The sequence below is a fragment of the Ruditapes philippinarum genome, unplaced genomic scaffold (assembly GCF_026571515.1).
Source record: "Ruditapes philippinarum isolate M1 unplaced genomic scaffold, ASM2657151v2 ctg6216_1_1_1_1, whole genome shotgun sequence".
Lineage (NCBI taxonomy): Eukaryota > Metazoa > Mollusca > Bivalvia > Venerida > Veneridae > Ruditapes > Ruditapes philippinarum.
In genome coordinates this window covers 4,242-76,330 of record NW_026861758.1, presented here as the reverse complement: position 1 = coordinate 76,330, position 72,089 = coordinate 4,242, and the positions used below count along the sequence as shown (strand labels likewise).

Sequence of the window (72,089 nt, the reverse complement as noted above, 5' to 3'; positions counted from 1 at the left end):
CAGGTATAATATAAAATATATATTAAGATATAGTTCCCCCTTAGCATTAACAAGCGGTTTGCTCAGTTATGTCAAATAATATAACAAATATACATGTATATCCAAATGTTTTTGTTCATGCATTTTGTGAGAAAGACATCCTCAAAGAGAAAGTTTGATCTCACACCTGGTCCGTGGTTGAGAACCAAATCCATCCCTTTTATCAAAAACCGTTTCTATGGCCATACAAGGTTTTTGCCATAGACCGCGAAATACAACTTTTGTTTGCTTACTAGGATATGTTTTCATGTGTAAATGGTATAAACTTTAAATGTTTAACACTTACTTTTTGTTTCAGTTCCATTCTGTTACTTTCCTACCAAGTGCGACATTTAGCGTCAAGGGGTTGCGACATTTAGCGGCAATCGATTTTGTGCGACATATAGCGGCAACGTTGCGACATTTAGCGGTAGGCGATTGCGACATATAGCGTTGATTGCGACATATAGCGTCAGCGGTGCGACATTTAGCGTTAGTTGCGACATATAGCGGCGTTGCGACATATAGCGTTGCTCAATGCAAACCCGAAACGTCCATTCTTTAACTTGTTTTCTCAACTCCTCTGTCAATATATACTTAAAAAAATGGTGGAATGTGTACATTGTGCGTGACTCTTTTTCATTGGTTGCAATAGTCACTTTTTTGTTAGTGCTAGTAGCACTGGCAGGTGCATAATATAGTAAGAAAATGCTCCTTTTGTTATTGCTAGTAGCAGCCTAATAAGTCTAATGCTGAAATGTAGCATTTGGAAATAGCACGTCGTTTCATGCTCATATAACAACATGTAAAGGGGATTCAATCTCCCAAACCCAAAGTTTCAACTTCTCATAAAAAGATACCGCTCATTTTACAATCCTTCTGAAACTTTAAACCTGAGTAGTTTGGATCCTGTAATCTAAACTGAAACGCTACATTTGTCTAAGATAATGTACACCGTCATGGTCAAAAACTTTTCGCATTTTCGCGGTCGATTTTTTTGTCAAAACTAACTCAATGACATGACAAAATGTACCATACCAGTGCAGTTGACAACTTAGTGCAGTTGACAACTTATAGGTCAAGGCAATTCAAACATTTGCATGTTCAAGTGTACAAATTTGGAAAATAAATGATATGTTTTATATTTAAAAAAAAATGGTATTCACATTCTGAGAACCAGTGAACGCTTGCATAAACATTGTGCGCGAAAATCAAAGGAAATTATATAACAAACGCTTGTTTTCAGATGGACGGAGAAAAAAGACATTTAGAATGCAGAGAATAAAAGAAGACAGTAATATATGCAATATTTTTTTTTGATTTCAATTTCACATAACATACATGTACAGCCAACAAAACAGTACTGTAAGTATGTATATAAAATTATCAAACATACAAATAAATAATGACTCAAAACATAACAAACCATCATCAACAATAATATATGTAATAATTGTTTTCGTCTTAAAAATTGAGATCATTACGAACAAAAATCATTATAATTATGAACAAGGATTACATACTGGCAAAAAATGTTGCATTTCATTTACGATATGGAAATGAAAATTGTTAAGTAGCTTTCTAGTCTACATAAGACGAAAATTGTCATATGAAACGAAATTTTTGATGATCTACATGAAAAAAATTATGAAATTCTGTTCTAGTTTACACGAAACGATGAAACGAAAATTTGTGAATTTGTTGACTAGATAATTAATACACATCTGTTCTGCCACCATCGTAAATTCAGCAAATTTACCTTTCTTAATTTTTTTTGCACGTACATCTATACTCATTTTATCAAATTAAAATGTACAAGTCTCCTTATTGGCACGAAAACTAAATGAGCCGCGTCACGACAAAACCAACATAGTGCGTTTGCGACCAGCATGGATCCAGACCAGCCTGCGCATCCGCGCAGTCTGATCAGGACCCATGCTGTTCGCTTACAAAGTCTATAACAAGTAGAGAAACTGATAGCGAACAGCATGGATCCTGATCAGACTGCGCGGATGCGCAGGCTGGTCTGGATCCATGCTGGTCGCAAACGCACTATGTCGGTTTTGTCATGACGCGGCTCAAATTAAGTTTTTATAAGGAAACACATGTTACCTTTCATTACGGTAAGAAGTTAAATATGTCAAAATACTCCTTGCATGTGATGTGCATTACAAAAAATTTAACCAAGGGAAAATGAACCCATTTTATAGATGTATTTTTTACTCTTTTTATAATAGTAAAAATCATGAGCCAAACGTCTTTGACCTTATAAAGAAAACAAAATGTAAATAAGGTTTTCAAAAAGTCTTTCTCGGTCATGAAATATTTAAATTCTTACATCATATGCATTTCTAAGTCGAAAAAAAAGAAAGAAAAGAATATTAAGAATTCGAAGTGCATATACATGCAGATTTTACAACTTATTTGATATCCTATACAAATCGCCTGTCATTATTTACAATAACCTTCATTTTAATATCATATCATATATAGCGTACCGAAACCTATCGAAATTTTCACAATGATATGATAGTATTCAAGGTTGATTACAACATTTAAAGGTCCTTATTCTCTGTAGTGTATATATTAAGTTCCTTTTTCTGTACAGTTTCAATATCAGTTTTTAACTTTTTTGTTAGAAAATCATCTCTGTGCATTGGTTGCGAGAGTTAATTGATTAGACTGCGAGTTGGAAAGATTCGTTTGGCTTCGGTTGTCCAGTGTTGCCTTTTTTCTTCGGAGTTTTCGATTGTGTTTTCTTACATGTACTACTGGCACAGTTAAAAGATTTTCTGTCTTACCGTTTGATTTCATATTATTATAAGATGTACAAGTTTGGTCCGATAATTCACTGGCAGTGTCCGAATATTCTAGCTCCTCGGATGCAGAGCTGTACGCGCTGTCATAATTGTCATTCTTCAACCACGGTATCGAACCTGTCGCTACACGTGGGTGAACTTTTGATCCCGTACTGTATATTTCTGAATCACTATTATCACATTCTACCGTGATTCTAGTAAGACATGAAATACTGTGTCTGTTACTGTTTTTAGATGCGAGAACTTCCGTTTCAGATTCACGTGACTGGCAAAATGTAGCTGCCCGGATAAAGTGAGATTTTGTCCGTGAAACTGGTGTGGATTCTTTAGATCTTTCCTCAATAGGTGTAAAGATATTAACTTGGTGGAAACCTTTTAATTTTCTGTAGTGATCGTTCATAATAACTCTAGGAGTTAATCTTGCTGGAAGGCTATGGTTAGATTTAATAGAATGGGTCGGGGACTTGACCCTTATGTCATTCCGTGAAGCGTTTCTAGTTTGTAACTCGCGGAAAATTTCGTTATTTTTAGAGCTAGCGATATCCTTCATCTTTTCACTATATGCCATCATAGACTTTTCTAACAGTTTCCTTTGAGCGTCCAAATGACCCAGACTTTTTCTTTCCATGTTTTCCAAGCGAGCTCTACTTTCGTCAAGTCTTTTCTCTGCACAGCGGATATTAGCTCTGGTGCTGGCACTTGTTTCAGCCGGTATGTGAAGCACTTCTTCATTCTGCACTGTTGGATATGACGTGTGTTTTGTCCAACTTGATCGTCGCCTAGGCGAACTTCCCCCAACTCTGTAAATGAAAGAAGAAATTTATATACTGTCATTAACATACATACTTTTAATAAAACATTACACAGTTTTAAAACAAATTTATAAAGTAATAAGACATCTTAATAGCACACTAATAAAAATTCGTTCATTTTCATTTTTTTAAAAACTAGCAAATTAATATTTTCTATTAAATATGTTTTTACGTATTTTTTTTTTTACAAAAATACATAGAAAATAATATCCATTTATTACCTCTTTGTCATATTTTTCGTTGTTATATCAAATATATAATCAAATATAATATAATTTTACTTCAATGTTTATTATACTCTATTCCGATTGTTGATTTAAAAGCCGTACCAAATCCGTTACCTTTATATACTCGTCGTACAGTATCACACCAAGGCTATGACGTAAAGGAGATTAAAAAATTCCGATTAAATCTTAATTTGTTTTTCATTGAAGTAAATTTGTTTTTTCACTCCTAGGTGAAAAGTTAAATATTTGAACTTTTTCACGTGTCTTTCATGGGTGGCATATAGGTCCTGGTTTATGACTATATTGAAGATTCACGCGGTGGTATGATTCCTTTTGAATTATTTGTAAAAATATTGGTATGTGGCTAATTGTTCAAATACTATAATTAGCTACATAGTCATGTAAAGGGACGATACAAAAGAAGACAGGGATGGTGTTCCATAGTTACTACTATTAACAGCAATCGTAGTTGATATTTAAAGAAGACCCACCTTTTAAATTATATCAATCGCATTGTATACATTGTATTTCTTTCTTACTGAAAACCCTAGTTTCTAACTTTATTATTATAATCATTTTTAGTCATTTCGATTTATTATGAAATTCCAAAATGGCTGTGTCACCCACACACAGTCGAAACAAAGTAATATTCGTGTAAAATTTGATAACGTAAAATTATCTCTCAACCACTTTGTGTTTAGCTCCTTTTGAGTAATAGAATCATTTTCGCATCAGAATGTACCAAGGATATTAACACAAAATACTGAAATAATAAAGCTGTGCCAGAACAAATACAACCAAATACATTAATATGATTGTTATGAAAACAACCAAATAATACTTTTTTTTCAAATCCGACATTTTCCGCCGGATTTACATGCTTGTATAAGAAAAATTCTACGACAAATAAATATCAATCAATTATGCTTTAAACGGAATTATCATTTAGTATGTTACTAATGCCCGACATGTTAAAATGTGATACATGTATTTCCAAAATGTCCTCCAATCGACAAAGCAAAATTATCTTTCACCACTCATTTGCATCCCCGGGCCCCATCTCGGGATTTAGGTAATAAAAGTACTGTATTACCCCTGGGTATCGCTGGAAGGTCAAAAAATGTCCATCTTTATATATTTGAAGCAATTTCAACATTTATTCAAAATTCTATTGACTCAAACTTCTTGACCTCGCTGTATTGTTGTTTCATTTAAATTTTCATAATCATTTAGTCTTTAATCTAGATTAACTGTCAATTATATATGCTCTTTGTTATTTATTATAATATTTAATACTTTGAAGTTGATCCCGCTGTTTAAAAAGTTAAACCAATCACTCTGGCATTTACAAACACACGATCTTGCCGTATCCATAATAAAGCAAATATCAGCTGTTCAAATGATATTTTAATCTTTCCGGTCATGTTCCAAAATCATGAATTAGTAACATTGTATTTCTGTATGATAATATTTAATTATAGGCGTCCTCCAAATAAAATTACTGACGTCATACTACATAAACTGAAGGTTAAAATATCGATCCGACAAAGAATTTGATTTAATAATTGAGATAATTGAGTTTGGATGTCATTTATCGGGCATGTTTCATTTTTTTGTTCATGTTATATTTAGTTAACGAGGATTGTCATTAATCATGCAGTCATTGTATTGCAACGACAATTAGTAACGTTTCCACCAATTACGGTAAATATTTGAAATAAATACAAAAACAGAGACATTCTGTTCTTAATAACTTCATTGGGAACAAATATACTTGGAATGAAGTAGCAGATTTAACAGTAACACTTCTTTATCAACGTTTTCTTTGTTCTTACTAACCCATTATACTCAGTACACTTCAATGAGCATTTGAAAACTGTATTGATATATAGCAGTACAGTTTTTTCATTGATTCATATAGGAAAAAAACTCAACTGCTATATATATTTTCACAGAGGCTCCAATAGGGCAGGGTTAACGAACATTCCCAGTAGAAAAAAACGGAATCAATAAAATAAAATAATGAATAAATACAATGAAAAATATAAACAAAGATTATTAATGAAATGAAATTTACTCTCATTTAATCAAAAGGTACACCCGCTGAATGAATTATTTCTACTGAAAAAAAGCCCTTGATTCTTTAAATGTCCTTTGTATATGATTGTTTTTACGGCAGCGAAAACAACTTGAAAAAACTGCCTTATCATAAATAGCTGTAATTTAGCTGACGATTTATTTATTTATTTATGTTACAAAAAAGAAAACATCATGCCATTGCGATAAAACAGTTAAAGTTATGAAACTCGTTAGTTACGAGGCTGGGGCGACATCTCGAGATGTTTCTGCAAAATTGGCTTGGTCTAGAACGGCCTTAGCAGAAACATCCCTTAATGTCGCCCCAGCCAGTGCTATATCCTCGTAACTAACTCGTTCCATATACTATAACTATTACATAACAATATTATCATTAAAAAATTAACAAATAAATCTTTGTTCTAAAATAATTTTAAAAATTAAACAATTAGATATCGTTTATAAAAAAATAATTTTATTGTATGTATAATAAAAAAAATGCGCGCACACCCACACACACATTGAGACTGTATTGTGTATTTCAAAAGATAGGTGTATATTTCACTTTCAATGGAGTGTGCATGATAGCAAATCACTTTCTTGTCATGGCAAAACGAGCTATGTTTTGGTTATTAGACTTGCTTCCGCACGCAATGGCATTACTTTTCGTATCATTTCCAATCACACGCACGTGTCTCTATTGTTTTTAGGCAATGGGACTTCGAACACTGAAATAAAGTTTCTTTCACATAATGAAAAAAAATCTTTCTTTTGCATTGGTAATGGTTTTGTATGTAGAATTAGTTGATCGAGTAAATAAATAAAGTGAAGTGTAAGATATAATTATATATAAATATGAGTGTAGCAATCATATTGAACAATTTATGTTTCGCTTCTTTGTAAAAAAAAAAAGAGCTCATAAATTCTTCTGTGTTCTAGGATTGCAATTTGTATCGGTTCGTTTAATAGCATTTATAATAGCTAAATCAATTCATTCTATATATTTTGCAAGCCTATGGAAATGTACCTTTCCAATACTCTATTAATTAAAGTCATGTTTATGAAACAAAACTGAGAAAAAATAAACTTAAATGTATGGTGGCTGATTTTGTACGCTTTTGTGCGTCGCGTTGGCATTTGGCGTGCTGCGCTAGAGACACTTAATTTTAGCGACATGCACTAGCTCGGAAGTAGCGATAGAGCGATTTACCGTATACCTCCGAAAGAGGTAGTTCTATCATTTACCAGGCGTGTCTATGTTTACAGTGTTTTAAACGTTACAATGCTGTGAAGATATATTCCATGTACGGCAAATAGACCAATATCGTCCTTGAACTAGGACTATGTTACAATGTTCGGAAAATGTATGTAGACGGATATGTTCTTGATTCATGGATATGTTATGCATGCCATCTATGGTATATATAGACCAATACCGAATTTTATCCAGGACTATGTTACAGTGTTCTGAAGATGCCTGACATCTACGGCACATATAGACCGGTACCGCAGTAGGTACGAACGTGCCTCGCACGGGTAGATTCTGTCATCGCCAGTAAGCTTATCGTTAACTGATTTGGTTTATGTCACATATTCTAGCATTAATTTGGAAGGTGGTCAGTTCTTATAATAATAGACACGAATTTATTTTTGAATGAAAAATATAACGTGCTAGCATCTAACCAACACATCATAAGTTTTGAATTGACCTATGAAGCACGTGCATATTGTCATTCAAATATCATGTACTAGTAGCCCTGTCCTTTATCCAGTCTTTGTACCAGTTAAAGGCCGGCCAGTAAATAAAACATAACATCTCACCATTTCTTTTTAAATGCCTTCAATGCCACAAACGAAGAACATGCATCGAAGGTCGTACTTTCACGATGTACAGAATGTGGTTTAAACAATGTCTCAGTGGCCTTCACATGTTAATCAGGATTACTGATCAAGAAATAATAATCTAATATGCCCCTTATTTTCACCTGATCAGGTTATTGACCGTTGTTGTATTTATATAAAGGCGATTTGAACAGCAACTGCTAAATCCGGGATTAGTTTTTTCTTATTAGATATGTATTTAGGCCATAAACCTATGTCAACTTGACTCCGGTAGCATTAAATACATTACAAGGTGCCGTGTTTTCTGAGAGAAATATCCACTTCAAAGTTTAAAACAAACTTGTGTTCGTAAAAACGAAAAGCTGATAGGACTGAAGATATTTTGCATCCTTCAGCTTAAAATACAGTATATAATACCACATACATGTGTCCAAACAGTAAATCGTTTGATCATATACCCGTGCTGCTTTTGCCAGTCTGTAAAAACGGTATTGCACGGTCGTGCATATAATTTGACGTGACGCAATTGACGTTATCCCTAACGTAAAATGCGCTGAATAGAGAGAGGTTCGAATTATACATGTGTAATAATTTTATTCAACTCATTCAATTTAAGCAGTAATACACTTACACTCATTCATTATGATTATTTTTTTCCCAGGATGGGGGGGGGGGGAACAGTTTGAACAGTTAAAGAAAGGAACTTTGAAACAGGAAAAACATTTAACTTCACACGATAATAAGATAGATAGAGAAAGGCCCTTGTAGTGGGTTGAAAATAAGATTAAAAAAAAACAAGAGGGCCATAATGGCCTTGAAATCGCTCACCTGTAAATAGGCCCTTAGGGCGGGGCTAATTTTAACCCAGGGGCTTTTTATAAAAGAAGATTTTTTTAAAGTTTTTACTATACACATATAAGGAAAATCAGATCCCCGGGGCGAGACAAATTTAACCCTGGGGCTTTTATTTGAACAAATTTGGTAGACACTCACTCAAAGATGTTTCATGCTTAATTTCTAAGTTCAACAAGTAGCTCTATGGGTTATTTAAAAGAAGATTTTTTAGTTTTTACTATAGACATATAAGGAAAATCAGTACCCCCGGGGCGGGGTCAATTTTTTAATCCCAGGGCTTTAATTTGAACAAACTTTGTAAGACACTCACCAGAAAGAATGTTCCATGCTTAAATATCTAAGCTCTAACTCTTTGGTCTTTTTTTAAAGTTTTTTACTATATACATATAAGGAAAATCAATTACCCCCGGGGTGGGGCTAATTTTGACCCCAGGGCCTTTATTTGAACAACCTTGATAGACACTCACTAGAAAATGTTTCATGCCAAATATTTAAGCTCCAGCTCTCTCGGTTTTTAAAAGAAGATTTTTTAAGTTTTTACTTATACATAAAAGGAAAAGCAATGACCCCCTGGGGAGCGGTAAAATTTTGACCCAATGGCTTTTATTTGAATAAACTCACTAGAAGATGTTTCATGCCAAATATCATAGTTCTACCTCTTTGGGTTTTTAAAAAGAAGATATTTTAAGTTTTTTCTTTCGGTTGCCATGGCAAACAGAGTTCTGCATGGAATTAAATTCTTTAAACAATTTTTAAAGGTGACCACCAAAGGACCATTCCTGTGAAGGTTGGATGAAATTGACTTAGCGGTTTATGAGGAGATGTCTTTAATAGTAAAAAAGCTAGTACGGATGACGGCCGAACGCCGGAGGAAAAGTGATCACAAAAGCTCACCATGTTACTTTGTGACAGGTGAGCTAACAACAAGGGACAAGGACAAATGCTACAAGACTTTAGTCTATGTATCAAAAATGACTAGCAGGATCAGGCTATATTTCTAACTTTTTTGAAGCGATCCACTAAATAATTCTGTTTATCAAATACATGTATACAAGCTGTCAGTTTTTATTCGAGAAGTGCAATATTTTACACCTTGGGATTGAGACATGTAATGCCTTAGAAATTAAACATTTTAAAGTCAAACATGTGTTTAATAATATTTTAACAATGGAAATTCAGAGAAATTTAGATGTTAGCTACCCTAAGAAAGTAGCACTGAATGTGCAGTAATATGTCATATAAACTAGCAAATTAATTTTTGAAATCCATACAAAATACTTAAAATCACTGTGCCAACATAGCTATAGGAGCAAAATATGCATGTAGTTTATCTATAAAGCAAAAAAATAACATTTTTGAAACTGTAAGAAGATACCAAAAATAAAGTTTTGAGAAATAAAAACCATAGCATTTTGAAAATTTAATGGACGTTTATTGTAACATGTGTAAGGGTCTACATAATTAACAGTGATTTATATATTCTGAACACCTCGCCACGAAAAGGACCGAAAAGATACGATTATACAGTACATCTGGGAATTTTTTTATGGATATCCCCATTTAGTTACCGTGATCTTGGTATCCATGATTAAATAACATATAACATGTATGTAAATGTTCAATGATTCAGTGAAAGAGTGAGCTGTAGTCTAAGACTTAAGTATTAATTTTCTTTACTTAAAACGTTCTGACTTAGAACATTACCTACATTTTCAATCGCTGGAGTAACTACATAATATTCATGTCTAAATATGATAAATGTTGTGAAATTCTTTATGTTTTAAGAGCAACATTTTTTCACTTCCGCCCACCGACTTCATTGAACAATCATATTTTTACCACGGAGAGTGCCAAAAAGATGCGACTGTGCGACATAACCTAACGAAATAGTTATTCATGGCTATTTCCTCCTCTGTAAAAGGCCACCTAGTAAAGATCATTCGTGTAATAATTTGTCAAGATCAACATTGTGCATGTCTTTAAATAATTTGTGAAGAACGGCGTATGGAATTCCGTAGATGGCGCACTTATAATAGCTTAAGGTAGATTTCAGTAATGAACACCTAACTGTTCTTATTTCAGTATACTTCTTTTACAGCACAGCAGTCAGAGAGGTCATCGAGTTCATGTTGAATTAACAATTTAAACATTTTCTTATATTTCCCTTTTTATTGACATGCAAATCTACCACACAACAAAAGGATTATTAACAATTAATCTTGAAAATAACAATAACATAAGAATTAACAATAAAATGGGATTAAATGCTAAATGGATTTATAAATCTAAATGTATGTTCTACCTATTTCGTTACTCGAGTTTTCCTTGATCTTTTCATTACTAACGTGTTACATTTTTATATGAGTATAATAAAGTTTTGAAAACGGAATTGTAATGCAGGAAGGGGGATATTTTACCAACTGCTTGAAGTAAATTATCCGAGATTATCCAAGATTCCTACTAAATATTCTAAAATTATGAATTAATGCATTTAATGTTAGTAAAGATAAATGTTATAAATCTGTAATGTATAATCTGTGGAAAAAAATCTGAGTCACGTTGGTAATGGAAACAATAAAGTCCGACACAAAAATGGCCCTTAATGATTTTAGAAGCATGTCAAGCTGAAATAGCGAAGTTGTGAATGTCTGTCGTCTCCAAATCGGAAGATATTTATTTAAGTACAGCTTGCAGGAAGTTTTAATGGTTCTATTTAGGTACCCTCTCCTGTCTGAACTCATATATAAATACATATTATGGAAATCCTCAAACCGATAAAACTTGGAAGCCACTGTGTGACCTAAGCATTTTTTGCTGACTTATGTCTAACAGGTGTATATATTCTTCATAAAAGATTTGACTGAATATCAATGTTACTGATAAAGTGGAACAGACAATAAGTTGTTATCGTACAGCGAGCCCAAGCCTTTTCTTATACAAGTGGGGACAATCTGACCATAAATATGTACAAGGTCATGGGAGAAAAAAAGTTATGCTTAAAACAAATGGTACTAATATGTCCACTGAAAACACATTTTAGGCTTTATGGCAAAGAAGAAAGAAATAAACGTATTTTTAAAACTTTTTTAGATCTGTAATTGCAATTACTTTACAGTATACTGGTTAATATATTTCATTGAAACTGGTTAAGTGTCATTACTATATCAAATATATATTGTTTAATTAATATGAACATGTTGAATACTACATGTACATGTATGTGTTGATCAACTTAAAAACACAAGTATAGAGATTTAAGTAGTATCTATATTATTCAGGTCACAGAAAAAAAACAAACAACTCTCAGGATTTTAAGTTCAATTCCACCGGTGAACTTTTTTTATGAAAAGTATGCACTGGAAGTAAACATGTTTACTATAAACTGAGGTCAAGAAAACAATTTTATGAATACACATAGTAAATAAAATTTGTCAGACTGTAAAGATTAGCAGATTAGTTATGTTTACATAATTATAAAAACAACTTGAAAACAACAATAATTTTATTGGTAGTGATTTTGATTTTAATGATCACAAACCTGTTGTTAAACTGCTAATACCAGTGGTATTACAATAAATACACTGTCTTTTTTTTATCATAATTTTAAAGTTAACGGAAAATTGAAAAATTCAGTAATATGCAAAATTTAACAGCTTTAAATTTCAGTGACCTAAGCAATGCAAGGCAATTTTACAAAATATGTGATAAAACAGTAAGAAACGCTGAAGATGGTAAGTCTTCACTTTTCATCGCTGCCCATTCTTTGAGATATTTATTTAAGGCCAACATTTTTTTATTAAATGTTTTACGGGACATTTTTTAAAAAAATTGGGTCGGGGGGGATAAATAAAAATAAAAATAAAATTCAATTTTTTTATCAGTCGACCACAAAATAAAAATAAAATGAAAAAAGAGGTTAAAAATTTTTATTTTCAAACATTTTTTTAAGACTCCAAAAACAGATTTTTTGTTCATAAAATCAATGATTTTATAGTTTTGAAGTATTTTTGACATAATTTTAAACAAAATAATTGAAAAAAAAATGCTTTAAATCACTTTTGCTTTTGTTTTTAGTAGTATTTAATGCTGATCTAGTTTCTATTAGTTTTGTTTTCATATTTAGGGCAAACATGCCACACAACTCCAAATTCATTGTTTAGTCCCTTCATTTAAAGAGTATCCAAACAAGGTCGTGTTGCCACTCTCAAGCTTTACTGACACAAGCTTGCAACCAGGTAGAACCGCCAATCTATTATAAGCTTACTGATAGTTTCCTCATGGGAATCCAAATTAACTTCCTGACAGGATTCTAATCCACAACACCACACAGGGAGAGTGATCCATTCACAGAGGTACAAACATAATAATGTACAATGTCAGTTTCACAAGTAAATTGAATCAACAACTTCAAATTATCTTTAAGAGAGTAAGTTCTGTATGTGCAAAAAAATTTGCAATTTCTGAAAATTATTCGTATTTCAAATAATTAGTAAAATGGAAGCAATTGACAGTAAAAAGAAAATCAAATGGCATACATTGATACAAAATCAGAGTTTTCTGCTGAGAATTTATTATAGGCAATTTTAACAGAAATGTCAAAGAGGACTTATGCTCATAATCTTACATTGAAAAAAGACCAATTTTCTCAATATTGATCTAATAAAAAACTTCTATAAATACACATTACTACCTGTCATGATATAATATTAACTTAATAAATATTATAGATGACCGTGTTCAATTGTAAAGAAACCTTGTATTTCAACAAGACAACAACAAAAATATGTCCACCAAACAACTTTCATTAATTTATTTTCGTATAATAAATTAATCAATTGTTTTCAAAGATTCATAATAAAAAGTTTTCACTATCAATTTGCTTACAATAAATCTACAATGTAAGTAGAACTCATTTGTTACTCGTTTTTCTCAATCTGTCTAAGTAAATTTAACTTATATTTCTTTATAAAACCTATTTTATTGTGTGGAAGTAATCTCATGGTCCGTGGTAAATCGAGTTATATTTCATTTTGACACCAAAGTCGATCAACGGCTTTGATCCCGTGCCCATTTAATTTTTTACAACTGTTCTGACAGTGAAGGTAATTCAAATCAACTTATGCAATGGATGTTAATTACCAGTCGTGCTTTCTAACAGCTTTACAGGCTATCATGTTTGATTAAATGCTCTAATATTTATTACTCAAATTGCCATAGTTGTATTGAAAAAAGCGAACTTCCGTGACCCGGTGTCGCGTGATATTCACACGTGTAAATTTATTACAAGCTTGTAAAGTTATTGCCCTTCCCTTTTGTTACGCCTTTTGTAACATTCTTGTAAACATCAAAGGGCCTAACTTTTGTCAGTTGTTTTAAGCAAGTTCCGAGGTTCTACCGTTAAGTATCGTTAACAACTAAAGTGAAAAATGTGTTCCATACCAAGTAACTTTTATTTTGACAGAAGTGGGTTAGAGAGGTCGGCGGGCAAAATGAAAATAAAAGTTCTTAAATTAACTTTTATTTTTATTTGATTTTCTCCTAAAATACGGTCGGCGGTCCCGTAAAACATTTTATAAAAAAATGTTGGCCTAAATGGAGGATGTACAGGTAAGGGGGAGGTGTTGTTGTTTAATCAGATACATGTATAAAATAAGAGGGCCATGCGCTTAAAAATATCATTTTCCTGATTATAAAAGCTCTTAATGACAAGCAACACGTAATATTGTAAACTATAAAAAATTTATGAAAAGCAGATATAAAATCTAAATCTTAAACTGATATCACAAAGTTCATATTTGTATCTGAAATAAATTCAAATAATGCAGGTGTAAAAACAATACTGGTTGCTATTGCTAGGGCTCTGTGTATATTTTGCACAAATACTTGACTTACCAATCAATCCTATGAAGTTTCATTGAAATTGAATTAATAGTATATGAGGAGTAGTCCTGACAAACTTTACTAACACCCTTTTCATTCAAGGGCCATAACTGGGCCAAAATCATTCAAGCGAAAACACGTGTAACATGCCCAAGAACTTGACCTACCAATCAATACTTTAAAAGTTTCATTGAAATTGTCTTAGTGATATAAGAGAAATAGACCAGACAAACTTTAAAATAAAAAATAGTTAAAGGGCCATAACTCTTAACAAATTCATTGAACCATAAAAAGCTGATGATATGCACTAAAAGACTTGGTACTGATCATTCCTGTAAAGTTTGGATAAAATTGCACAAGTAGTCCGGACAAGCTTTTGTGTATCTGGCAACACACAAGAAAAAACACCCTTTTCATTAAAGGGCCATAACTCAGCCAACAAGAGCTGTCGGTAGGACAGCAACTCTCGACTATTCTTAGTGCTTGATAGTAAAAAAAATGCTTGATACAGTTACCTCCTCCTGTTTACAGGTTGGGGTCATGATGGTGAACAAGTGTGCAAAGTTTCAAAGCCATATGTCAATGGACTTTGAAAATATTTGAACTATTACAAAAACTTTAACGTAAATTCTAAGTCGAAAAAGGGGCATAATTCTGTCAAAATGCTTGATAGAGTTACCTCCTCCTGTTTACAGGTTGGGGTCATGATGTTGAACAAGTGTGCAAAGTTTCAAAGCCATATAATAATGGACTTTGAAAATATTTGAACTATTACAAAAACTTTAACGTAAATTCTAAGTCGAAAAAGGGGCATAATTCTGTCAAAATGCTTGATACAGTTACCTCCTCCTGTATACAGGTTGGGGTCATGATGGTGAACAAGTGTGCAAAGTTTCAAAGCCATATGTCAATGGACTTTGAAAATATTTGAACTATTACAAAAACTTTAACGTAAATTCTAAGTCGAAAAAGGGGCATAATTCTGTCAAAATGCTTGATAGAGTTACCTCCTCCTGTTTACAGGTTGGGGTCATGATGTTGAACAAGTGTGCAAAGTTTCAAAGCCATATGTCAATGGACTTTGAAAATATTTGAACTATTACAAAAACTTTAACGTAAATTCTAAGTCGAAAAAGGGGCATAATTCTGTCAAAATGCTTGATACAGTTACCTCCTCTTGTCTACAGGTTGGGGTCATGATGGTAAACAAGTGTGCAAAGTTTTAAAGCCATATGTCAATGGACTTTGAAAATATTTGAACTATTACAAAAACTTTAACGTAAATTCTAAGTCGAAAAAGGGGCATAATTCTGTCAAAATGCTTGATAGAGTTACCTCCTCCTGTCTACAGGTTGGGGTCATGATGGTGAACAAGTGTGCAAAGTTTCAAAGCCATATGTCTATGGACTTTGAAAATATTTGAACTATTACAAAAACTTTAACATAAGTGGTTACGCCGACGCCGACGCTCGGGTGACTGCAATAGCTCTACTTATTCTTATCGAATAGTCGAGCTAAAAATCATTAAACCGGTAAACCCGTGCACTATGCTAAAGGACATGAGCTACATTTATTTTACATTTATCCTGTAAAGTTTCATTGAAACTGCATTATTAGTATAAGAGAAGTAGTCCGGACAATCTTTAAAAATAAAAATTATGAAAGGGCCAAAACTTGGACAAAAATCATTGAACCAGAACATGCTGATGATATGCACAACAAGACTTGGTACTGACCATTCCTGTAATGTTTGGATGGAATTGTACCAATAGTTTATGAGTAGTCCGGACAAGTTTTGTGACAGATGGAGAGTCAGACACCCGTCCAGCCGAAATGGAATAAGGGGCCATTTCTTTTGTTATTTTCTTTTGTTTAATACAGGGCCAATGCCCCCTTACTCTATGCCCCCTTACTCTATTTTACGGAATGAACTCTATTGTTCTTTTTTGTTCTGTTTACTTTTAGGTGGCCCCCTATCCCTATTCGGTAGTGCGGACTGACAGACAGACGATGGAGAAGTGATCCCTGTATGTTGCCCCTACTCAGGGGACACAACTAAAAAAGTCACTTCCTGCTATTTCCTTGAAAGTCAGTGGACTGTGGCTGCTATGAAATCAAAAAGAAGATTAACTCATTGCTATAGGAAGTTTATGATCGCAATGGAAGTCACTGGTTGCTATGTAAAAAGTCAATGTTTGCTATGGAAGTCTCTGGTTGCCATGGAAATTTACAGTTTGCTATGGAAAGTCAATGGCAGCCTGCTATGAAGTCACTGGATGCTATGTAAGACCATTTATTGTAAATGGTTGTGATGGAAAGCAAATGGTTGCTATGGGAGTAATCAGTTGCTATTGAAAGTCAATGGTTGCTTTAGGTGTCACTAATTGCTATGGGAAGTCAAGGGTTGCTGTAGAAAGTCACTGGCTGCTATTGAAGTCTCTGGTTGCTATGGAAAGTCAGTGGCTGATGAGGAAGTCAATGGTGGCTATGGAAAGTCAAAGGTTGCTATGGAAGTCACTTGCTGCTATGGAAAGGCACTGGTTGCTATGGAAGTCAGAGGTTGCTACAGAAAGTCAGTAGTTGATATGAAAATTTATGGTCACTATGGAAAGTTCATAGTTGCTATGAGAGTCCATGGTTACTATGGAAAGTTACTGGTTGCTATGACAAGTCACTGGTTGACATGAAAATGATTTGACACTAGACAATGTTTCATGCTTGATATCTAACATGTAATTTTCAAGAAGATTTTAAAGTATTTACTACATAAGAAAAAGCCACAACTCCCTGGGACTGGGTCAATTTAGACTCAAGGGCTATAATTTGAAAAAAACTTGGTAGAGGTGTACTATATATGTTTCATGCCAAAAACCTAGACATTAACTTTCATGGTTTTAAGTAGAATTTTTAAAGTTTTTACTATATGCATATGTCCCCCCAGAGTGGGGCCAATCCCAACCCAAGGGCTACAATTTGAACAACATTTTTAGAGAACTAAGGGCAGGGAAGGCCTAGGAGACCACAGGTCACGGCCTAATAGATTAATACAATTTATTCAAGTTGACTATTTTTGATCGTAACAATAATCTTCATCAGGACAAAAATTGATTAAAAAAATTACAGTTAAAGTGCTATAAAAGCAGTAACAAAAGTCAGTTACAAAAATTTTACACCAAAAAATAAATGAAATATTGCCAAGTCTACATGGTTGACTGTTTATTAATTAATGTAGAATGTTCCATAGTTACTGTATACTTGCATGGGCCATTAATTTATTTCACTGTGCATCTAGTATTTGTCCTGGCATAATGTTTGGTTGCTAGAGGGGATGACCCCTGGTGGTGTTTGAATCGAACTACTTCTTGGATAATCCAGTAATGATGATAAAGGTGGACTGCTCGGATACCCAAGTCAATTTTGAACCCTGTCTTTGTCCTGGTGTATTATTAAAAACCAGGGTTATCATTTGAATTATTATTATTATAATCGTTTTTGTAGTTTCATTGAATGATGCTACACACAAAATATCTAAGCTTTAAACATTGCACTTTCAGAGATGAAGATTTTTAAAGATTTTATTTTTAAAATCTATTTTTAGTACTTTACTACCATGATCAAGATGCTCAATGGAGCAGAACCATTTGAACAATTTTAGTAGAGCTTCATGCTATGAACGTCCCAGGAAAATTTCATCCAGTGGTTTCTGAGTTGTTTGTAAGAAAGTTGACGATGGACGCACTGACAGATGCCAGACAAATTGTGACCACAAAAGCTCACCTTAAGCACTTTTGTGCTCAGGTGAGCTAAAAATACAAATGACACAGAGTTAAAACAATAACAAATTTTATTTGTAAGTCAATGTGGCAACTATATAAAGTTCTTGAATGTAAGCAAAATAGATTTAAATGGCAATTTGCTTTAAGTAATATAAACCCCTACCAACTTTAGTTTCTTATGAATTAATCCACAATCTATATGATCTATTGGTTGCTTTAAATGTAATATTTGAACAGTCAAAAACAATAAAAAATTTCCGTTCTGTCAAACAATAATTCAGGGGAGAGCCTTAGATAATGGTGCAAAAACTTTTCCTTTCATATACTGTATAGAAATATATGTAAAAGTATGTACAGGCAATAAAATATTATTAATGCTGCATGCCTCCAGATGAGCCAAAATATTTCAAGAAAATCAATATTGAGAAAAATGTACTAAAATTTTAAGAATGGTAAAAACATTAAAGATCCAAGTTATATTTTACAAGATATGTGCGGTTTAAGACTTATTTTGCAGTATTTTGTCAACATATTTCTACTGCGTTACTAAAGCAGTAAGGGCTGTTTTGGATATGTTGACCACGTTTTGGTTATTTTCTTGGATTGTTAGTGCCGACTTCAATATGTAAATTACTGTTTTTGTTCACCTCACAATATTTCACTTTCAAATATATTTCTAAAATTTTCATGAAAAATAACATGAATCTGGAGGCGTGCTGCTTTAAACTAATTGATTGAACATCATGTAATTATGTTCAATTTAAAACCAAGAAACACTGAGATTAAAAAAATATTCATTTAACAAGCATTTTGTAAGAAATGTGTTTTCAAAAAAACAAAAACTATACATGTAACAGTTCAAAAAATATATATATTAATCAAATTTTGATTAAAATAGATCTTCATAAACAAAACATTGTAACATAACATATTTTATTTAGTATTGCAGGGCTCACACTGGGTTAAAAGAAATAATAGCCAATATTTTTAACTTAACAAAATAATAGCCAAAAGTTCAGCGGACTATTCACGATTCTGCAATTAACAACATGAGCAGTTGATTAAATATACATTACATATAAAAACTTTTTAAGTTTTATAAGAATTCTCAAATACACTGATACATTTGTGCTTTAATAACAATTAAAATTTTGATAGAACAGAATAAAAATGTTAAATTGTAGAATCACTGTTTAAAAAATAATATCCCAACACTCTACGTGATTTTGTCACTATAGACAAAGAAGAGAAAAAAACAGTGTTAAACTGCCAATAAACACTGGTTAGGGACTACTTGTTTATGCGGCTGTTATGTTTTCTCCCTTGATTATATAGTTTACAAAGCCTTTTAAAGCAACAACAAACAAGAAACATGGCAATGCCACGAAACCAGGTTTTCAATTATCACCATTGTAGATAAATTTGTTGTAGTTGAAATACAAATACAAGCAACAACAATGTAACTATGTGCAATGTAAATCATGAATAATGTAGGAGGAATTGCACAGAGATTAGTGCTCACTATATATTCTGTATAAGGAAAAAAAACAAAGGGCCATAATTAGGTCAAATAACATTAAATCACAAAACCCTGACAATATGTGCCAGGGCACTTGATAACAAAGCTTCTGTGAAAGTTTGGTCAAAATCCGTTGAGAAATGTAGGAGGAGTTGCGCACAGAAGAAATTGTCACTATATATTCTGTATAAGGAAAAAAAAACAAAGGGCCATAATTAGGTCAAAATATAATACAATCACAAAACCCTGACAATATGCCCCATGGCACTTGATAAATAAAAAGCTTCTGTGAAAGTTTGGTCAAAATCCATTGAGAAATGGAGGAGGAGTTGTGCACAGAAGAAATTGTTCACTTTATATTCTATATAAGGAAAAAAACAAAGGGCCATAATTAGGTCAAATATTATCCAATCACAAACCCCGACAATATGCGCCAGGGCACTTGATGACAAAACTTCTGTGAAAGTTTGGTCAAAATCCGTTGAGAAATGTAGGAGGAGTTGCGCACAGAAGAAATTGTTCACTATATATTCTATATAAGGAAAAAAAACAAAGGGCCATAATTAGGTCAAATATTATCCAATCTTAAAACCCCCAACAATATGCACCAGGGCACTTGATGACAAAGCTTCTGTGAAAGTTTGGTCAAAATCCGTTGAGAAATGTAGGAGGAGTTGCGAACAGAAGAAATTGTTCACTATATATTCTAGATAAGGAAACAAATAAAGGGCCATAATTAGGTCAAATATTATTCAATCTCAAAACCCCTAACAATATGCACCAGGGCACTTGATGATAAAGCTTCTGTGAAAGTTTGGTCAAAATCCGTTGAGAAATGTAGGGGGAGTTGCGCACAGAAGAAATTGTTTACGCCCGCCCTTCAGCCCGCCCACATACCTCAATCTAATAACCAGTTTTTTCCATCGGAAAACCTGGTTAAAAACATTTTCATATTTATAGATTCAGTTCTTATTATGTTTTCTTACAATACAATACAATACTGAAATAATATCTCACATACACTTACAGATTTGATCCATACCAGTTAATAAATATTTTGACAATAAGCAGCGTAATGATGTCATCCTAAGTATACAACTCATTCATACATGCTGATGTCATTTCAAACATACAAGAATGATTAATTGTTTTGTTTGTTTGGGTTTTACGTCACACCGACACAGTATAGGTCATTTGTTGACGTTCCAGCTTTACTGGTGGAGGAAGACCTCAGGTGCCCTTCCGTGCATTATTTCCGGCACGAACTGGCACCTGAGTAGAACCACCAACGTTCCGTAAGCTAGTAGATAAATTGTGCACTGATGTAAACACACTGCAATCCATTCTTAGTGGCGGAGCATCTTTATTAAAGTGAACACACAAGGACAAATGCGGGAACTTGGTAAAAATCCTTGTTTAAAGATATGCATTTTGACTTTCATATAATTTTGAAAAGTGCCGTATGGCGAGACAATACAGTGTGTCCTGGCTAGTCGTACGTGACTCACATACGGCTAGAACTTTTGGCTAGCCATAAGGGCCCTTACGGCTAGCCATTTCCTATAAAATTATCGCAAATGACAACCATAACGATCAACAGTGTGAGCCCTGGTATATTGTATTCAAAAAGTAGTGTTTGTTTGTTTTTTCAGGTAATTTTGACTAACTGGCATCCATTCTTGCCAACAACAAAATCTTGTAAATCACCTGTAACTTTGGCCAGATCTTCTAGTCTTAGAATTTCTGAAAATAAAGAGGAAAAAAATTATGTAACATAATTTTACTCATAGTATTTGATATAATCAAGGAAATAAAATATGAAATAAATTAATTTTCTTAAAAGTTCTAGAGATCAAACCTCTTGCTGATACATGAATTAATTTGTTAGATTCCATAACTATGTTAATTGACATAAAATAAACTATGTTTAGTTCTTTAATGCATATTTCTTGACTTCAATATAAAATTAAAAGTTGAACCATCACAACGAGGACTAGTATAGACTTAAATAACTTTGTTTGGGCAGCCATCCTTTAGCTGCATGTGGAACACCTGTCAGTTTGGGTATGTCATCTGTTTCTCACACTTCAATAAAAATAGTCAAATTTGCTGTTGTTTTATTTTTCAGGCATAAAAAAAACAAGAGCCGGTTGAACCAGGTAATGCTCCCTGACTAGGTTTGGCCACAGAAAAGTATATCTTTTGTAGTTTTGAGAGTTCCAGACAAAGTTCAAAATGTGATAATTCCAAACTTAGGCAAGGCAGAGTTACTGTTCTTTGCACTGCATTTCTACTCAATGAGATCTAACTACAGACTTGCGCCCTACACGTCGTCTCAATACGGTGATCATTTCTGTGAAAAAGTTGTAAAATCCAACCTCAAATAACAAAGTTATGGGCCGGAACAATTTTGCTGCAAGGACATGCTGTGACATTGACCTTCAAGGTAGCGATCCAAATGTTGCGCGTGACATGTCATCTCAATATGGTGATCATTTCTGTGAAATATTTGTAAAATCCTACTTCAAATAACAAAGTTATGGGCCGGACACAAATTTGGGACGTATGGAATAAGGGGCCATTTCTTTTATTTTCTTTTGTTTAATAGAGGGCCAATGGCTCCTTACTCTATTGTTACGGAATGAACTCTATTGTTCTCTTTTGTTCTGTTTACAGTTAGATGGCCCCCTATCCCTATTCGGTAGTGCGAACAGATACATGTTCTCACAGGACAGTAGTTATGTGGCTACTCTATTGTCCTCTCTATTGTTCTTTTTAGCAACACAAAAGAAAATAGCCACATAAAAGCATTATCAAAGAGAAAGAACAATTACCTATTGTCCCTCTAGCCACATAATTACTAGGGCTGTAACGAACGTCCGCACTCTCGATACATCCTATATTATTAAGCTTATAAACATATCTTTTTAAAATTATCATGGTATTTTCATTGCATATCAGAAACATGTTATATATCCGACAATAAACATCTGCGGTAAAGCTAGCAACAAGATGTTTCGCTTTAACTTCAACACAAGAAATATTACCGATAATGAAATAATCGTTATGTTTATTTGTACCGTTAGTTTATAATGGCAATAAATATCTAATTCTATAAATTGAATTTAAAAAAGTATTAATACGATAACGCTAAACACGATATGACAAGTGTTTTGGCTAACTTGGAAACAAACCCTTGCCTTTATAAATGACGTAAGTCTTAGATACTTTCTAACCCGTTATAATTTTGAAACTGCTCTTGTTTCTTGTCATTGAGATTTCATAACCTGTTCTGTGAAACTTAACCTGATCGTTTTGTTAATCATGTTAACATACATGTACGTTCAAAATAAAACTTTAATCTGAATGTTCATATTGTAAGAATATTTTATAGATTACTACTTTAATGTTCATGATATGAAAGTGTCCCTTGTAAATGTGTTCTGCTATATACATTTGTATTTGAATGGCTGAATGTAAGATATGATAGTTTGACATAAAACATTTTAAATATTCAATCATCCAGGCATTTACTGGAGTATCGCACACCGATTTGCGTATTGCTCCTCTGTATCGTGAATCGTATTGTATCGCCTCTACCCTGACAACACACAGCCCTAATAATTACTCTCCTGTGAGTGCGGACGAACAGACGGACAACCTGGCGACTATATGCTCCCTGGAATTTTTTTGGAGAGCATGAAAATCTGTTAACATTCAGTGAAAAAGCTGTTCATGTATACATGTATCACATATCAAAATAATGCATTTTACTCACTGCTCAGAGTGATATTTAGCAATGCACATTCACTCAAAGCAAACAAATATCCTCTATAATATATCAAACAGTAAATATTACCAGAATCAAGTTTATCAACATGTTGATGAAGACGTTTACTCTTCTCATATCCTTTAATTCCACTGCCACATGCAGGTGCCTTTTTATTTCCAACACTTTTAGAGTCTGAAGATTTTTTCCTTTCATCATCTTCATTATCTCTACTGGTTGAACCAGTTTTATTTATCTCTGCACTTTTAACAGTTTTGTGTCTTAAATCATGTTGAATCCTATCATCATCATGCTGTAGCCTTACATTGTCTGTCACAGTTCCTGTATTCTGATTTGTATGTCTTGAACTTCTTCTCAGTGATCTTTTCTCGAGTTGTTTATTATTTTCAGAATGTGCCATTCCCAGCGACTGCCCTGGAACAGTGTGATTATTGTGTGCCTGTGTCACATCAACACCACTGTTACCATTATCTCTTGTTTGATTTTCACTAGCGCCATCTGGCTTGTTCTGGCACCGAGGCTTGCTTGTACTTGCTTGCTGTGTGTCAACAATGTCTCTTCTTACAGTTTTACTATTGTTTAACACAACATTGGATGATGGTGCTGGATCTTCGTCATCAGACTGAAAAAAAGTGTCAACATTTTTATGTTATATGTTTATTGTTATGTTTATACAGGTTTTAACTGGCAAGCTAGGTTTAAACTGGTTTCCACAAATGTAAAGTACATACTTGGTGACAGTTACTAGTATGTTAAATACACTAAAATTTAATATATAATCTATTATATTATGTTGATATACTTCACTGTAAAGTTCTAATGGTTAAAGTGTCTGCTTCTCAATACAAGTATCATGGGTTCAAGTTTTGCAGGGGCCACAACTATGTTTCTTCATATGACACCAGAACCAGTTAGTTTTAAGAAGAAGTCTGGAGAGCGGTTCAAAAAAGCTACAAACTTATTCACAATCCAGCTTAAATGTCAGAATGAACTGTGTTTAAAATGAAAATGTTAAGAATTTTGTTCATCCCTGGTGTAGCAACATTGAAACAATGAAACAATTGAATATCAATGATCATGTGTGTTGCCTGACGATAGCCTCATTAAAAAGGCTAAACACGCTGTTTTTATTCAAGGTTCATTAGCCAAAAATCATTTAAACGGAAAACTTTTTAAATATGTGCAAGAACTTGAGGTACCTATCAATCCTGCAAAGTTTCACATAGATTGCATTAGTAGTATAAAAGATGTAGTCAAGACAAACTTTGAAAATTAAAAAAGGGCCATAAAATCAGTAAGCTGGAAAAGCCGAAAATATGCAAAACTAGACTTGGCACTTATCATTCCTGTAAAAATTGCTACTCTGAAGCAGGTGCCACAAAAAGTAATTTTCCATATTTTCTATCTTTTATCTTTTAACCCAGAGGTTGCTGGTTCAAGGTAAAATTTCTATATTCATATGTGACATTTTGCTAAATTTAGTCTATTGCTAATTTGTTTCCCATCACTGATTCAGAAATCATGCTGGAGTAATAGTCAGTTACTTGCTGAGAATCTAATAACTACTGTCATCCAGGTGAGGTGATGGGGGGGGGGAAGGTGAGCTGACTGCCAAGATATGACCAAAATGAATATAAAAACCATATATACTTTAATATCAAAATAATTCAACAAAATAAAAAGTTCAGTAGGAAATGTTTTTACTATCATTTGCAATCATAATATAATGAACAATGTATGCTTACAGAATTAGTAGTGCCTCCATCAGACTTGTTTCCATCCAGGTCCCATTGATATTGTAACTGATTTCTGGCTACTGTAAATAAATTATTTAAATTGTAACAAAATTTACTCTTAGTAAATGTCAAACATTTATAAAGTGTGAAAATTAAGAAACTGAAAAGTATAATGATTGTGATGAAAAACAAATTTTACAGATTAATACCATGTACTTCAAGAATGCACTAAAGAATAAATTAAGATAAATAAACAATTATGCTATTGTACATTACCGAAAATAGTTAATAGGGGTGAAAATGGAATTTTTGGCGGATAGTTTATAAAACTGCATATAATTAATATAAAAAGGACCTATTAATTTTTTGCCATTTTGGTAATGTATTTTAAATCAAGCTCCATAATATTTTTTCATTATGTATTCTTAAAAAATTGACGTCTATGTTTCTACTTGTTAAGATAATTCCAAACTTTTGAATTGCGGAAACTTCCAAAGTCGGAACATTTCGGCTAGACCCAGAGGTGTTCGGTTTTCAAAAGTTACATTGTATAAGAATTTAAAGCCACATAGGTTCAAACCCCGACAGGGGCAAGCTCCTGTTTCCTTGAGCAAAAAACTTTACACTGATTGCTCAGTACTGGTTGGTATCTGGAACAGATTCAAGAGTGTGACTGCATATACAGTCAAACCTTTCTGTATAAGAGAGACAGTATTGGGAATTTGTAAAAGTGTCTCTCTTATACAGGTGGCTCTCTTATCCAGGGCTGAACTCTGGCTAGGAAAACTGACTTTTTTTAACTATTTTTTAGATATGACGTAAAACACCATGATTTGCAATGATTTCAGTTTTTATTTTTAGATAAAAACATTTAAACATATAGAATTTAATATGTAATATAAAAATCTAATGTTAAGAAGAACATATACATGTAATTGATAAAAAGTGTTAAAATGTGCATTTTAAAATTAAAGTCAGGTAGTCAGATATACATTGTATAGTAAAAGTAAAACGTCGGACATACAAAGTTAACTATGCTAGGTTATTGATTCAATTTAATTTCTTTCAACTCCTTAAACTTAAGGAAAAGATATCAATTACATTTTATTCATACAAAAGGAAATTAAAACAAGTTGTTCTCAATACAAACAAAGAAATTTGCAGAGTAACGCTTAGATTTGCGACAATAAATAGCTACCACTATACGATTTATGTGACAATGATTATGCAAACAAAGAAAGGTCATGCCCCGCGGCGTGTATTAGATCGATACTGTGTACATATTACACATGTATGTTGACACGTCTTCAAAACAATAAGGGATTATAAGACATTGAAAGGTATAGATTCAACTTAATAAATTGGACAGCTTTAATTTTGTTTGCAGGTAGATTTCGTTAATGTGGTTAATTTAAAAGAAATTTCTACCCACAATTAAAATTTCACTTTACTTTCGTTTACTTTCGAAAATACATGTATATCAAAAACATTTTACTCAAACGAAACACATTTTAAACAAGTTATTTTTCAAACTTACAAACAAATTTACCGACTACTGGTAAAAATTAATGTAAACAGTATGGTACAGAAAAAATATTGGATCCAAAATGGCGACAAACGTTCTTGTACTGGCCGTTTGATCAGGTAATTTTGGCTATTTTGGGATGAAAATGGGTGGCCATTGGCGGCGCTGAGCAGGTGGCTGTCTTATAAGAAACAAATATATAGAAATTTACATTGGGGTTGTGCAGAGATGGCGCACTTAGGCAGGTGGCGCTTTTATAAAGGTGGCCGATTTGGTAGTTTTGACTGTATAAGATTAATCCTTTCTACACAATCAAACTAAAATAAATTCTGTATAAACTACATGTTACAGCTGTTAATAAATGAAATTGTGAAAATATTTGAGTTTTTAAAAAGTACTAACTTGCTTGTACATCTCCAGGAGGAAAGAAGTATTTGCCAAGGATAACTTGATCAGTACCTCCACGTTTTACGCATTCTTTAATGTAGTTTGGATGAAATACTGCCAGATGTTCCTCTACATATGCTTCACTATCAAACACACTGAAAACATATCACAAGTGATGGTATTATACTGGTGTAGTTATACTTCATACTTCAGAGCAATTTCATTAAAATCATATGAGCCGCGTCACGACAAAACCAACATAGTGCGTTTGCGACCAGCATGGATCCAGACCAGCCTGTGCATTCGGGCAGTCTGATCAGGATCCATGCTGTTCGCTATCAGTTTCTCTACTTGTAATAGGGTTTGTAAGATAACAGCATGGATTCTGATCAGACTGCGCGGATGCGCAGGCTGGTCTGGATCCATGCTGGTCGCAAACGCACTATGTTGGTTTTGTTGTGACGCGGCTCATATCCAAACTGTTGCTACACTACCCTTCGTAGCGAAGAGTAACAGAGTAAAAATGATGATCTGATTTTAAAGAAATTGCACCTCAGGGTTTCAATGATTACAGGTTTCTTTGTGGTTTTTTTTCTATAGCCACACCAACAATGTAAAGGTCATATGGTTACCTTCCAACTTAAATGATGGAAGCAACTAGCATATCTCAGGTGTGCCTCTCTGTATGGATCATTTTAGTATATATGGGCTACCATGTAATACCACTGACCTTCTGTAAGTGAATAAGATACATGAAAGCATCCTAAGTTCCTGGCAGAATTCAGATGGAAGGGTTCACAAAATTACAGAAAATGAATGAAGTTAAAAAGAATGAATGAAGTTAAAGAGAATGAATGTTTTGTCTTGAATTATGGGATTATTCAATAATTCATTATATTTAACTGTTAGAAAGAATAATAAAGACTTTCAATAATTGAAAAACTTCATGATACCTAAGGGTGTCTGGTGAATGTGTATTCTGACTGAATATAAACTGTGCATCTCCTAGATCACTCACTCTGCCTCCATTATCAACTGAAACAACAAAAAGTAAGCATTTATAAGCATCATAACTCACTAAATACTATAAAAACAACTTATAAAAGCAGAAATAAGCAGAAATAAGCTGAATAACCAACCATCAAAATTATGAAAATTAAAGTTGCAGAATAATGTCTCTAATTTGTTACACTTGCCTATGGGCACTTTGCTCAGAAGAATGAAAAATATGTTATTGTAAGGCACTGAATTTAAATACAAATTTGTAAGGCACTGAATTCAAATACAAATGTATCTACATGAAATAAATTTCAATTGAAAAATGTTTTATAATTAGGTTACACGTACAATAGATGTCTGATAGAAAAAGACAATCATATGTAATCAATTGCATAGTAAAAAGTAAGCTCAATGACAAAAACGCTCAATGACTGTGTGAGAATCAAAAAAAAAATTTTTTTAGGAGAAAGTTTGATCAAATATGAATCTTTCGAAGAATGTGAAGTAACTGTTGTGATCCCATTCCCTTTTCTGAAAGAGGCCTTTATTTCATAATACATTTCCCTATCTAGACTCATTGTCTATTAAAACAATTTTATCTTTGTTTTATAATTATGATTTTTTTTTTTGTAATGAAAAACTATACAGGGGATTATAATATCTTTGCAATTACACTTAAGACATGAGCATTCATATGTAATATTACACTAGTCAAATAAGTGACAACACCTCAATACTTTGCACATTCATTATTGTAAAGCTAACTTTTTGAGAATGCAACAAGAATTCCTTCTTACTGAAACTTAGGAGTGTCCGTGGCCGAGTGGTTACGGTTGTTGACTTCAAACCACTTGCCCCTCACCGCTGTGGGTTCGAATCCCCTGACAGGGACTTTGGATTCTTTCATGTGAGGAAGCTATCCAGCTAGCTTACGGAACATTGGAGGTTCTACTCAGGTGCCCGTTCATGCCTAAAATAATGCAAGAAAGGGCACCTGAGGTCTTCCTCCACCAGTAAAGCTGGAACGTCGCCAAATGACCTATACTGTGTCAGTGTGACGTAAAACCCAATCAAACAAACAAAACTGAAACGTCTTACTTATTAATCTACATACATAAGATCATATTAAACAAGAGGGCCATGATGGCCCTAGATCGCTCACCTGAATTATCAAACTCATCCAAACAATTACCTAGACAAGCATTCTGACCAAGTCTCATGACAGGTGAGTCAAAAATGTGACCACTACAGTGTTAACAAGGATTATCCATATTTGAGCAGTGCGACCTAGTTTTTTACCCAGGTGACACATATTCAAACTTGACCTAGAAATCATCAAAACAAACTTTCAGACCAATTTCCAGGATACTTGGATCAAAACAGTAGCAACTAGAGTGTTAACAAGATTTTTCTATTTTTAGCTCTGGTGACCTAGTTTCACATGCGATTTCGAACTCATCCAAGCAATTACCTAGACAAGCATTCTGACCAAGTTTGATGATAATGGAGTCGAAAATGTGACCACTAGAATGTTAACAAGGTTTTTTCCATATTTGGGCGTGTGTGACCTAGTTTTTCTCATCCAAGATGACCATGTTCGATCTTGACTTAGAAATCATCAAAACAAACTTTCAGACCAATTAACAGAATATTTTGGATCACAACAGTAGCCACTAGAGTGTTAACAAGATTTTTCTATTTTAAGCTCCTGTGACCTAGTTTTTCATCCGAGACTGTCCCATGTTCGATTTATTCCCAGCAATGACCTAGACAAGTTTCCTGACCAAGTTTGATGACAATTGAGTCAAAATTGTGACCACTAGAGTGTTAACAAGGTTTTTCTATTTTTAGCTCCGGTGACCTAGTTTTTCATCCGAGATGACCCATGTTCTACCTTATACGAGTTAATACCTAGATAAGCATTCTGACCAAGTTTGATGATTATTGAGGCAAAAATGTGACCGCTAAAGTGTTAACAAGGTTTTCTTCTTTTTTTAGCTCCTGTGACCTAGTTTTTCATATGAGACAACCCATGTTCGTACTAATCCAAGCCTTTACCTAGATTAGCATCCTGACCAAGTTTGATGATGATTGAGACAAAAATAAGACCGCTAGAGTGTTAACAAGGTTTTTCTATTTATAGCTCCGGTGACCTAGTTTTTCATCCGAGATGACCCATATTCGAACTCATCCGAGCTATTATCTAAACAAGCATCCTGACAAAGTTTGATGATGATTGGGTCAAAAATGTGACCACTAGAGTGTTCACAAGGTTTTTCTATTTTTAGCTCCTGTGACCTAGTTTTTCATCAGAGATGACCCATGTTCGAACTCATCCAAGCAGATTGACTAGACAAGCATTCTGACCAAGTTTGATGATGATTGTTCAAAAATGTGACCACTAGAGTGTCACAAAGGTTTTTTTCTATTTATAGCTCCTGTGACCTACTTTTTCATCCGAGATGACCCATGTTCGAACTCATCCGAGCTATCACCTAGACAAACATCCTGACCCAAGTTTGATGAAGATTGGTCAAAAATGTGACCTCTAGAGTGTTCACAAGGTTTTTCTATTTTTAGCTCTTGTGACCTAGTTTTTCATCTGAGATGACCCATGTTTCGAACTCATCCGAGCTTTCAACTAGATAAGCATCCTGACCAAGTTTGATGATGATTGAGGCAAAAATGCGACCGCTAGAGTGTTCACAAGCAATTGTGGACGGCCGGACGGACGACGGACATTCATCGATCCTAAAAGCTCACCCTGAGCAAGCTCAGGTGAGCTAAAAAAGGCATTTAAAGCCTCATTATATGATATTTCTTAAATTAGTTGCCCTACAAATTCAACAAGAATTTGTAACAGAGTTACCAACGCCCCCCGCCTCGGGGAAGTTTTATATGAAGCATAAAATTGCGCTATTTCAATAGATTAAGGTATGGATTTCAGGACTTTCAGTCCAAATTTATGATCAATGCTAGATCTGCAAATGCAACAATAAATTTAATAAAGAAATACTAGTAAAATGAAATACGGAATTTAAAATTCTATCATGTTAACCTTTGACCTCTAAGTGTGACCTTGACCTTGGAGGTAGGGGTGCAGGTGTTGTGCATGACATATCATCTTATTAATATTACTATTTGTGCCAAGTATTTTCAAAATCCCTTGAACTATGTAGAAGTTATTGATCAGACACAAAATATACCCTATAACAGACTATGTCAATCTTTGGCCTCTAAGTGTGACCTTGCAGGTAGGGACACATGTGTTACGCATGACATATCATCTTATCATTGTGACTATTTGTGCCAAGTATTTACAAAATCCTTTGATCTATGAAAATATACCCTGTAATAGACTATGTTAATCTTTGACCTCCAAGTGTGACCTTGACCTTAGAGGAAGGTGACCAGTTTTGCGGCATGACACATCGTCTCATTATTGTGAATAATGTGGCAAGTTTTTACAAAATCCCTTCAAAGATAAGAAAGTTATGGGACAGGACAGACATTTTTTTTTTTATACCGATCAAATAGACAATGTTATGACCTATGAATGAGCAAGTGCCTACCCTTGACCCTGGAGGTAGGTGTCTGGGTTTTGCGGATGACACACCGTCTTTTAATATATATCAAAACATTTTGTTTGTGTGTCTTTCATTTATTGTTTTATTTTTCAACTTCTTTTGATAATGACAAAGTTAAGGACCTGACAGAAGTGGACCGGCGACGGGGACAGGAGGACGTACTCACAAAAATGGTACTTATGTTGACGTTTCCGTTTGATCTTTTTGGCCATTTGTTTTTGGTCCACCACAAGGTTTTTTGTCTTTCTTAAAAATAAACACATAAGGTAAAAACGGTTGAAAAGGATCAAAGATTTTTTGAATTTTACTGTTACCCAATTGATTCTCCAAGTCACACAGTACCTTCGGTTCTTTATTTTTCCGGACCTTTTTTTGTTTTTTTTTTTTTTGGTTTTTTTTCCAGGGATTTTTTTTTTTTTTTTTATTACATTGATTTTTCTTTTATACCCATGGAATTGGGAATTCAGTTGATGTTTTAATCTTTGCAGTGATAAAATGAATGCAGAGTATCTCACTGTCTAGGGACAAAACTCTTCATACTTATTTTTTTTTTTTTTTTTTAAATAACATGAAGAAGCCCTTATTTTCAAGATTTTTATTCTTTTTTTTTTTTTGTGATTTTATATTTTTTCTTTTGTAACTTTTTTTCAATTGGGAATTTTCTTGTTGGTTGTTTTTGATTTTTTTTAGATTAATTTTTTTTTTTTTTTTTTTTAGTTATTTAATTTTGGATTTTTTTTGTATTTTTTTTTTTTCTTTTGTTTATTTTATTCTTGGTTCTTTTTATTTTGAATAAGCCAAAAAAAATCCCTGCAGACAGACTAACGGAGCCAATTACTATATCCCCCTTTTTTCTTCGAATAGGCGGGAGACAATAAATATGGCAATTGGACAAAATAGATAAAGAAAATCAGAAAGATCATTGTTTTACTTAATATCTTACTCCGGCCATCCAATATGTATAATTCTCTATTTTTAAATTATTTTTTTTTGATTTTTATTTTTTTTTATTTTATTATTTTATTATTTTTTTTTTCAACTTATTTTTTTGTATATTTTTTTTATTTTAATTGTTTTTATCCCCTAACCACTTTAACCAATATTGTTACCCCATAGCCTTTTGACATTTTTGCCGACACTTGTTGAAAACCATGCTGACTGTCCTTTGAACATAACTGCCCTTTTCTAAATCTTCTGAAAAAAGAATAAATCAAAAGAAATAAACTTGGCTGATATAAATTGAACTGGAGTTAGCTTCATAACAATTTAAGATTATTATAAAGTCTGCAGTTCAATTCATGGCAGTTAATATGAAATTAGGCAAAGAACAGGATTTTAATTTTGTTTTTGTTGTTTTTTTTTGTTATTTTATATATTTTTAAATTTTTTATTATTTTTTTTTTCTTTTTTTTTTTTTTTTTGTTTTTAAAGTTTTGTCACATCGTATTTCATGCACGTTCTGTTTACGGTAATAGTGATTGTTTCTTAGGTGCGTGAAAACTAAGAAACACCAGGATACTATTTTACGTTTTTTTTTTTTTTTCTATAGGTTTACTATAATATCTAGAATCAGTGTACCGGTGTCGTACACTTTTAAGGAATTTTAAATATATTTTAATTTACTTATAGTTAAAAATTCTTCTTTTATAATTTTTGATACTTATTTGAAAATACATCTTTGCCCCATAAAAACTGCTTTTTTTCTATGACCAAAACGTTTCTATCTTAAGGAGGTCATACTTCTAGGGTGCAACTTGAATTTTAAGCAACGGGAAATGGGCCAAATATAATAAATAGCTTTTGTTTGACTCTGGTTCCCGCACACAAGGGCCATTTTTATAATGATATTATTTTTATTTTACACTCTTAAACATGTATTTGTAATTAATTTAACATCTCTAAGTCCAGATAAAGATGATATTTTTTGCAAATTTTCAAGACTTTCAAATACATTTATTTTTAGTGCACATTCTTACAACAGTATACAAACATTTATCTTCCAAGCATAGGTAGCACACAGAAAACATTGTAACAGCAATGGAAACATACCCTTTTTATCCACTTGTAGGTAGTAAACACCAGACATAAGAAATTATTATTGACAGTTTTTTCAATCTATTTAGTTATGATTTGTTCGATTAAGAGTTTGGTATTAATTTAAAACAAAAGGAATCAAGGGGGAAATGACTTGGAAGTTGTGGTAGTTGGAGAGAAGAGTTAATTCATGTGCATATATTTCATAACTAACAGAAATTTGCCATAAACAAAAACGTTTTTTTTTATTGTTATTTTCTTTTTCAAATATTGTATTTTTAAATAATCATTAACATTAAAAAAGAAATTAGCATTGATTAAATTGATTTTTTTTTGCCTGAATAAGTTGTTTTTATGTGTGACCTTACGCAGTCAATTCATTTTTACTTTATTCTTCGTCTCACTCTCGATGTGGGAGAGGTGGGGTGAGATCAGATTATGTCTTACTCCTGTTAAAACATGCCAGGTTCAGTAAAACGACAATATTGAAAACTGAAAAATTCATTTTAATTTTCAAGCAAAAATGAAGAAATGGGAAGTGTACCGGATTGGGTCCTGTGCCGGTAACTGGTTTTTTTGTTACCTGACTCGGCTATATCCTGGATTAGACCCCGGCTTTTTTTTTTTTTTTTTGTCAACCCAGAAGAATAATAAGGTTATTCCGTTTTCTTAGTGTTATAGGACGCTCGCCATATCGTGTGGCCCGTAATGTGTAAGGTCGCTGAACTGGGAGATCACAGGTCCTCACCGCTGTAGGTTCGAATCCTCACTCGGGTCGAATATCTTTCATGTGGGAGCCATCCAGTGGCTTACTGAAGGTCGGTGGCTTCTACCCAATTGCTGCTCTGCCTGAAATAATCCCCGGATTTGTCACCTGGTTTTTTTGGTCTTTTTCTTTTCTTTTTCATTTAATTTAAAGTCTGTGTGTTTATATTATTTTTTATCGACAAAAATCTCTTTTTTGTCTTGGTTCGCTCTATTTTGATGTATATCCGACTTTTTTTAGTCCTCTATATTTATCGATTAGACGTTACAGGTTTTTTGTTTTTATGTTTTATGTTGGTCAATAGTCTGACGTTCTAATAGTTTTATTTTTTTGTGCTCATATATAACACGCCCTTTTTTCGTCTAAGCATTTTTTTTGAAAAAAAAAAATTTTTTTTTTTTTTTTTTTTTTTATTATTTTATTTATATTTTAATTATCTTTTATAAATTGTCTGTTGACTTGCCTTTTTTTTTTAGTCTTTTTTATTCAAAAAGCTTATATTCTGTTTCTTTCAATTGCATGGTCTATCCATTAACAAAAACTTTCAAACAATGTACTTTTTAATTAAATAATAAATATGAAATATCAGTCTGATTTTTGCATCGGCCATACTTTTATGGTTAAGGTAAGGCGTCTTTTACAGATTGATTCCAATTTTTTGAAACGGAAAAATTATATCGAACACACTGACGGTTGCATTGGGAAGATTATTTCGTGAAAAAATATTCCGTGGTAGAAACTTCTGGACGTCATTTAAACGCTTGCATTTGAATTAGCCAGATCAGATTTCGCGACTGTATGGCGGCCATTTGTATATCAGCGACAAGGAATTTAATTAAATGAATGAGGATTTAATCAAGACTTTTCGGATGTGACAGTTCAATAATTTTATTAAAAAGGTATTCATTTTTTAGTTTTGTTCATAAATAGGTCAGAAATTAATGTAAATTTTTTTCACGTCCTGTTTTAATTTCATTAGATCTAAAATCGATGTCTAATGTCATTTTTTTTTTTTGCTATTTCAACTTCTTATTTGTTTTCTCTCTATATATGATCTTTTAAGACCTAACGTAACATTGGAAATTATGAAAAATGTAAAATTATTCATTAATAAATGATAAATATTGAAAATAGGTTACGTAGCCCGGGGTCTATGATAATCAAGGTGACTTATGTTTTTCGGAAAATATTTAAATATTGAATATCATAAATGGAATTGAGATTTTTCTTTTCCATCTTATAAATGAACCTTTTTTTCCAGAACTGTTTTCTAAAAAAATTTTTTTTTCAAAAGAACCAATAAAATGACATTATTTAGAATATTTTCAACTGCCTGCCATTTGGGTCATTTCAGAGGAGGGTTACTACTTCCTTTTTTTTTTGGTATTTCTATAGGCTTTTATCCTTCTTATATTAAAAAGACTATATTTTATGAAGGATTGATGTTGGTTCTGCTCTCAAAACTTTCTCTATGTTTAAGTTTTGAAAAATATCTATCAGTTTTTACTTTGTCTATAAAATTAAAACTATATGAAACAGACAATATGTAAGTATATATATATATATTTTGTGTTTTTTTTTAAATTATTTAATTGATGTGTAAAAACATCACTAAGGAAAAATGGTAGTCAAATATGAAGGTTTATTAAAATAGTTTTCTTGCCCCAAATACATTATATTCACCAAATTAAATTTGGCAGATGAAAAATGAATTCTAGTATGCAAGTGTTTACAATATTTAGTTCTTATTTTTTTTGGCTTGCTTTGTCTAGCTCCAGCCTCACTGAGAAATTTAGCAATTATCTTATATCTCTATTTAGATCTCTTTGAATATCATAGGAAACGGCTATGTTATAGCGTCTTTTATATTAGGACTAACCGACTGAGTGTACTCGGTCGCCATAGGGCTTTCCGCAGCGACCTTAAATAAACGCATTAAAAAAAAACAAACCTTAGTGTATTATCTACAAGTTTTACTCCTGAAAAATACATAGGGGTCTAAACCAGGAGATTGCTCTACTCTAGTGTATCGCGAAAACATGTTTCATATCCATAAAACATTGGAAAACAAATTATCAAAATAAAAACTTCCTGTAGAAACATATAAGTTTTGCTATATTTGCGATAAACAAGTAAAATATGCAACTGAGTGGTAATTTTACTAACAAATCATCATAGTAATAAATCTCCACACTTCTCTCTCTCTCGCGTCCTGTATTTTAATTTGGCGTTTTTGTACCTGCTTTCTCTGTAATACTAGGCTATCGTAAATTTTTTTTTTTGGGAAAACGCGTATAAAACCGGGTCTACGACTTGCAGTCCTGGTGCTGTAATTTTTGAAAAATTATATCGAAGAGAAATGAATTTTCTTCGGAGACATTGTTCTTGCAAATATCATCAGAGCCTTTACTTTTACATACACATGTCGTCTGATAAGTCTCCTCAAACTAGTTAATACAAAATATTTTGTTACAACATTATATCGTCATAAGATGTGTTCACTAACTATGGTTTTTATTTTTTCTCAGATTTGTGTGTATTTTTGAAACGAGTGTTTTGCTATTTAGGTAGTATCTATGTACAATGCCGGACCTGCTTAATAATTATTCTGGAATTACACTATTTAGTTTTTTATATTTATTTATTTATTAGTTCATTATTGAACCACAAGTGCGTGAACCAGATAAAGGAATCGGTTAAAACGATTATAAACATCACACAAACATTTTTATTATCTGAAACTCACATCATCACATACTATGTTGAAACATTTGAGAATAGGACAAATGTTCTAGTCCCATTTCGTTCTAATTGTTAATGTGCTTTCGTACTCCGAGTTTAAAATCGTACACCCAGTTTTGTTATATTACTTCTCTATGGCGTATTGGCATGTGAGTTTGTACCTCTGTACAAAGCTTAGTACTCCGGCTGTATTTTTCATAACTTTTATTGCAATATCTTCATCCTCTTCTTTACTAAATCGATTGTTAATAACAATAGGGGCTGTCATTGACTATTGTTTTAATATTGACTATTCTTTTCATCAACTCGATATATCTTTTTCAACACTCATGTCGATACAAGCTAATTAAATTAGTATAAGTTCTTTCTTTCTGTTAATGAATACACTGTAATAGAATGACTTTTTATTAACTTACTTTTTTATGGAATTGTATTATTTCTACACGCTATTTTTAAATTGGGAGGTTATTTCTTTTAGTCCTTTATTAAATTTGATTCTTTTCGCTTTGATTATTTTAATTTTGTTTTCTGGTAATTTCAGCAAATGTCATTTTCGACATAATTTGCTCAAAAACCCATAGCACGTTCCGCCAGAAAATCAGGCTGTATGAAAAAACATTATCAATACATTGTTTGAGAGTTGTTGTTTATGATGAGCATGAAATTGAAAGAAAAGAACATTTATAAGCTTTTGAATAAAGCTTGAAAGGCAAGAGAAGAGACATTTTTGAATTTTTTATGATGCTATGCGTTTATGAGCAAAAACTTTAGACGTCAAGCTTGACGGACATGAACTTTAACAAGCCTGTAACGTCTGATATATTGGACAAGGGGGCATCCATTTTGATGTCTTGCCAAGTACATTATAAAAGAAGTTAGTCCAGCTAATTGTAGTATTTGTACTGCGCGACGAGATATTAATGTGCTATTTTTGTGTCTGGGCAATATCTGGCGTCTACGTACAACATAATAAGTACCTTTTCTGTGGTGTTAAATTTGTGCCGGGATTTTAAGCGCAAGCTTTGAACCGTCTAAAATTAGGGGGTGGATGGTCGGGTAGTTGACGATCCGATCTGATCCACAATTTTTTTTTTCAGCACATGCGATTTCACAAATTCGAACACGAATCTTTTGTTATCAAGACACCCATAAAAAACATGAACATTAAGTCTGAAAAACATGTTAATTTTCTTAAAACAATACTAAATATTAATTTAATTATTCATTAGATATATATGCCAATGCTCAATATTAAACTAGGTTTGGTAAAAACGAGTCGCCCAAATATAAAAATTCCACCAGCAAACTTTACTTACAATGAAAATGAAGAAAAAGCAGTTTTGTAAAACATGCCATTGGCAAATTTGACTTATAAAGAGGTGGTACAACGAACTTGTCTAATCACATGAATGAAAGACAAGTTTCCAAAAATTGGAAGTAAATATGCTGGTGGGATTTTTATATTGGCGCGAGTCCTTTTCAGCCAATACATGTAATGTCACACTGACGTATTAACTTGTGTTTAGCAAATTGTGATTCCTAAAAATAAAACAGTCTCTCAATACATGTCACGTCATTATAGATCTATACATAGCGACTAAAATATTTAAAAACAAGTGCTCAATTATAGATAAAGTGATTCCTTTCTCGAAACTAATGACATCATGGTACATGTTTGTTTACTTCCTGTCTTTAATGAGCAAATTGTATTTAGGTAAACGGCGCATAATTCATACACAAATTGATTTTTTTTTTGACATTTTAAAGTGTTAAAAATTCAGCGAATGTATAATAAACAAATAAGATCGCAATCCACGATCTCTGGACTGACGAATATTCGTACTCGATTTTTCATTTTTGATTCGTGATTATCCGAGTACTCGAATACTCGCCCCAGCCCTATCTAAAATCCTACTAGATTTCATATTTGAATAAATTTGTTATGATACCTTTAAAGATTATTCATTTCTACATCAATTCCATGTTTTATTTGTGAAAATATTCCTAACATAAATATCTACTGTCAAAGGCGATATATCATCGATATTTGTCTCTCGATATATCGACACAAAATTTTTCACCAATGACAGCCCTAGTATATATGCCTATAAAGACCAATTAAAGGAAATAAACTTTATTCTATTCTATAAATGTATAATTTGATCATCAAAATCGGAAATGATACAACTTCTTTTTTATAGGCTGTAGTGTATTTATCTTCACTACACCTGCATGCAAGATGTGTGACACAATGAGTTCAGATGCACATAATGTTTTTTGTATAGAGGCTGTCAATTGAGGCCTTTTATTTTTATTGGTCAATGCCATGTTAATAGCCTTATGGAATTGCTGTTTGAATTTCTTCCCATCTTGATGTTCAGTCCAGGACCTAAAAAAGTATGTAATTATATCTTAATTTTTTTTTCTTTTTCCTGTTTTTTATTTTAAAATTTATAAAACATTTAGTACCAAATATGATAAAATAAATATCATTTAAGAACTATAGTATAATGGTTTTTATTTTAAAGTTTTGCATTTTTTTTTTCAGATAACCATGCAGTATTAAAAGGTTCTGATTTCTTAGTTAATTGTTAATTGAAATTAGCAATCCTTTAGTCAGATTAGTCAGATTTAGCTTGGTAAAAATTAGACTCCAAGAAATTTAGTATTATGACGTTTTTCACCCTTTTAAGAGCAGATCTTGGTTTGCCCAATTAAAATATTTTTTAGATGTGGTAACAAGGTAAAGTACAGCTGTGCTGTCATGTGATACAAGGAGCCAATTAGGAAAATACTGGCAAAAAACCATAAAATGATCGCTGTTACACAAGAAACTGAAAATAATAATAATTATGATAATGATACAATGTATAATAATTTGTTCACCAATTATTAGCTAGGTTTCTTATCATTATTATTTTCATCTTTTTTTTGGCAAAGACAAAGAGGTGTTTTTCTCCAGTTTTATGTGTAAGGCTTTTTTTCATAGTTTACCAAAACTTGATTGGGACATAATATACGGTAATTGAAGTGTTTACTAGTACCAGTACATAAAAAAACATAAACAAGCCTTTTTTATAATAGAAATTTTGGATTTTTTGAAAAAAAAGTTTTTCTGCTGTTGGAATTTGGTCCAATTACAAGATTAGTGTAAAAATGTTTAAAATACAGTAGCATGGTAACTAGTATGCATCTGTAGATATAATTATGGCATTTATAAGTTGTAAATTTATGTATTTATAGACAGGATTACAGAGCAATGTGATCACAAGAGAAGTGGAGATAAATGATGTGCCAATAGGGTGTAGAAATATGCTGACACGTGGGGCCACACAGGAAGAGGTTAGATTGAATTATAACCTATATAGAAAGGCACAATGTTTGTTTAATTTTTCAGGAGCTTTAAATAATAAGAGTTCACATTTCATTAAAGAAGAAGAGGAACCAGGATACAGGTTTTTCAGAAACAAGCTCATTATTTTGGAAAAGTTGAACAAATGTGATAAATCCAAAAAATAATAATTTGTATTTTAACAACTCTTTCTCTTATAATGAATTTTCTACTTTATGTTTAATAATAAAACTTAAACCAACAAGATGTTAAAGGTTTGAAGCCTGTATGAAGAATTTTTGTCTTTTATGTTATGGTGATTTAAAACGTTTACCATACTATTAAAAGCATTTACCATACTATCCTGTTTAGATTTCAAAGTTAAGTGGAGCAGCCGTGGCAACAAAAGGAAGGTACATGAGTCACGAGGACAAAATGAGAAACCCAAAGTAAGTATATGTTTACAGTTCATAGTACTCCTCCATCTTGACACTTTAATTTTCAATATTTTTAAGGAGAGCTGTTGTACTCACCCTGGCATCGGTGGCGCCATCTCACTTAGGTGAAGTTTTTGCATGCAAGTTATTTCCAAGCCTACTGAAGAGAAAGGGTTGAAACTTCATACGCTTGTTTCGTGTGATTATGTAACATGATGGGTCCATATCTGTAAATAATCTTTGGACAGAGTTATGTCCCTGTTCTCATTGCCAAGCACTGAGAATTGCCACGCGTGCTGTATAACAGAGTTCTTGTTATTTTCTAAAAAAAAAATGCAAATAGACAGTTAACTATATATTCTGAAAAGTCTGTATGGAGTTGCAGGTTTGCCTTGTCCTGTATTTGTAAACTGTATTTGTCTTATTTCAGGGAGCGTCCATTATACCTAAATGTACAGGGGACATCTCAAGATGCTGTAAATTGTAAGTTCAAAGTTTAGTCTTAGATATCTTTTGATAAGCTTTTCAAACTGTTGAAGCAGTAGGCCAAAAATTTTGGCTTACTTTCATGAATGTTTGAATTATTTGTCCCATTTGCAAGTAGTAAAGAGTCAAGTGTACAAATAAAGCAATGTAATCTTATCATAATCACTTACTTTCACCAGAATTGATTTATAATACACCATTGTCTTGATCAGTTTGTATTAAAAGGGAAGAAATATGTCAATACAAGTATCATACATGAGAATACATAGTGTAAAACAATCAAAGTGTCCCTAAAATATTGTCAGTATTAATTCTAGGGCCGGGAATTATATTCGAATATTCGAAACACTACCAAATATTCGAACATTGAAAAACGAATAGGAATATTCTTTTTACTTTCAAATAAGATAGTAAATTAAACCCTTGACCTTCACTTGACCAGGTGTTCATATGTTGTTTAATGCGTGTCAACGATTATCGCTAATTAACTGTGAAAAGTTTGGGGTTTCACAGTTTGCAATTTACCTGTTAAAAAAATCTTAATTATTTCCTTTATTGTTTTCTGTGCTATAATCTTTCAGATCAATCAATGATTGTTTTAAATTTTGTTTTAATCGGCGCGTTATGTAAGCATGGGAAGTGTCTATATTCCGTCTGAAGATATTAATTCAGTAGAAATTAGACTCCCTTTGATATTTACTGCGTTATAGTAAATTTTATCTTAAGAATATTTTAAACCTTATGTAAAATAATAAATAACAAACAAAAAATTGAATACAAGTTTAGTTTTAATATAATCAGATATGTGTAATTGGGGCTAAGAGTCCATGATGATTCATTATAATTATAATTGTCAGTCAAGTCATGTGAGTTACCTCCCGTTAATAAGACAAATGATCAGCAGTCAGATTAAGTGAACAAAAGACAATCAAATTATGAATTTATTTTAAAAGTAAATATACACTGTATATATCTATTTACAATAAATAAAAATAAAAAACATTGACATAGTAATAAAGGTCTTTTTAATTGTCAAATATTCCAAGCACATTAAAGTTGTGAAGCATTCAACACAATTTCGGATGTGTATACATCAAAGAGAAATATCGGTTGTAAAAACAAATATTCGAATATATTCAAATATGGAAAACGAATATCTGAACATGAAATTTCTAATTCGATCCCAGCCCTAATTAATTCATATTTTAGTGAAAGGTGACCAAAATGATGTCATACGACTCTATTAAATAACATATCTCTTTACTTTATTTGTATTCAATTAATAATTTAGGCTTTGATAAACGTTTATGATGCACTTAGTGGCCATAAAGTTATGCAGTATTTATATCAAATTTAGAAGAGTAAACATTAAAATTTTAAAGTTAGTTTATTAAGGGTCATGCTTTGATCATAATTATATTGTTGGTATAAGGTCTGTTACAATAATTTTATTTCAGTGGCTGTGGGAAGAATAAATGAGATTATTGCAAACGGTATGGCAAAGCAAGGACCACGGATGAGTAGGTTTGCAGCACGCGCTAACAACCCTCAGCCTCCACCTCGGCATCCACCACCTCCACTGATGGGTATCAACAATAATAACCAGGTAATTACATAATTATCTCATGCTGAATGTTGTTGTTTTTTTCTGGAGATAGGGCAGTAATAAATATAATTATAGGTTCTGTGTGCTTCACAGATGCTTATTAAGTAAATTTATATATTGAGAGTTTCAGTTCAGATGCTCAGATATATAACTACATGTACAAAAGACCAGTATGCATTGAAGGACTTATCATTAATGTACTACAGTGCAAGAAAAATTGATAAATACATGTATTTATTTCAATTCTAACATGTTAAAAGAAAGGGAATCAATAAAAAAATATATTGAACAACATTTAGTGGAGAATTAATTTTCATGATGTCATTTTGTTTGCTGAAAATATTTCTTTCCTTATTCTTCACTTAAGTGCTCAGTCATTGCTCACTTTGTTTAAAAAGGAAATAATATGAAATGTGTTACAATTGAATTTGATGTTTTTTCCAATGTCCATAAATTAACAGTGTAATTTGTTGTTGATCAAAAAAAGTGACTAATCCAGAATCCATGACATTTATGTTACATTGTAAGTGCTGAACAATTTTCTGTGATTAGAGATTAAGCCAAACTGACATATATTGATAAAAAAAGCAGATGTATTTTCAAATGGTAACATTTAAAACTGGACATTAAGTAACTGCACATTGGATACAGATCAATACACTAATACTGTATCTGAACTTAAAAGTCTGTCAGATCAAAATTTCAACATAGATCTAGTGAAACTGTGTCAAAATGCCAAATAATATTTCTGAAATGGTGGATGTTTGTGCCTTGTTGAAATTAGAATGAACAATCTTAAATACATCTGAGGGAGACCTATGTAGGATACTAGTGTTGTTCATAAGGAAACTTTAATCAAACTTGTCAAACGCATCCATTGATCTTCATTTATTTTCGCATTAATTATTTCTCTAATTTTATTTTATTAAGATCATTATTTATGTGTCTGTATGAAAACTGTAGTGAATGTTTTTAATTTTATTCTTTTAGCATCATTTGGTATTCTATAGCAACAATAATGTCAATTCCTTGACATTGTTACAAAAGCGTTGCAATTATTAATATCAGAAGAATTTCTTTTATTGAAAAACATATCGTCACTTTGGTGCAGTAATGGGTTAACTCCTTTTATAATTCCTGTTACTGCACTAAGGTGATGTTATATTATATATACATTTTATTTATTATATTTCAGACGGCAAACATAACACTGTTGCAAGAAAAGCTATACATTGGCCTTGAACATGCTCCGCCAAATTTTAGTGTGAAGGACAAAGTATTTGGACCTGGGGTAAGTTTAAGGTGTATGAGAAGTGAAAACTTCCAGGATTTACATCAATAAATTTCTTTTGAGTTCAATACAAATTTTGGGTGAAATGTAAAAGAAATGAAGGGAAATATTTATTGAAATGTTATTATCTATTTTATTTTCATTATTATTAATGCACAGAATCTTTATCAAAATTTAACTTATTCTGATCACTTTTCCAAAGTTTATTATCAATTTGGATGTTGATTTTTTAGCTTTCTGTTCTGATGAAAAGGTTAATCTATTATGATTGCAATGGCATCACTTTACTAAAACTAAATGTAGTTCATTTTGTCAAAAGTAGTTATTTAAACTGACAAATTAGGACGGCATCAAATGCTCTTGTTAAGTCAAACAGTGGATGAAAGATTATATTTAGCAAGTTCATTTCAGGACACAAAAGCATTTTTAACATATCAACAAAATAATTACAATTTAATACTGCACAATTGCCTCATGAATATATATTCTTATAATGTACAAGTATCTTAAGAATTAAACTTATTTATATGAGGAAATTTAGACTTGGTTTAATAAGTAATCAGTCAAAATGGGAAATGAATATGGTAATCAACTTATGATATTTAAGACAATTCTCAGAAATTGTAAGAAACAATAGTATAAGTTGGTAGCCATGTATTAGAGACAGAACATAGATACACTTAAAGATAACTCGTCAAATTTTGTCCAAGCTGAAAGATAGTAATTTGATGAAAACTTTGTCTAAACAAGCAGTAACTTCTTGTATGTTACTTGAACTTTTCTTGCTGTTACAGGGGGCATTTCTTCAGCATATACAGGCTGAGACAGGTGCTAAAGTGACTTTACGAGGAAAGGGTTCTGGGTTCATAGAACCAACTGGCGGGGAGGCGATGGAACCCATGCATGTACATTTACAGTAAGTTTTTATGTTTTGATTAAGGATAATTTAAAAGTAGTAATTTGAGAAGAATCTACTGCCTCCACTTCCATAACATTTCATACAAAACAAACAGTATACTGATATAAAAAAGATGCCCTGTCTCATTAAAGGATTATATCAAGCAATTTTGGGTCTTGCATAGGTATTTCAAAATGAATGGCATAAATTATATTTAACCTTATATATAACAATGATGATGAAACACTTCGTTTACAATGTTGCCTGTTTATTGTAGTTATTTCTAGCATGTCTCACATTAATTGGCTTCTTAATTAATTTTATAAACTATTATCAGATATAAAGAAATAATTGCTCTATATCTTTTCAGACATATTAATATGATGGGACTTCAGCAGGCAAAGGAATTGGCAACAAACCTCATTCAGACGGTATGTAAACTAGTATAGGTATTTATAGAGGAATAAAAACACTAAATTTTCCCCCTTTCTTTAGGTGAAAAATAACTTGCTCCCAAAATACGATCATTGCTGACCAATTCTTAAAAGATGGCATTGCTGAAAAATTGATAAAATTTGTACCAATTGACTTATCCTTCATTCCAGATTCACTTTGCAGATAATATTTTCTGTTTTATTCTTTGAATTGATAAATCCTAGGCCTGTAAGAAAGAGTGTGCAGCTGAAATATTGTTTTGTTATAACAAGAATATAAACATGTTTGTACCATATATTCAGTTAATTTTTATTATTAATTTCAAAGTATATTGAACATAGATTTCTGTGCTGTGCATGCTCAAAGCAAATCCTGTCATATCAGGCCATGGAGATGGTTTATAGTACTATTGGAACAATTGTACAATAATTTATGAAATGTTGATTAACTAAACATTTTTTTGTATGTTTATATAAAAAAAGTCTTGAAAATTGTGTTTTATTTGCAGTGATCTTGGAGAGTAGGTCAGATTGTAGGTTTAACTTTCATAATTTGTTCTCTTTGCTTATTTTTATCACCAGAGTTGCGTAATATTTCATCATATGAAATTAAATGAAAATGAATGACGGAAAAGGAATACCATCCAGCAGAATAAATAATTGTAAAATTATAATCATAATAATGTCCTGTTTATATTTATGATGTATATTCTTTAAAAAAAAATGATTAAGGCACTAATTTTCAAATTTTTCCACCACAACAAAATGTTTAATGCAAAGAAGTGGCTGCAGTATTGAGTGAAAGTTTGTAACATTGACATAGTATCAAGTTTCAGGGTAGAGCTGAGCTTTATATTGTCGCGGAATTGCTGAAATATTTTATTTGAATTAACCAAATGTCAATTATTATTATTTTCTTTAAATTGTGATGTGTTCTTTCCAAATGTTTTCCCAGTTTAGATAGACATTACGTATAAACTATGCAACAAAATGGCTCTGCACAGACTCCAGTCCCATTGTGAGAGACAGTTGGATTGAATTTTTCAGATGGAAACTCAGTTATGGTAAATGGGTCATGGTTTGTGAGGTAAGCAAATGATTGCAAAATTGTTGCTTTAAATATGACTTGTACATTCTAGGTACAACAGGAGTACGCTGCCTTCCAGCAGTCATTCGTTTCCATACCTCCGCCTAATTTGGCTATGCCGCAGCCATCAATGTGTAAGTTATATCTATGTTAATTTCATTCTTCCTTTTATGTATTTTTTCTGCAGGAATTTCTCAGAAACTACCATGACTTAGCAGTAAATTATTGAGTAAAAACATTCAATATGACATATAGGTACATAATATACATTGATAAAAATGCTTCACAAGACAAGAGAGGATAGAGAAATTGATGAAAACCATTTTCACTCTGATTATTGATCAGGTAGAATGCAGAAATATAGGTAGATAAATAACTAAACTGTGTATAATTCCTTTGACAGAAGATTTAACATCACTACAGGAAGTTAAGGGGAGTAGGTGAAAAGATATGCAAGAATAATGTTACCTTTATGCTAAATTATAATTGATACATTTGTTTCAGTGTGGTCAGGTTTTTTTGTTTGTGTGTGTATAATTGATAATGTTTAGATAGATGTACACATAGTGTATATATAAAATTACCTTTATATCTCAGTAATGGTTCATGGAGGCACAAACAGGTTTTTATTTTGACATAAAGTATACTAGGAAGTTATAATTTTTCTCAAGCTATTTATAGATCATTATCTTACAATATATTTAGGATGTTATACTTACCAAATATATTCTTACAGGGCAGTACCGATAGGCGCATTTTAGAAATTAAGATGGCTGCTATTCTTTGATTTCAGGATAGATATTGTAAACATGTTGACGTGGTCCAATTTTATTGACCTGTCACTTGCACACAGGTTATATAATACATTGTATGTGGTCAGTACACATATGAAATTATACGAAATGTAAATCTTGATATGTTTTTAGTAGAAGGTAAGGTGTTTGGCCAATAATTAGGAAGTTGATTGTGTTTATATTCTAAGTTTTGAAGTGTCATAAAATGATGACAGAATGTAGTGATGGGGTCTTAGATATGGGATAGTAATCAAGACAGACTAACTTCACCCCTGATGAATTTGTGTAGATAGTGTAGCCGAGTATTTTACCTGTTACATTTTTCTATTGATTGAATATTTGATGGTTTTTAACATTTTTTGGGGTCAATTTTTTTTTGAATCTTGTCTTCTTTTCAAAAAGGTTGATAATTTTGATTATACAGATATTATTAATATAACACTTGCATTGTACTGTACTTTATAACTTTATAATTGGACTGGTAGGGGGACAAGAGAAAAAGTCAACATTTCAGCTTTAGTTTTAGGGCTTTAATCAACCAACCTCAGTCTTATATGTTATTTGCCTTAATTCTGTGAATGATGACTAATTATGCTTTAAATCAATCTTAGAGCATACATACTCATTCAAAACATATTGTTACATGTATTTTCGATAGTTATTTTCGTTCCTTAAAACAGACCAAAGATGGATCCTTATATTTGGATTTTGAGGCGGATAGTACCGGAATTACTTCTTGTCTACTGAGACTAAGCGTCAAAGGAGATGTAGAGCATAAAATGTGCGATTTTTAGTATTGCTAAAATAAATTGTTCCATGGTTACTTGTGCTATGCTATTTGTTATGTAAATAGTTATTGTAATGTGTTGTTGTACTGGTTAACCGATGTATTTTAGGTAAACATATTCCTTTGTATAAGTAATTGATGTGCAGTGAGCGTTAACATATTGTTGGCTTAGTTACATGTTTTTATTTACACCCTGCTTGGAAGCATATTGATTTAACTATTTGAACTTTTAATTCTTAAGAGGGTACTGTAAAACCTGTCAAAACACCTCTTTCTGTATTTTTATTTTATAAATGCACCTCTTTTGAGTTGTAGTCCCCCCCTCCCACGGGCAAAGCCGCATTTAGTATTGATTTTTACAGTTTGATGTTCAGTTTTCTTGTGATTTGTACAGTGACACATCTTGTTATCCCCCGCTGAAAATTTTCGGCGGAGGATATAGAAATAGTCTCCGTCCGTCCGTCCCACCTTCCGTCCGTCCTTCCGTCCGACATTTTTGTCCGGAGCATATCTCTAAAAGTATTTGAGTTATCAACTTGAAACTTCATAGGTGGATAGACCTCATTGAGGAGGAGTGCAGTGCACAAGAATGATAACTCTACCTTGCATGATTTTTGAGTTATTGCCCTTTGTTATTTTTCAAAATTGATTTTTGTCCAGAGCATAACTCCAAAAGCCTATGAGATATTAACATGAAACTTCATAGGTGCATAGATCTCACTCAGGAGGTGTGCACTGCACAAGAATGATAACTCTACCTTTCATAATTTTTGAGTTATTGCCCTTTGTCATTTTTCATACCTAATTTTTCACCTGAGTGGAGCATAACTCAAAAAGTGTTTGAGATATCAACATGAAATGTCATAGGTGGATAGATCTTATTGAGGAGGAATGTTGTGCGCAAGAATGATAACTCTTTCCTATACAATTTTTGAGTTATTGCCCTTTGTTTTTTTTCATGCTATTTTGTCCAGAGCTTATCTCAAAAAGTATTTGAGGTATCAACTTGAAACTTCAAAGGTGGATGGATCTCATTGAGGAGGAGTGCAGTGCTAAAGAATGATAACTCTACCCTGCATTATTTTTGAGTTATTGCCCTTTGTTATTTTTCAAAATTAATTTTTGTCCAGAGCATAAATCAAAAAGCCTTTGAGATATCAAAATGAAACTTCATAGGTGCATAGATCTCACTCAGGAGGTGTGCACTGCACAAGAATGATAACTCTACCTTTTATAATTTTTGAGTTATTGCCCTTTGTTATTATTCATACTTAATTTTTCAATTCAATTTTTTTCTCAAAAAGTATTTGAGGTATCAACTTGAAACTTCATAGGTGGATAGATTTTACTGAGGAGGAATGCAGCACACAAGAATGATAACCTACTCTGCATTATTTTTCAGTTATTGCCCTTTGTTATTTTCAGCCATCAGTATTCACATAGGTTTCAAATCTGTAATCACTATAGCCATCAGTTTTCATTACCAAAAGACCTCTTAAAATGGAGTTATTCTGCTCTACTACATATACATTCTTCCAATGAGCAAACACATTCGGCGGGGGATGGCCATGTTGACATGGCTCTTGTTAAATTTTGGAGAATCATTTTTATCAGAATCCTATTATTTTTATGTAAGGAAATGAGACATTGATTGTTATTTTAGTAGTGTTAAGTAAGGTTAATTTTGTTTGCATTTCACTGGACACTGACATAAATACAATCATTTAAAAGTCTCAGAGTATTTGTTTTTATGTTAACCTGGTCATTCCAAAATATCATTTTAGTTTTCTGAATAACTTTTAATTTTATTTTTTTTTTGCATTTATGCTTATATTGACTATATAGTGACCTTGTAATGTACCTTTCATATTAAATTTATGATGCTTTTAGGATTGAACTGTCATGTTACCTTGACAACCACTTTATTTTTCAAGAACTAATCTATAATATTTTGTGTACATTTATTAATTTAGTTTTCAGAAATGAGGTATGATAATGTTTACACCACTTTGTCATTCAGGTTTTCAGCTTAGTCCATAGTTATTTGTATGATATATTTGATAGCCTTTTAATATCTGGTCAAATTAGTAAGTTTATTATAATCCATCCATTTAAATTTCAGAATTAACATACGGTTTCCTATATATACTTACCTGGTTTTGAGGATTAAGTCACTGTGATTACAGATTCCTTTCAGCATACAAATAATACATATATTCTAATATAATAGTACATATGAAGCTTACAGAATTGAGATGCAGTATTGTCATACTAGTTATGTTAGTTTTATGGGAGAAGTTATTGTTTATCCTTCTAGGGACAAGCCATTGTGTTATATACAAATAGAGGAGAGGTTGTTTTCTTTTCAATCCTGAAGTTATCAGTTCTGACTGTATTTGTTTAAAATAGTGGATATGCATCCTTTAATTTAACTTCCAGGAAAAAGCTGGAGTATTTTGTTGCTTTCAAATAGTTTTTTTGTTAGGTTGTATAAGCCATGTATCTATGTTTTAGAACTGTTGCAAATGTTGATTGGTAGTTAATAGTAATAGACCTAAACATGTTAATAGATCTGTTTGAAGCTTTTTGTTTTAGCATAAAGTATGTTTTGATAATCTGATTTTCAGATTAAATTTTCCAGACTTACTGTTGAATTTTCAAGAAATAATATTTCCTTGTAGTTGACTTGCAGATGATTATTAATATTGTAAAATTCATTTCTTTTTGCTGATGCTATTTAATATGTAACACATGACTTGTTGGCATATTAATGTGATAATAACTCTGGTATAGTGCTAATAAATATTCTACATGTTTCATATTTTGAGTTATTTTTACATGCCTGTACGAGGGTTGTTTAGAAAGTTTTGCAATATCTTTTATGATGGTGATTCAATACTTTTGAAATTTGGTGTATGAGTACCCACATTTGCCTTAAGTATTTATTTTGAAAAGATAATGAGATAAAACTACTGGGATGTAAGGTTTTGAATCAATCATCCTTCAGCATGTATTAACCCCCATAAAATTTTGTTTTTTTCCAGATCTTTATTGAGAGGGATTAAGTTATTCAGCTTCTAAACTTTCTAAACAATTTCAACTTTGAGTATCCAAATTTAAATAAAGACTGTTTTGTTGAAACCTACGAAAAATGAATTAGAAGACACTGAAAGTGTGTGCATATTTAAAATATTGACGACTGCATAGAGAAAGTGTGACTTAAAATTTTGAGTAGCATTGTTTTTGTAATTGTGCTCTGGTTACGGGTTACATGCATATTTGTTTTGCTGTTAGAAATAAGTTTTAACATACATATTTTAGTTTAAAGTTTTCTTGTTGATTGATTTGTTTAGTTCCCTTGATTATTGATTATTTTATAAAGAAATTGTAGCTTTCCAAACTACCCTCGTACATATAGGAAACTATTAGAATTCGATATTACAGTATGTTTCATTATAATTTTGATATTTTTCACCATGCATTCTATGACTAACTAGTGTTATATGCTACAGACTTTATTTGTTTTGAAAAGGTAAATAAATGTATGTTAACTAATATATATAGTTGTAACATATGAACTGTTGATAAAAATTATTAGTACATGTACTTCATTTAATTCATATATGGATATTTGATATTCTTTTTCAGGTTTTAAATTTGTCACAAAATTTCAGTTAGTTTAGTTAATCATTGTTTAGTATATCCAGTCACTCAGTTCAATTTGATCTGTAGTAGAACACAATTAGGGTACAGAGAAACAGTGTTTATATTGTTTTATATTTTCTGTATTTTAGTGGTTCCTCCACCACAGTTGGTCAGCTTGGCACAACCTCCGCCTCTGCTTCCAGGTAAATCAAAGAGTTTAATTTGTTATTGTAGAAAAAATATTTCTCAACAATATCAGCATAAAAAAAGTCATGTAATTTCATAGAAAATGTGCTTTCTTGAAATTTGAGTCAAAAAAGAAATAATAACAACTGTTGGCTGAAATCTTTAAATCTTCATCTATTTCCTCTCAAATTTATAAAAGATGTATCCAAAATGGAAGCTGGGAAGTCTGTTAAGGAAATTCAACAGTTCAAGGAATAATAATTGTATTGTGTTACAGGTCAGCATATAATGACGTCAGTGCCTCCACCTCAGCCGCTGTTACAGCAACCACAGCCCCAGACAACATACATGACACCTCCACCACAAGGTAATCATAACAATAATCATATTATTGTAGGTTTAGTGATCCAGTGGTATTACTGTCTAGCTATAAATGCAGGAAATCACAGACTCCAAAACTAGTCTCTTTAAAATTTTGATAAGGCTTAGGCCCTGCAGGGACTTTGAATTCTTTCATGTGAGGAAGCCATCCAGCTACGTGTAGCCTACAGAATGTAGGTACTTCTACTCTAGTGCCCATTTGAGCTTGAAATAATGTATGGAAGGGCACCTGAAGGCTTCCTCCACCAGTAAAGCTGAAAATTTGCCATATGACATATACTGTGTTGGTGTGACATAAAACCATTCTAAAAAAAACAAAAACTTCTTAACGTTTCTTGGATAAGATCATGCATTTACATTGGTTTCAACAACAAGAAATTAGAACAACTTACTTTCTGAAATTTCTTCTATTGACTGCTACATCTTTACCTTGAAGTACATGAATCTATCATTATAAGTTAATGATTAAAGCCGATAACATTTATGTCAATCTGCCATGTTTATAGGTGTTTCGTTACATATACATAAATTAGCACATTAGCAAATTATCTAGATACTGGAGAGGACTTACTCGGTAAGTGTGGGAAAACTGTACTTAAAACACACTATTCTTGTTATTATAAAGATTTTTGTCATACCAATGATATGAAACATGTAACACAGTACACATGCAATGCAAAGGACAGTCCCTCGAGAGTTCCACTTAAGACAATATCTACCGTATAGTAAAACAAATATTGAACTAGGTAATTTTATTTTAATTTTGTACTTACTATTTTAGCTACAATGGCAGTGACTCTACCAGCTCCAGGTGTGGTGATTCCACAACTAGCTGCCACAAGCCCAGCACCTCCTTTAGTCTCACAACCACAGCCAGGTAAGTACTCGGCCATTTCATATTTTTTTATACAAACTAGAAGTTGATTTTGCTCACAAGGTGAGCTTTTGTGATCGCTTTTCGTCCGGCGTCCGGCCGTGGTCCGTCCGTAAACTTTTACTTTAAATGACATCTCCTCATAAACCACTAAGCCAATTTCATCCAAACTTCACAGGAATGTTCCTTTGGTGGTCACCTTTAAAAACTGTTCAAAGAATTTAATTCCATGCAGAACTCTGGTTACCATGGCAACCGAAAGAAAAAAACTTTGAATATCTTCTTTTAAAAAACCCAAAGAGCTAGAGCTTAGATATTTGGCATGAAACATCTTCTAGTGAGTGTCTACCAAGTTTGTTCAAATAAAAGCCCTGGGGTCAAAATTGGCCCCGCCCCAGGGGGTCATTGATTTTCCCTATATGCATATAGTAAAAACTTAAAAAATCTTCTTTTAAAGAACCCAAAGAGCTAGAGCTAAGATATTTAGCTTGAAACATCTTCTAATGAGTGTCTACCAAGTTTGTTCAAATAAAAGCCGTGGGGTCAAAATTGGCCCCGCCCCAGGGGGTCATTGATTTTCCCTATAGTAAAAACTTAAAAATCTTCTTTTAAAGAACTCAAAGAGCTAGAGCTAAGATATTTAGCATGAAACATGTTCTAATGTGTGTCTACAAAGTTTGTTCAAATAAAAGCCCTGGGGTCAAAATTGGCCCCGCCCCGGGGGTCATTGATTTTCCTTATATGTGTATAGCAAAAACTTAAAAATCTTCTTTGAAAAAACCCAAATAGCTAGAGTTTAGATATTAAGCATGAAACATCTTCTAGTAAGTGTTCTACAAAGTTTGTTCAAATAAAAAGCCCTGGGGTCAAAACTGGCCCCGCCCCAGAGGTGTCATTGTTTTTCAATTATATGTGTATATAGTAAAACCTTAAAAAATCTTCTTTTAAAAAACCCAATGAGCTAGAGGTAAGATGTTTAACATGAAACATCTTCTTGTGGGTGTCTACCAAGTTTGCTCAAATAAAAGCCCTTGGGTTAAAATTTGCCCTGTTTGGGGGGGGGGGGGGGCAGGGGGGTGCAGAGGTCATTGTTTTTAATTATATGTGTATAGAAAGAACGTAAAAAATCTTCTTTTAAAAAATTTAACCCAACGAGCTAGACCTTTGATGTTTAACATGAAACATCTTCTTGTGGGTGTCTACCAAGTTTGTTCAAATAAAAGCCCTTGGGTTAAAATTTGCCCTGCCGGGGGGGGGGGGGTGGAAAGGGTGGGCAGGGGGTGCAGAGGTCATTGTTTTTAATTATATGTGTATAGTAAAAACTTAAAAATCTTCTTTTAAAAAAACCCAATGAGCTAGAGGTAAGATGTTTGACATGAAACATCTTCTTGTGGGTGTCTACCAAGTTTGTTCAAATAAAAGCCCTTGGGTTAAAATTGGCCCTGCCGGGGGGGATTGGGGGGGTTAGGGAGGTGCAGAGGTCATTGTTTTTCATTATATGTGTGTAGTAAAAATTTAACATCATGAAACATCTTCTAATGGGTGTCTTCCAAGTTTGTTCAAATAAAAGCCCTGGGGTTTAAACTGGCCCCGCTCCGGGGGCCTATACACAGGTGAGCGACCTCAGGGCCATCATGACCCTCTTGTTTAAATAATTCAAACGCAAACAATTCACCCTGAATCATCCTCCATCCAGAATACACAATTTTAAAATCTAACAAATGTGTTCTTCAAGTATATATCGGGGTATTAAGATATATTTTACAATATTTCAGGCCCAATACTGCAACATTCCCCACAGATACCCATGTATGGTCAACCTACAAGTCTTGGACAGCCAGTACAACAGTACATGCAATCTTCTGAACAACAACTAATTGGTATATGACTTTCCTAATAATTTCATATATATCAAGTAAGCTTCAATTTTAATTGTTATGTATGGTCATGAAAAAATATTTAGATAATTGAATGGTAGTATTAATCATGTGTTGTTTGTTGGATCTACAAATATTAGATGTTGAAAAATTTGTGTTCTTATTTTCTGTGATAATTTGATGATATGTTAGTGAGAATTATTTTCCGTTACTGATCTAAACACTTTAAGTGGAGAAGTGACCATTTCTTATATATATTGTTTGCACTGGTATTAAATGCTGAAATTTTGGCAGAAAAAACTCTTTCTGTCAAATAATGCATGTGGTTCAAGTGGTTATTAGGACATGGGTTTGAGCCCCTACTACTTCACCACTGTGTTTTCTCATATGATATCAGTGCAGGTTTGTTCCATGGAGCTGACTGGAAGGTGATTAATATAAGTTGTAAAAATTCTGGCGAGTTGTTTCACAATCAAACTGAAACAGGTGTGTTTAAAATATACAACTTGAACCATGAATTTGTAGTTTTGAGACAATATAAAATAATCTGGCAAGCTAAGTGATATTACAGTTGGATTAAAACATGGTATAATAATTGTGGAGCAAAAGATTTTAAGTCCGATAACAATCATTTTAATGATTTATCTTGAAAATTATATTATTTAACATGTATCATGTGTCAATTAATTAGATAAGGTTGGAGCACCACTTCATGTTGACAGTTATTTTATATTTGTATATATTCATGTTTTCAATAGGTCAGATAGGAGGTCAGCCACCATTGATGGTGAGTTTAGCACCAGGGCAACAAGGTGGTCAGGTGGTTTACTCTACAGTGGCCGGACAATCTCTACAACAACCTGTACAACAGGTAAACATTTATGACCTATCCTGTAGAAACCACAAACCTTTATTGCAGTAGAATGAAGGTTCTGCAAAGGTTCTGTGGTAGTTCTACCAAGGTTTATATATCGTGAAAGTTACAATTTGACCTACATGTAAATAATGTTGGCCTGAATATTATAATAATTATATACAGGATCTAGCATGAGTTGCTATATGCATGTAGGTTAGAATAATGTTATAAAACCTCTGGTGAGCTTCATAACATTTTCTTGGTCAAGTTTGATAACATTTTGTATTTTATATGTGAGATTCTTTTGATACATACTTGTCTTAACATCATAAATATCCAAGACTAGATTGTTCAGTAATCAGGCGACTATTGGGGTTTTCTGGAAAAGACATTGGTCCTGGTAAAATTAGAAAACTAAAATAACATCATGTTTAGGAAGAACTATTCAATTTTATGCCATCTTCTTTGCAAAGTTGATAGTAATTATTTTAGAATGGTGATATTTAAATGCTTGTTCTGGGACAGTATAGTTAATAAACAGGTATGTTGGCACCAATCCTTAATTAATTGGTTAATCTATTTGGTCTTATTCCATTCAAAAGATACCAATAATTTAAATCAATTACAAAATGAATTGTTTCCCCGGACAAACATGTCATCAATTGTTATTGACATAATATTCAAGAAAAATATCCTTGCACTTATTTCTAGACCTATAGTGATTAGTTTATCTACTTATATGACTGAAAGGGGAAAAGCACAATCACAAATCCTTTTCTTTTAATAGATACAGCCCCAGCTGATTCCGACAGCCAGTGTACAGATTCAGCAACCTCAAGCGCCCCAATTATTACAGCAGCCAGCACAAGTTATTCAACAACCTGGACTCCAGCCACAACAACAAGTTGGTTTACAGCAGCAAATAACAGTACAACAACAACATCAACAACAACAATTATTGGTATGAAGACTGTTTATATATTAAACTCTGCTGCTGTATTATTTACCTACAAATTATATCAAAATTGCCACAAAAGGTTGAATATTTGTAATATTTATGAATGATAAAATATTGATGAATTTAAAATGACAACTTTTTCCTGTCCTTCTGTATTATGAACATTGATAGAAATATTTTCCTTTAAACTTTTTGAGAAGTTAAGCAGCCATTAATTATGCCCCCACTTCGAAGAAGAGGGGGTATATTGCTTTGCACTTGTCCGTCCGTCGGTCTGTCGGTCCGTCGGTCCGTAGACCAAATGGTTTCCGAGTGATAACTAAAGTACCCTTAGGCCTAGGAACTTCAAACTTGGTATGGTGATTGGTTATGACCAGTAGATGACCCCTATTGATTTTGGGGTCAAAGGTCAAGGTCACACTGACCTTGTATGTTAAAACGGTTTCCGATCAATAACTAAAGAACGCATAGGCCTAGGAACTTCAAACTTGATATGGTGATTGGTCATGACCAGCAGATGACCCCTATTGATTTTGGGGTCAAGGGGTCAAAGGTCAAGGTCACATTGACCTTGTAGGTAAAAACGGTTTCCGATCAATAACTAAAGAACCCTTAGGCCTAGGAACTTCAAACTTGGTATGATGATTGGTCATGACCAGTAGATGACCCCTATTGATTTTGGGGTCAAGGGGTCAATGTCATAGTGACCTTGTACTTAATGACTGTTTCTGACCAATAACTCAACAACTCAAGTTGCCTTGGTTGATATTTTTATGTGCTTTTGGTATACACATTTGAAGGTCTTATGTAATATAACAACTTGGCTGTCATTAATGAGGCCTATGTGATTCATAAAATTTATGTATATATTATTTGGTAAGATTTTTAATAACTTTAATTGCTGCACACAACCTATGGGGTCACAATAATTATTACCTTGTGACTAGTCATGACCAGTAGATACTAGATAACCCTTATTAATTGCTTGTTCACTGGGTCAGAAGTCATGCATAATAACCTGATCACATGACAAATTGGCTGCCGATAGGGGGCATACATGTTTTACAAACATATCTTGTTTAGTTTGCATTCTGTTGATATTTACAGCTAAGTGTTGGTGTTGTTATATTTTTTTGGTCCTTTGGGATTAATATTATTAATGCCAGCACCATTAAGTGTTGAGAATTGAGTACCGCTCAAACCGGTGCTAGGGGGCATAAGGGCTGTTGCACTTATTCATTATCCCTCATGTACAGACTCAATCGAACCGAGTCTGCAATTTTCAGTAAAACTTTCAGACTATCAAATGACATTGACAATGTTGGTATGACTTAAAATTTAACAAAAAAAAATAATCGCCACAAATTCATGTAAGGGACATATCCGCTTTTTCCTGTATTTGATCATGATAGGATATCATTATGTATGATTTAACAACCTTACTCCTTGCAGCAACCTCAGCCCACAGTTATCTCCAGTTCTCAGCCATACATGCAGCAGCCAATACTGCAGACCTCAGTTCCTCAAATTGTCCAGAGTACGAATCTTCAGCCTGCGCCAGCACCTCAGCCTCTAGGACAACCACCAGTGGGCCAGCCAGTCTCCTGGGGCGCTCCGCCTGCATCTTACTCAACTATGCCAGCAGGCTCGGCCCCTGGAACAGTGTACTCAGTAGTACAACATCCAACCCAGGTACAGTATATATGACCATACCCATGCACCATAAATTTAACAGTCGAGTCCTTTTTAAACAAACCAATCTAAATTTTTGTAAACTTGAACATTTGCAGACCTTGATGTGCATAAAATTTGATAATTTAATTATATCCCCACAAACGAAGTTTAGGGGGAGTATACAGGAGTCAGCTTGTCAGTCGGTCGGTCCACATCATGGTTTCTGGACGATAACTAGAGTTTGATATTAGGTATTGTAATCAAACTTGGTATATAGCAACCTTATGTGGAAACTCTGGTTGGTATTGCATTTGGACCCCCTGGGGTCAAGGTCAAGGTCACCGTTACTAAAAATAGAAAAATGGTTTCCGGACAAGAACTAGAGACCCAAGTTGCAATTACAATTAATTAAAATATTTCTTTGTACACAGTTGATAGTTTGTGTTCAAATTTTTTTTTCAGACTACTTTTTTTTCAAAAAGTCAAGTTGCTGGTGGGTGTATTAATCACCTTCAGTGATAGGTCTATTTTTTTATGTAACTACGTTAGAAAAAGATCTGTACCTTAACCAGTGCTGCTGATTTTCCGCGGATTCGCGGAAATCCGCGGATTTCGTGAGCTCCTGGGTCATTTTTGAGATCGATGTAAATTGAAAAAGACAATAAATTCATTTGTCATATTTTATACAGTACCCAAAAACCGGCACGCTTCGGCTTGTATCGTTACGCTAGCCGCCTATGGTACGTCTGTAAGCGCTTTTCTCATTGGTCAAATCGAGTCTTTTCCGGCATTCTATTTTAGAATAACCAATCAAATTACAGTTTACATTGTCACTCTTGTCTGTTGTCAAAATGTCGGATACTACAGTGTCTCTGAATGGCTTTAAAGGCAACCAAGGAAGTCAAATTTAGAGTCCAGGAAATTGATTTTAGGGCATACCAAATCATCAGAATCCAGGAGCTTCCGGGGGCTCTGCCCCTGGGCCCCTACCAGGGCTCTGCCCTGGACCTGCAAAGGTTAAACCCCCCCCCCCCCCCCAGTATTTTCCTGTGATTTTGCAATTTGCTGTTGGCAGCCCTGTTAACACTGTAATGGTTAGCTCATACGAGCAGGTAACACATAAGTGATTTAGTTAAGCCTATAGATTTTGTATAACTGAATGAAAAATAGGTAATGTTTAAAAAAAAAAATTTTTTTTATCAATTATAAACTATAAGTGATATTCTTCTTACATTCAAACCTATTAAAACTTTTTCCCAGTCCATGACTTTTGTGTGCTAACTTTCATGTAAACTCTAAATTACGGTGTGAACTCGGTTGACTGTAAATTTCTGTATCATTTTTTTTAGAACACAGAAATGATAATGAGCTCGCCTCAAGCACAAACAACTGTTGTGATGACATCATCTAACGGTAGTGTGCCCACATCCTCGGGCTATGTGTACAAGACAGGGCCAGTGGAGGAGCCCAAACGAAGGTTCACTGAGGAAAAACAAGATGATAAACTACCAGAGGGTCTCCTTGGATACGAGGTGTGTACAATAAATGCAGTTTAAACTTGACCTTGCTTAATTGGATTAATTGAAAAGCCCTGCTTTTAAGTTTGAACACTTTATTGGTAGTGAAAGTATTTGATAGGTTCCAGCTAAATCCAACAGCAAACTGAATAGAGTCTGGTCAAACTTGTATGAAAGGACAAGTATTGATGGCATAGGCGTGTACTATCTACTGCTTTTTCCACAGCTGCTTAAGAGAATAGTACCGAATATGATTTTAGAAAAAGTTGTGCACCTCTTCCAATTTATCAATGAACATGTTTATTTAGTTACAATACCGTAATTAACTGGATAGCTGTTTCTTCCATAACTTGCTTACACTTGATTATTTCTTACATTTAACATATTGATTATTTCTTACATTTAACAAATTTAATTTTGTTTATCTGTTTACAAAAGCTTTTACATTGATTAATAAAATTCTAAGTTGAGTTGTAACATGAAGACTGACAGCTTTGCTCAATAGAGAAAGCATCAGGTGTGTAATTCGGGTGCAATTGTTGCGATCCTCATATGGATGAAATCTTCTGGTAACAATTGATAATGGTCATTAGGTGTAATGGTCATTTATATTGAATATCAGAGATATGACTAAGAATGTGTAAAAAACCATAGAACCAGATAAATAAATAAACATGTATTCAATGTGTATTATACATGTATTGAATGGTGTTTTATTTACCAGCATGGACCTCCTCATTTAACTAACCTGATGGTACAGCCAGGCCAGGCAGCACAACCTCCACCCCAACAACCACAGCCTGTTCCCCTTCAGCAACCACCCCAACAGATGACAACAACAGTAAATGCTGATCCTCAACAACAACAACTGGTGTATGGCCAACAGGTAAATGTTTATGTTTAACTTTTCCCCTTGTTTGAGTTAGGTAATAATCCTGGCCTACTTTGAATATGAAATATCCATTGATAATTTTAAAGGATATTAATACTTAAATGCTAATACTAAGCAGAAAACAGTATGCAGGTGGTCAGGTGAAACAAATTGGCCATACATACATACTTGTTTGGCTTAAGGCTGGTATGGTAATCAAGTGAAAATCTTTGCTAGTTTTGAAAGTTTGTGCAACTGATTTCTTGTCATTCAAATATTTGAACTTTTGTATCAGAAAACAAAATAAATTGATTTTAACTGCTTATGACACTGAAGTAGTCAATAAAAGATGCCATTATGTAATATTGCATTGTTAATCTTAACATGCATACACTTAATATTGTGATGTAAAAGCTAAAAAAACATGCATGCATAGATGTAATATTTTGTTTCTGTTGCTTGCAGCAAGTAATACATTCTCCACAGCCAGAGGTACCGCCCCCACCACCTCAACAACAACATTTAATATATGGTGGACAAGTTGTACATCAACAAACAACAGCATTACAACAACCACAACAACAGTTTTCTGTTGTCAGTCAGCAACAGATGCAGCAACAACATCAACAACAACACATTTTTCAGCAGGCTCAACAACAACAACAGCAACAACAACAACTGCAGCAACCACAATTAACACAATTACAGGAACAACCTAGGTATGTTCTAATATAATGTCTCTAGAGTTTTTAAAGGCTGTTGACTTAATATCACTTGCCCCTTATAAATAACTGTTTGAATTCCTCTTTAAATTATTTCAATCAATTGCAGCAAGTTTTCGTAAGGTAGATGTATCTTTCTGGATGCTTGCATGCATCAGAAGTAATGTTCTGATCTGTATGTTTAGTCATTCACAACCACTAAAACTTGCTAGATACCATATTTGTTTAAAAATGTCATTTTGAATTTCAACCCATTTCCATAAATAACTAATTCAGATATTTTCAAATATGCAAGACAGACTTAACTTTATTTAATACAGCACTTAACCCATGATAGCATTGTACTATGTACTTTTCATAGACCAATATTTTATTTTGTTCTTTGGATGTAAAATGTATACACTGTATAATTTTTTAAAAGTATATTACAGTATATATATATTACGGAACGTCGGTGGTTCTACTCAGGTACCCGTTCATGCCTGAAATAATGCACGGAAGGGCACCTGAGGTCTTCCTCCACCAGTAAAGCTGGAACGTCGCCATATAACCTTTACTGTGTTGGTGTGACGTTAAACCCATTAAAACAAACAAACAGTTTATATATAAGTTAAATCAGATTTATCTATGTATTTGTTTAAAACTGTATTTCAGGGTGGAAGGAGAGCTACAAGTTACCCAGGCTACAACAACTGCCAATCCAGGGGAGCCTCCAAGTGAAGACAAAGTGTTGATGCCTCCACCACCACCTCCTGGTAACTAACAAAAATATAAGCCGCGCCATGACAAAACCAACATTATGCGTTTCAGTTTCCTTTCTTGTAATAGGGTTTGTAAACGAACAGCATGGATCCTGATCAGACTGCGCGGATCGTCGCAAACACATTATGTTGGTTTTGTTGTGACGCGGCTCAATTATTATTTTTAAGTTTTTGTCAATAAATACTGTTATTTTATTGTTGTTTCCTTATGCAGACAGAATATAAAATCTTAACTTTACTTAGATCATTGGATGTTGTCAGAAATGTTCCTGAATTCAGGATTTTTAGACACTTCCAATAAACATGTATAACTATAAAAGAAAGAATGAATTATTTATTTAAGATTGCTGGAATCTTTTGCATTACTACTTTCACCCATTACCTGACAGTTTTGGTTGCATATCATCACCTTAGTGCAGTAATGGGTTAACTTCTATGAAATTCAAATGGAGTTAACCAGTTACTGCACTAAGGTGCTGATACATGCAGTACAGCAGTTATGTTGCTGACATATACACATGTGGTTTAAATTTAATCATTTATTTCTAGTTGTCAGTTTAAAGAGGCAGCAATCACCTGGTCTATCTCAACAACCAGGCCCAGAACAAAGAAAAAAATCTAAAGGTAAGAAATATTTTTTAAGTTACATGTTTATATTAGATTTCATTACATTTTATAAATTGTATACATGGGCTTTGAATTTAGAATCTTAACAACATTGATTTAATGTAGTACATACTAACTGTACATTCAGAATTGACAGGCATGTTTCAGCAACAATTTCAATATATTATTGTATATAAAAAATGGTATTTATAGTTAATTGTCAAGTTTAATGCATGATAAAATTCTATTGTAATGTCAATTTTTTTTTTTGTGTAATGTTTGGCTAATGAAGATTAATTTCAAAGGAAAAAAATAATGAGAAACTATTAAAAATGCAATTTAAATTAATGAAAATTTGATTGTTCATGATATGTTACTTAAAAAATATCATTATTAACCAGGTTTTCCGAAGGAAAAAACTGGTTATTAGATTGAGGTATGTCGGCAGGTGGGTGGGCGTAAACAATTTCTTCTGTGCGTAACTCCTACATTTCTCAACGGATTTTGACCAAACTTTCACAGAAGCTTTGTCATCAAGTGCCCTGGCGCATATTGTCGGGGTTTTGCGATTGGATAATATTTGACCTAATTATGGCCCTTTGTTATTTTTCCTTACATAGAATATATAGTGAACAATTTCTTCTGTGCGCAACTCCTCCTATATTTCTCAATGGATTTTGACCAAACTTTCACAGAAGCTTTGTCATCAAGTGCCCTGGGGCATGTTGTCGGGGTTTTGCGATTGTATTATAATTGACCTAATTATGGCCCTTTGTTTTTTTTCCTCATATGGAATATATAGTGAGCAATTTTTTCTATGCGCAACTCCTCCTATATTTCTCAACGGATTTTGACCAAACTTTCACAGAAGCTTTGTCATCAAGTGCCCTGGCACATATTATCGTAGTTTTGCCATTGGATTATATTTGACATAATTATGGCCCTTTATTATTTTTCCTTATATAGAATATATAGTGAACAATTTCTTCTGTGCGCAACTCCTCCTTCATTTCTCAATGGATTTTGACCAAAGTTTAACAGAAGTTTTTTCATCAAGTGCCCTGGGGCATATTGTCGGGGTTTTGCGATTGGATAATATTTGACCTAATTATGGCCCTTTGTTTTTTTTTCCTTATACAGAATATATAGTGAACACTTCTGTGGCAATTCATCTTACATTATTCATGTTTTACATTGCACATAGTTAGATCGTTTGTTGCTTGTATTTGTATTTCAAATACAACATATTTATCTACAATGGTGATAATTGAAAACCTGGTTTCGTAGCATTGCCATGTTTCTTGTTTAATATTAAATATAAAAGAAGTGAAAAGGGGAAAAAGTTAAATTTGAATTGAAAAGGAGAGAAAATAGGCACTAAAGGTTTTTGTTCAATGCTTGGAAAATGAGGTTTGAATTTGATTGTGAACAAAAAAACCCAGTTTGATTAGAATTGAGGATTAAAGAAATATCTAATATGAATTCAGTTTTTATTTTAGACTTTTCAAAGAAAAGGGAGAGCTACTGTACTCACCCAAGTGTCAGCATCACACTTTAATTAATTTTTTTGTGTACAAGTTGGTATATTTAAAACTACTGAAAGGAATGGGTTGAAACTTCACGCACTTGTTTCAGAGCATAATATGAGGTTACTGTTCAAGGCCTATAACTCTGACATGGATTTTAACAGAATTATGGCCCTTTTTGAACTTAGAAAATTTTACAAGATCAAGGCTCCTGTTTTACTTTGACACACTGAGAATAGTCAAGCATGCACTCATACCAACAGCACTTGTTGAGATTATGGAAATTGATATTCATATTACATTTAGAACTTTAGCAGTACACTGTACACATTTTGATAGAATAGAAAATCTATTTTACAGGATTTCATGAAGAAGAAGATGATATTGATATACCATCATCTATTGCAAGCCAAGCTAAAGAAATGAAGAAATTCTCCTTCAATCAGTACTCCAGTACCCCTCAGTTATATACAACTCAAACAGCAAGCTCGTATAGTCAATATGGGGGCGTGGCTCAAAATGGGAGCCAGTCACCAGGTCAGGAGTACCAGCATGATCAACAGTACCAGCAGCAGCAACAACAACAACAATATATACCTGATGGTCAAAATGCTGCCCAGCAATATGTCAGTAAGTGAATGAAAGTACACTAATATAGGGCATTCAGTAAAACCAATGGTCACCCAGCTAATATAATGCGGTTTTCTTCATTGATGGACTTGACAATCTCCAAGGTCTTTCTCAATACTTGTAATCGGGAACTTGGCAAATCTGAGTTTTTCCAAGCTTATCCCACGGTACAAACAAACTTTTAGCATAATAGTTTCATGGTGCACTACTGTTCACAATTTATGTAATAAATGTGTAGTGCTTATTGAGTGTTCTTAATGCAGGACAGGACATATTCATAATTTTGCCTGATGAAGGTTACACGTTTGTATGTGTTTTGATTTTGTGCTTTGGCTTCTGAATAAATTAGAAAGGATTGTGTGTTTTTATTTCAGGCATGAGCAGTCCTCAGGCAAGTGTATATGGTCAGTCATATTCACATTACAGTATGGCAACATCACAAGGCTACAGTCCTAGCACCTCACCCCAGCAACCTCCCCCACCACCACCACCACAGTTTGATAACCAAAGGGCAAGGTCACCTGACATTGGGGATAAAGGTCGAGGGTTTAATCCTCAGTATGTGCCATCGTACACAAGAGATGAGAACAATTTGCTACGGCAACCACCACCTCCCCCTCCACCCCCTGCTCCAGGAAGGTCAAGGACATTTTGGTCTTGAGAAGGTCACTTTGAAATCATTTGTTATGTGTTCATCTTTCAAAGGAGAGTATTTTCTATATTGAAAATAATAATGAAAGGTGCTTCTGTGCTCCTCCACAAGTGCTTGAAAAGAAGTTGTGGTGGAATAAAGATGTTGTGTGTACATGGTGTACGTTTTTGGTTATGAACCAAGAGACGACAATATAGTGCTTTACAAATTTCAGATGAATTTTCATTTGTTTGATAACAAGAATGTAAAGATTTAATGTGTAGTTGTATTGACTGAGGTGGACAGTTTCTAACCTGCAATGTGATGGAGAATAAAGGATATGTGGTTTAGCTCATATTAGCACGAAGTGCTGTAATGTGAGTTATAAATGTGATAACTCAGTTTGCTGGTATCTGTTCATTATTATCTCTTAAGGTTATACTTCACGTCTAACCCTGATAACAATGCTTCCTTTTACAGGTCAAGTTTGAAGATCTGTCCTTCAGGGTATAAAGAATGTTACACAGTCTTAGGAGAAATTAATTTTCCTTGTACTATTACCAAATAAAGTGCATCTTGTTGGAAAATAGTCTTAATAAATCAAAACAGTCTTAAGTAATAAAGATTGAAGTTAACAGTTTGAAAATTGGGCCATCTGATATCAAAATCTGGGTTAAAATATTCATAGCAAACCATTTGAATCCTCCACAGGTCAAAAGTTCAGCCCCTTTTAGTTCGAAGTTTGGCAAGAAAGCTAAATTAAAATCAAATCTAAAGAATAAAGGTCTGGATACAGTACAAATCTTTGGACTGGAAAAAAAATTGTTGCCAAATCTTAAAATATGGTTTTTAAAACTGCTATCTGAATAATTTTTGTTTTAAATTGCATCTTTTATTACAAATAGAGAAACTTTTAACTTTAAATTACCGTCATATTTACACGAAAAGCTCTGGTTTTGTCATCATAGCTCTCTTGTTTTAATAAGGAAAATGGTGCATGATGTTCTATATATATATTCTTGACTAGGAATGAAAGTTGTAGATCTACATTATGTATTAGCTTAAATGATAATGATCCGTTATGTGTCCATATCAAAGTGCTATTGTACAGTAAAGCTGAAAATTTTGCAATCTGAGGTTAACAATTATACTGATGTGACTTATCAGCTCTACCATTTCATGCTAGTGGGGTTGATACAAGACTTATATCACCATTAGATAGCCAGGACATTATCTGTATATTGAAGAGGTATGACCAGGTATTGTTTTAATGGTTGATGAATTTTAGTGTCTAAATTATTAAGTCCCAGACAATAACAACTTGTGTGCTGATACTAGTAAATGAAAAGTCTGTCATTGAAGTTTAGCTAAGTAAACATAAAGAAAAATAATAATAATGTAAAGTATTATTACATAAATAATACCTCTTTGAGGCAGAAAAAGTAAGGAGTAACTGTAAAGTTTTTGCTGTAGATATTGTTAAAGGTTTATACAGAAGTAAGTTTGGTTCATGTTGGGATATATCCCTAAATTCTGTAGGATAACTTCTAAAATAATTTGTTGTATGAAATAATGATCATTACCACTTTTCTGTGTTTATTGGTCGTTATAAACGAGGTTTATGTAAGCATATAATTATTCCAAAGCCTTCAAGTATTTATTGCCATGAAAAATATGTAGAAATAATACATATTTGTTATTTGAGATGTTATTAAAGATGTATTTTTACAGCTGATAACTTGTTTAATGGTGATTAAAAATGTTGGAAAATACTGCATGTTGTTTTATGTTCTTCTTTTTTTTTAAGCTGTAAGATTCATAACATTAAGCTATCACATTCTGATTCATCCGAGTTATGTTGACATATTCTTTGTTTCAAAAATACCAAAATGAACTCTGCTATTACAAGGGGATTATATACAGTCTGCCTTCTATATAGATGTGATGTTATATATAAATAGTGACAAAATGAGTAGAATTTATACAGACTTCTTGCATGCATTGAATAGATTGAAGTATAATTCTTACATGTAACTGCTGCCATGTAAACCAGATTATCTACGGATCCACAGGGGTATTGAAACTTGTTGGTAACTGGGATATATAAATTGATTTGGAAATAGAATTAAAATTCTTTGTGTTACACTAATAAAAGTATTGAACTGACAGTTAACAACAGCTGAACAAGCTGGGGTCAGGGTCTGACCTCTTTAGTGTCCTTAAAATTATCAGTAACTTTTATCAGGGTCCTACAATTTTATTTGCAGTCCTTGCTTTAATTTTACTGTTATGGAAAATTTGGCAAGATAAGGCTTATTATCCCCTGCCGAAAAGGCGGCGGGGATATAGAAATAGTCTCCTTCTGTCCGTCCGTCCGACATTTTTGTCCGGAGCATATCTCAAAAAGTATTTGAGTTATCAACTTGAAACTTCATAGCTGGATAGACCTCATTGAGGAGGAGAGCAGTGCACAAGAATGATAACTCTATCCAGCATAATTTTTGAGTTATTGCCCTTTGTTATTTTTCATACTTAATTTTTCACCTGAGTGGAGCGTACTCAAAAAGTGTTTGAGATATCAACATGAAATGTCATAGGTGGATAGATCTTATTGAGGAGGAATGCTGTGTGCAAGAATGATAACTCTTTCCTATATAATTTTTGAGTTATTGCCCTTTGTTCTTTTTCATACTTTTTTGTCGGGAGCTTATCTCAAAAAGTATTTGAGGTATCAACTTGTAACTTCATAGCTGGATGGATCTCATTGAGGAGGGGTGCAGTGCACAAGAATGATAACTCTACCCTGCATAATTTTTGAGTTATTGCCCTTTGTTATTTTTCAAATTTTGTCCAGAGCATAACTCAAAAGGCCTTTGAGATATCAACAGGAAACTTCATAGGTGCATAGATCTAACTCAGGAGGTGTGGAGTGCACAAGAATGATAACTCTACCTTTAAAATTTTTTGAGTTATTGCCCTTTGTTATTTTTCATACTTAATTTTTCATCTGAGTGGAGCATAACTCAAAAAGTGTTTGAGATATCAACATGAAATGTCATAGGTGGATAGATCTTATTCAGGAGGAATGCTGTGCACAAGAATGATAACTCTTCCCTATATAATTTTTGAGTTATTGCCCTTTGTTCTTTTTCATACTATTTTGTCCGGAGCTTATCTCAAAAAATATTTGAGGTATCAACTTGAAACTTCATAGGTGGATAAATTTTACTGAGGAGGGGTGAAGGCACACAAGAATGATAACCTACCCTGCATTATTATTCAGTCATTGCCCTTTGTTATTTTCAGCCATCGGTATTCACGTAGGTTTCAAATCTGTAATCACTTCAGCCATCAGTTTTCATTACCAAAAGACCTCTTAAAATGGAATTATTCTGCTCTACTACATATACATTCTTCCAATGAGCAAACACATTCGGCATCTTGTTTTTACTGCTTTTATACCTGTACACGTTAGTCTCCAGAAACAAAAGTATATGCAATTAATTTCATAAAGAGGTAGCATAAAACACATGTTCGTAATACATGTACATGTTCACTGGAAATGACGTGTAGATATACAATTCTTGGGGATATAATATGAGCCGCGTCACGACAAAACCAACGCAATGCGTTTGCGACCTTCATGGATCCAGACCAGCCTGCGCATCCGCGCAGTCTGATCAGGATCCTGTTCGCTTACAAACGCTATTACAAGTAGAGAAACTGATAGCGAACAGCATAATCCTGATCAGACTGGCGCAGGCTGGTCTTGATCCATGCTGATCGCAAACGCATTGTTGGTTTTGTCGTGACGCGGCTCATATCAATTCTCTTGAATGAAGTGTATAATATTTAAGCTGAATTACATTCCTATATTGAATGAACAAGATTTAAGAATTTCTTCACCAGAATAAATTGATATTTAACCCTTTCCCTCATGAGCATATTGTGAAAAATGGCCGTTTTCATTGAAAAGCCTCCTGTTACAAGTTCAAACTGCTATGAAACTATGAAGAATGCTTCAATACTAATCAAACTTGGCACACATGTTGACTGGACCATTACCTTTGTAACGACATGCTCAGTCTTAAATTTCCTGTTACCATGGCAACGAGGGGACGTCTCAAAATCGCCAAAAATCGCTATTTTGCCCAAAATTTATTTCAAACTGCTGCAACTTCTCAAGGGATTGAGATAGAGTCAAAGGCTTTTCAGCGTTGGTTACACGTTACCTTATGGTCGATCTGGGGTCATTTTTAGCCTCTCACAAGTCCAAAAATTTCTTGGCGATGAGGGGGACTACCGGCCCCCTTCAAACCCCCAAACATAAGGGGGCACACCCCCCTTCTGGCAACCCCCTGCATTGTATCTTTTGGATGGGGGCGGCGCCAAAAAAGTGCTCACTTTTTTTAAGCAACATTTCTCAAACGAAAACATGTATTTGGGGCCAAATAGGACATTTTTTTTCACTATTTGAGGCCTAAAAGAGGGGGTTCGAAAGTGCGTTGTTTCGCGTATATATGAGGTAAAGGATTAATATGGAATTAATAGACGTAATCTGGAACTGGGCAAAGTGGGTATTACCAGCTAATCTGTAGGTACAAACTAACCGTTATAGCTTCACGGTGCACTACCCATCACAATATATTAGTCAACCTGTTGCGCTTATTTTCAAATCTGTAAAGAGTTTGTAGCAGGGGAAAAAAAGAGGATTAGCTGGGGAAAAAATCCAAATAGCCTTAATTCCGGAGTAAGTCTATTCAACAACACTGATAATACCAAGAATGATGATCTCTATCTTTCTGAACATGAAGACAAACTATTCATTTGTAATTTTATATTGCCATACAACACAATGACACGTCTCATTTACATATAACATAAATGTAAAATTAAAGAGTGAGACCAACTTGCTGCAACTTTTGAGGAAAACACAATAAGAACATGTTATTATATAACAGAAAATGTGTAATTAAACTTAAGTGCTAAGGCAAGCAAAATGTTTTTTTTATCATTATGATTACTGATTTTCAAATATTTAACAAAATTCTTAACATTCAATAGACGCCAACATATGACAAAAGTGTTGAAGAAGGAACACATTTGCAGTAATAGAGGTATTCCATGGTATTGTCAAAATGTGACATTTGTGAAGTGATTGTCCATGGTGTTACGTCAGAGTGTAACATAAGAATTAATATACTAGAGATTTTCCATGATTTTCTGTTACTGTGTGACATGCGTTGTAATAGATGTTATGCTGTGTCGGAGCCTTTCTGGAGTGTTAAAATACGTCATCTGCATTAAGCTTTTCCATGGTGTGTCAAAATACGACATCTGCATTAATTAAGATTTTCCATGGTGTGTCAAAATACGTCATCTGCATTAATTAAGATTTTCCATGGTGTGTCAAAATACGTCATCTGCATTAATTAAGATTTTCCATGGTGTGTCAAAATACGTCATCTGCATTAATTAAGATTTTCCATGGTGTGTCAAAATACGTCATCTGCATTAATTAAGATTTTCCATGGTGTGTCAAAATACGTCATCTGCATTAATTAAGATTTTCCATGGTGTTGTTTCTGAAAATTTTACACGCAGTAATAGAGATATTCCATGTTGCTTTTCTTTTTTGTGTCGAAATGTAACATATGCTGTATGTAATAGAGGTATTCCATTTCGTTGTGTCAGAGTTTGACATCTGAAGTTACAAGATTTTCGATGGTGTCGTTGAGGCTTACAACAAAGTTACCGTTAACACGTACCTGTTTTGACTGCAACATTTAGGAGAGATGTGTGAAAATTTTTTTTTAATCTTTATTTTCCAGTC

The 72,089-nt window shown here is 33.1% G+C and overlaps 3 protein-coding genes across 4 annotated transcripts; 1 reads left to right on the top strand and 2 right to left on the bottom strand.

The window, feature by feature from the left end:
* Window positions 1–2,259: 2,259 nt before the first annotated feature.
* LOC132716723 (uncharacterized) lies at window positions 2,260–4,136 on the bottom strand. 2 transcript variants are annotated; one of them, XM_060700045.1, is made up of 2 exons: window positions 3,991–4,136; window positions 2,260–3,637 (listed from the first exon to the last, which is right to left on the bottom strand). In XM_060700045.1, the coding sequence occupies exon 2, from the start codon at window positions 3,463–3,465 to the stop codon at window positions 2,662–2,664; it is 804 nt and encodes a 267-aa protein (XP_060556028.1). In that variant the 5' UTR covers window positions 3,466–3,637; window positions 3,991–4,136; the 3' UTR covers window positions 2,260–2,661. The 2 variants fall into 2 exon arrangements, with proteins under 2 accessions (XP_060556028.1, XP_060556027.1); XM_060700044.1 differs by lacking the exon at window positions 3,991–4,136 and adding an exon at window positions 3,871–3,983.
* Window positions 4,137–18,554: 14,418 nt separating this feature from the next.
* LOC132716722 (uncharacterized) lies at window positions 18,555–33,096 on the bottom strand. Its single transcript, XM_060700043.1, has 6 exons — window positions 32,958–33,096; window positions 28,216–28,297; window positions 27,278–27,417; window positions 25,360–25,430; window positions 23,684–24,236; window positions 18,555–21,567 (listed from the first exon to the last, which is right to left on the bottom strand). Exons 1-6 carry the CDS (start codon window positions 33,019–33,021, stop codon window positions 21,473–21,475), a joined length of 1,005 nt encoding a protein of 334 aa, XP_060556026.1. The 5' UTR covers window positions 33,022–33,096; the 3' UTR covers window positions 18,555–21,472.
* Window positions 33,097–39,730: 6,634 nt separating this feature from the next.
* LOC132716721 (uncharacterized) lies at window positions 39,731–68,031 on the top strand. Its single transcript, XM_060700042.1, has 23 exons — window positions 39,731–39,787; window positions 40,634–40,732; window positions 41,094–41,170; window positions 41,589–41,641; window positions 43,102–43,250; window positions 44,446–44,541; window positions 45,336–45,457; window positions 45,810–45,870; window positions 47,013–47,094; window positions 52,336–52,389; window positions 52,650–52,739; window positions 53,535–53,630; window positions 55,403–55,507; window positions 56,263–56,375; window positions 57,148–57,321; window positions 58,771–59,010; window positions 60,342–60,524; window positions 61,234–61,395; window positions 61,846–62,099; window positions 62,757–62,857; window positions 63,413–63,487; window positions 65,356–65,625; window positions 66,000–68,031. Exons 1-23 carry the CDS (start codon window positions 39,731–39,733, stop codon window positions 66,284–66,286), a joined length of 3,000 nt encoding a protein of 999 aa, XP_060556025.1. The 3' UTR covers window positions 66,287–68,031.
* The last annotated feature ends 4,058 nt before the right edge of the window (window positions 68,032–72,089 follow it).

Excerpts from the sequence above, each read along its gene's own strand:
- LOC132716722 (XM_060700043.1), bottom strand. The coding sequence starts at position 33,021 with ATGTTCAAAGGACAGTCAGCATGGTTTTCAACAAGTGTCGGCAAAAAT. Across the intron at positions 27,418-28,215 it reads CATTCACCAGACACCCTTAG|TGTGTTTGATAGTGAAGCAT; the intron begins GTATCATGAAGT and ends ATATGTTTTCAG. Across the intron at positions 25,431-27,277 it reads TCCTGGAGATGTACAAGCAA|TAGCCAGAAATCAGTTACAA; the intron begins GTTAGTACTTTT and ends ATTTATTTACAG.
- LOC132716721 (XM_060700042.1), top strand. The coding sequence starts at position 39,731 with ATGGAATTGCTGTTTGAATTTCTTCCCATCTTGATGTTCAGTCCAGGA. Across the intron at positions 59,011-60,341 it reads TAGTACAACATCCAACCCAG|AACACAGAAATGATAATGAG; the intron begins GTACAGTATATA and ends CATTTTTTTTAG. Across the intron at positions 62,858-63,412 it reads GCCTCCACCACCACCTCCTG|TTGTCAGTTTAAAGAGGCAG; the intron begins GTAACTAACAAA and ends ATTTATTTCTAG.